Here is a 70733-nt window from a genome sequence, read left to right as displayed (position 1 = left end):
CACACACACACACACCACAGCATATACACATCATACACACAACACCACACAAACACACCACATATACCACACACATATCACATACACACACATAACACATACACACACATAACACACACACAAACACACGCACACATACCACATGCACACACATTACACATTCACCACATATACACATCACACACACATACCATATACATCATACACACACACCACATGCACACATATCACACATTCACACATACACACACATCACAATACACCACATGCACACATACCACACACACATAACACACATGTACACACACATACCACATGCACACACATGCACCACACACACTACATGCACATATGCACACACACATACACACACCACATGCACACACATCACACATGAACCACACACATACATCACACACACACACCATATGCACCACACACTTCACACACACACCACATGCACACATGCACACCACATACACACACATACTACATGAACATACATCATACATGCACCATATGCACCACATGCACACACACACACACACACACACAAAGCCACTGACCGCATGATGACCCCAATTTTTCACGGCAACAACTTGAGAGAGAGGAATGTGTTCAGAGCAGAGCATGGCAGTTGTCCTCTCTCCATGGTCTGCTGAGATAAGGAGCTGACAGATTGCACCTCACTGGGTGCAGGTGACTGTGATCCAGGCTTCTCATCCTGAGAAGAGCCATTGCTAAGGCCATGCACATGAGGGAGTTGCTCTTTCTCCTTGAATGACCAAGTCCCTCCACCTCACTGTCTTCCTCCACTCAGGCACAGCGGGTGTCCTGGCCAGGCCCCTCCTCTTACCCCTTGGATCATAGGCTGGCTGCATTTGCATGGTGTTCCCATGGCCGATCTGGATGGCTTGTGACTCAGAAATGGAGATATGGTTGAAGGCCCCTTGTTGGCAGATCACATTGGTGGGATTCTGCTGGTAGATAATCGCAGGGCGTTCTCGACTCACTCCGGGGTGAGCTACAGAACAATATTCCATTGAGTTCCTGTGGTTCAAGGGCACAGGGGCTCTTGGGTCAACAGCACTAAACTTCCCTGGGAACTTGCTGCAACAAGAGACCAGACCCCACACTGGGGGCCCGAGAAAGAGGGTGCGAGCTCAGGCTCAGGAGCTATGTGGCACTGGCCACGACCTTCCTTCCCTGTGCTTGCTGGACACCGTGGTACCTCAGAGGGAGCCTCCCCTGAGATCCCTGCAGCAAGTACCGTACCTGTGTGTCCTAGCCACGATGGCTCACTGGGGGACAATGGACACTCCACTGCCTCCCTACCCTGCCCCTGCTGCCCTCCAGAGCCCTCAGTGCTGACTGAATCCCCTGCTCTTCCCACTGCTGAGATGGCCGGAAGATGGCTCCTATGCTTTGTTGGGCTCTGCAGACATTATTAAAGTCTTAGATATGTCCCCATGTTTAAAGTCTGGCTGCCACCCACACGGTTAGGCTTCTTCCAGTAGGTGGGAACCACATGCAGGTGGGCAGGCCCCACCAGCCAAGGCCAGCCCCCTGCGCTGCATGTCCTCTATGCCTGCGAACCTCTGTGAGTTCTTTTCTCCCTCAATGAGAGTAGCCAAGCACGGTGACAGACAGACAGACAGACAGACACCGTAACCCCAGCACTTGGGAGGTGGAAGCAGGAAGATCAGCAGGAAGGTCATCTCAGCTACATGAAATTGTCTCAGGAAAGGAAAAAAGAAAATTTAGCCATGTTTTCTACCCATGCTTGTGTAAAGGCAAACATACTCGAGCCAGGGCATTTTAGATACGCATTCTTAAAATGCACATTCCTTTATCTGGCTTTAAAAGACATTTTTCCAGGTGTAGCGGTACGTGCCTTTAATCCTAGAATTTGGTAGGCATGTCTCTGTGGGTCTGAGGCCAGCTTAGTCTACGGCCAAGGCTACAGAGTGAGACTATCTCTCAAAGAACATGCTGGGGGGGGGGGGTGGCTGAGAACACCAGGGCTGACTCACTACCACTGCACTGTGGATGGGAGCCTGGCTGTGCAAGCCCAGCCACGCCCTCCCTTTAAACAACTTCGTTCACTTATTTATCAGTTGGATTTTTTTTTTTTTTTGTAGTCCACTCTAGCCTTGAACTTGTAACTCTCTTCCCTCTGTCTTCGGAGTGCTGGACTAAGACCTCCACAGCATCATACCGGGACAAAATGCTTACAGAGAGTCCTTACCAAATTCAGGCCGTCCCCTGTGTCCAGGCTGAGCAATTCCAGTGTGTCCCTTCCTCCAGACTTTCTGCATCAGCAACTCTGATCCCTGCAGAGCTCCTGTCCCCTCAGCCATGACTAGAAGAACCCTCACGTGTTTTGTGGGTCCCACTGACTTTATTAACCATTTGGATGTGTCCCTGTGTTGGAAATCCCTCTGATAGCCGGAAACCCTATGGGCACTGTGAGCGAGGCAGGCAGGCCGATGCCAGCCAAGGCCAGCAGCTGGGTGGCTGTCCCCCTTTAAGCCTGCCAGCACCCCTCCTTCTTGGGACCCCTCCCAAAAGAGTATCAGTAAAATCTGACCCCAAGGCTGGAGAGGTGGCTAAGTGGTTAGAGAATTGGCCGCTCTTCCAGAGGAAGGTGGTACTCCTCACCCACATGGCAGCTCACAACCATCTGTCACAACAGTTCCATCCAGGAGATCCAATTCCTTCCTCTGGCCTCTACATGCATGTGGTGTGTGTATATACATACATGCAGGCAGACACTTAAAACACATACGATAAAACACATAAATCTAAAAACAAAGCAAAACAAAAAAATCTGACCCTACACCATCCAATCCTTACCGTTGACTTTTTCAACCCAACCCTAGATGGCCCAATTCTGGTCCTTGACCTTCCAGAACTTTGAACTTTCCAACCTGACCCTAGGCCATCCACCCTGACCCCTGACCTCCCCAAACTGACTTTGGCCTTTCATACCTAGCTCTTGACCTTTCGGACTTGAGTCGTAGATCATCCACATGTTCTCATCACAGCTCAGAATGTGCCTGTTCCTCATGGCATACAGGTGTGGGTTCACCTCTTTGGCCGTCGTCATTCCCAGAGCCTTGGCTATGTGCAGGGCCTTGTGAGGCCCGCTGGTCTCCAGGAATCTGAGGATTTTTTCATCTGCAAGTGAGGGGTGAGCACTTATTAGGAGGAGGGCCCTGGGCTTGCACCTGTCCAGCACCCACAGGCTGTAGCCTGGGATGCTTATGAAGCCCAGAGGGCCCTGTCCTGCTTTGTTAGAGGCCCATGGCCACACTGGGTACAATGTCATCTGGAGACCAGATGTGTGCAAGAGGCTCTCACCCTAGAGGCTGGCTCAGGCTGGCACAGGTGTGTCAGCACCTGGAAAATGAGGTACTTCTTGGCGGGTTAGAGCCTTTGGCTTCTGACACTGAGTCTGGCCTTTGAGGTCCTTTCGGAGCCTCGGTGGTAGACGTGATCCCAAACACCCATTCCTCTTATGCCCCGAAGAGTAGTTTGGGGAGGACTTCGGCGTGCACTGAGCTTCAGGCCAGGGCTCTGCAGAGCTGTGCCTATACCTTTAGGGTCTTGTCTGTTGGAGGCAGGAGACCCTCTGGTCCACTGAGCACCAGGGACACTTCCACAGGAGAGCTAGGGGACAGGACATTAGGCTGGGGTCCCAGGGTTTCCCATCTACTTGGGTCATAGCTGCTGGCTGCGGAAGGGCGGGGCCTCCTCTCCTGACTCCAGCTGTGAGAGTTATTGAAGGCGGTCTTGAGTACAGCATCAACAAAAGACCTGTGAGGTCTCTCTGCTCCGTGGCTATCAAAGCCACCCGAGGGCTCTGAGTGAACCCCTGCCATCAGCACTCACTGTCACCTGGATTATCTTCACTATTGCTAGCATCCATCGCACACCCACCACCGCAAGCCCTAGGCTCTACATTAGCTCCATTGGAGAGAAGAAATCAGAAGACAGAGAGGACGGCTCAGCTTTGAAGTCAAGCCTGAACCTGGACTTGCCCATTGCCGAGGGGCGTCTGCCGTGCCCCCAAAGGGCAGATTACCAAGGCTAGGCTGGGCAGAGGGGTCCTCAGGGATTGCAGGACTCTCGTTTCCAGGAGCATCCCCGCCTAAACACCACATTGCAGGGGCTGGTGAGTGCACCTTGCCCTCGCTCTTCAGGCGGTAAAGGACTTGGTTGAGGGCTTTCTTGGGCACTTGGCACTCCTTTACCAGCTTGGCAATCTTCACGGGGCGGCCGGCTTCATCCAGTACCTGTCGGATCTTTTGTTCCAGATTATCTTGGGGAGGAACAGAGAGAAGAGCTGAGTCAAGCCCACTCCTCATGGGAGGCTAGACCTGAGAGCCCAGAGCAGAGGAGGCATCCATGATCTGGGCCAAGCCGACAGCATGGAGGGCATCATTGAGAGACAAGAGAGTCAGACTGAGTGGCCCCTGGCCCCGCAGCTGGATGGTTGCATGGTCATATGCTAGGAATGTGCATGCTCTCTGTGTATTGGTGTGGAGCCCCAGACAGGTAGGAACCCTCAACTCTTAGGAGATGGAGCTAGAGGGAGAGGCATGGAGCCAAGCCTGGCCCGGACGCCCCTCCGTGGCGCCTGGTGCCTCTCTCAGCCTGCCTAGGGAGTCCCTCCTTCCCCATCTCAGCATTCACGTGGATGGCGTGGGCATATTCCCAGGTCTCCCTTCCCATGCCCGGGGGATCAGGAGCCCTGAAAACCCAGCTCAGATATCTCCTTCCTTTTCCCCTACCCCAGCTTCAATGGCGTCTTCCTGATGGCATTACTAGTCTCCCAGGGGACCACCAACTCCAGAAGTGTTCCCTCCGGCACCCTCTCCCTAGAGGTCAGATGGACCCCTGCTCGTTACCCAGTCTCCTCTGCGCCTGCCTGACCCCAAGGGTCACCCAAGTTCCACCTGGAGCTCCTTCTGGTTCCTTCCATCTGCCTGCTTACCTGTGTGCCTGCTTTTACCTTTCTGTTTTTCCTCTAGAGATAAGGTCTCACCGTTTATCTCAGGCTGGCCTGGAACTCACAGCAATCCTCCTGCCTCAGCCACCCCTCCCCTTCTGGGGAGTGAGCCCTGAAGTGAGTTCTCATGCCCCCTTTCTCTCCTGGCCCCTAAGGAACACACACAGAGCTTTCTCCAAAGGGTGAGCTTGAAGAACCGCATGGAGGTGACTGGCCGGCAAGGGTAGTATTAGGAAGCCACGGGGCCCAGGCAAGGCTTAGTTCCTGGTCTTCTCTGCCTGGCCCTGAACCTGCCACCTGGCTTGGCACCTCCCCTAGCATGGTATGAGTATCAAAAGGGGTGACTTTGGGGGCTGGAGAGATGACTCCGGAGTTAAGAGCACTGGCTGCCCTTCCAGAGGTCCTGAGTTTGGTTCTCAGCACCCACATGGTGGCTCACAAGCACCAACAATGAGATCAGGTGCTTTCTTCCGGAGTGCAGACATACATGCAGGCAGAACACTGTATACATAGTAAATAAGCATATCTTTTTAAAAAAAAGTTTCAAAACAATGAAGAAAAGCGGTAAAGTAAATCCTGTTCACAGCGGCACAGCCTCATCTCCAACTGTCTAACAGCCTGGCCTCACACAACCCCATACCCACAGACTCCCACAGCCCTGCACCCGGGAAAAGAGCCAAATCTTCTTATCAAAACAAAGTCCCTCCTCACAGTTCAGAGCCTGAAGCCTGTCACAGGCCTTGGTGACCTCATCTATGGGGAGAGAGCCACCATGTTTGCCTGAGGGCTGTTATGAACCAGCCCAAGGATCCTGCATGATGGGCAGGATCCCCGAAGCTGGCTTCTTCTGGTGCCCTCTTTCTGAGCTCTGATAGCCTCGAAATACTGCTGCTGTCTGGGCCGAGGAGAGAACGGGAAGGAGGGATAGAAACTCACGGGGGTGGGGTGGGGGGGTGGGGGGGGTGGGAGGAGGAAGAGGCTCGCCCAGCTTACCTCCTGTGCCTGGATCAGCAGAAGCTTCTGCCATGCTCATGGCAACCTTGGGGCTCCTTTGGGGCTCGGGGTGGCAGGTTCCTGTACTGTGGCCAGGCCCGAGGCCAGGTCCATAAGAGAACTGCGTCCTGGACTTGCAGACACCATCTGTTTCTACCCCGGAAACAAGCACCCATCTGGCCTACCTACCCAGCTTTCTGGAGAAACAGAAAATGAAACTTTGGCGTGGTTCTCGGAAGAAATCTCGAAACCAGGGTGGGTGAGCAAGTTGGAGCCAAATTAATGACTTGGTGTCTACTGCGCATTCCCTACTTGTCCACAGGGTTAGGGTTAGTACTGTCAACCCACATACCTTCTAGAAAAGGAGACCCTCACCTTCTTAAATTCTCAAACAAGTCAGTGATCCCCGAAGAGTTCAGACATCATACTGTTCCAATTACAGACTAAGGGATCGAGCTCACAGACGTGGTCTCGTGCCCACAACAGTGTCCTTGAGTCCGGGTCCCAGCAGCAGGTGGGGGGGGGTGGGGTTAGCATTGGTGCACAGGGCACGACAGGACCCTGTAGTATTGGCAGGGCAGGAGCAGGAAACGGAGACCAGCGGGAGGTATAGATATGCCTGCAAAATGTCTGTAAAGCAAGCAGCGGGTGGCAGGCCCCCAGCCAGCCTCGTCCCTGGACAGGCCTTGCCCAGCCAGTTTCACACAGCCAGTTCCATGGGCCCGTGTATGGGGAAACTTTAAAATTTCCAAGGGATTTTTATGACTTCCAGGGGGAAAGCCAGAACCTGCAGAAGCAGCCAAGGAAAACAGAAAGTCTTACCGTACAGCCCACTGAGGCTCAAAATAAATAAGGTCACCATTTAAACACGCTCAGAGGGACATAACTCGGGTTCCCTAGAGGGGCTATTTGAAGACCAACCACCAGGTGGCGCCCACCCATCAACTGATTCTTGACCGGGGTGGGGGTGGGGTGGAGTGGCTCTGGCCTTAGAGGGCTGGGCTTCAGGACATGCCACCAGAACCTGACCCTGGGGTTCTGCTGTCAATATCTCAGCATTCTCTATTTTTTTTTTTTTTTTTTTAATTTTTGAGACAGGGTCCCACTCTGTAACCAAGCCTGGACTCAGATTCTGGTTCCTTCTATCATCACTTCTTGAGAGGCAGGACTACATGTATCACAATGCCTACTGGAACCCTGTCCCCCTATCTCTCCCAGACAATGTTGCACTGTGTAGCCCTGACTGTCCCAGACCACTGTGGGTGGCATCATACCTAGGCTGCTTGTTCTGGACTGTGTGTGAAAAGCTGGTTGAGCACGAGCCGGGAAGCAGCCCTTCTCCGGTCTCTGAGTTTCTCATGGGCCCTGAAGGATAAGCTGAAACAAACCCTTTCCTCTCCAGCTGGCTTTTGTTTGTCTTTGTCATAGCATTTATCACAGCAGAAGAACTAAACAAATAGACACTCCCTCTTTAAAGAGTACGTCTTGCACACACTTTCCACTCAAACCCTCACCCTTATGGTCCCCACGTCCATGGAATGCTGGGGAAGGTGGTCTGTGTGCTGGGACACTGTGTATCCAGATAAAATTGGGGTCACATTCCTTCGGATCACAATATCTGTCACAACAGATGCTGTCTGAGACCTAGGTATTCTTGCCAACTCAAGGCTCTTCCTCAAAGACAGAGAGAGGACATGTCCCTTTGTGTGTGCATCGAGGCCATCTCCTGCCACAGCTGGTAGTTCCCAATCTCTTTCTCTAGCAGATGCTATGCTGAGTCTGATGGAGTTCAAGGCCAATGAGGAAGGGAGGGAGGGGGAGGGAGGGAGGGGGGAGGGAGGGAGGGAGGGAGGGCTTCCAGGCTAGGAAGGGGCCAAGATGACATGCCAAGCTGGTCTCTTTTTACCCTGGAGAGCACACTCCTTCCAAATGGCTCATGTTTTTCTAGAAACCATTAGAACTCTCCTCCCAAAGCAGGAGATAATTACATGTTACTGATCTCGAGTCTTCAGGTTTTGTGATCTCGCTTTTAAAAGAGATTTTTTTTTTTTTTTAAACCACATATTGTATTGGTAAAACCCACCTCCTTCCCTCTCCATAATCAACTCAGGAAGGAAGGAAGGCTGTGAACTCCGTGAACTCGGTTTGGTAGGAGGTCAGACATGGTTGGTTACAGCAAGGGGATTGTGAGGTGTCTCTGGTCCCTGCCTAGAGCAAAGAAAAAAGATGGTTATGGCAGGTATGTTGGGGTGAGAAGCCCCCCCCTCAAGGCCCTGGAGGAGCAGGCCGTGCAAGACAGAGCGAGCAGTGGCCCTCGTGTCTCCCTGTCCACTGGAGTTGGGCACGCTTGGGCATCCCCCTTCTTGGCCCTGGGCCTTGAGCACAGCCCTGATCTTTGTGGGTCTTCGTTTCCCTTTGGCAGTGGGAACCTACGGTTCTCAACCCAGGACTGGCTGTACCAGGTCCCTTCAGAGAGCTAAGGACATGGTGCAGACTGATTGCTTTATCCTCAGCTGTCTCTCTGATCTGGCCAGGCTGGCTGGCCAGCAATCCCCATGATCTCCGGATTATGCCAGTCCTTTTGCTGGAGTGCTGGAGCTGCACACACCCTGCTTTTATGTGGGGCCTGGGGGTTTGAACTCAGTCCTTATGCTTGTATGGGAAGTACTTTACTACTGAGCCATCTCCCCGGGCCCCAGAAAGGCTGTTAGAGAAAAATAATTTTCCAGATTATCTACCCACAAGAAATTCACTTAGTCAAAGCTGGCCACGGTCTCCTCGCCAAGTATCACGCTTGGGAATGCTTACTGGGTGAGACTATTTCACCATTAATTCTCTTCAGCTATAGCGAAGTATCATGAAATTTTCATGACAACTAAATGGAACGATTAATGAATTTGACATGATGCTTGGGTTTCTAGATGGTTAATTAAACATTTACTATGGTATTTTTTCCTCTCCCTCTCCATAGCTTGAGGCCCGAAGTCTTCCCTCTTTTACACACTCCAGTGCAGGTGCTATGGGCACTCAATCCTGTTACTAACTTGGGTACCTCGGAGGCACACTGCCAGCCAGCACTGGCTGTCCCTGGCTGGGCCAGGTCCTGGCTCGGCCTTGGTGTTTGTGGTCTGTGAATGATCCAGAGGTTCATGGGGCAGCTGGTTACAAGGTGCCGATAAGGGCGGCTGCCGTGTGGGGACCTGTGGGGGGCCATGAGTGGTGGGGCAGCAAGCTCTTTAGGCTCCTCTTAGATTCTCGGTAAGGAAACTTGCTTTGAAGGTGGGCGGCCAAGTGCCCCTGGTCCCAAAGGACTGAGCTGTTCACACAAGCTTAGCTAACCCTGAGCAGAGGCTGAATGGCAGCTCCCCCTGGGCTGTCCACCTTCATATTGACTGATGGCTTTAAAAACCCTGGGCCTTAAAGATGGTTCTGTGTAGAAGTAAAGTCTTTTTGTACTAGGTACCCTGTGTGTGTGTCTGGAGGGTCACAAAACCACCTTAGAGTTCCTTTAGAGGGTCTGTGTGCCCCAACTCCAGTGTCCAAGAGTCTTGTGTTGAGCCTTGCACCCATAGGTGGGCCTCCCGTGTGCTGCTAGGACCCTTCTCTGCGCCACCTTTTGGGCCAGGAGGGCTGTAGGGTGCAGCTTACCCTACAGGACACACCGATACCGGCCCAAGGTTGGGCTTTCCCTGCAAACGGCTTGCTGCCCCCTCTGCTGGGTCGGGGGAAGACACTGGCCTCTTGCACAGTCTACATCTCAGACTTCCCAGACCTCACCTGATCCTCCCGTAATGAGTGGTCATTTTCCAAGAGGGTAGAAATGTTGTTAATATTTGGCAACTCTTTTAACCCTGTCAGTGCCTCCCCTTTATTGGAGCCGCTTGTGGGAGCAAGGGTTTCCTGACACACACACACCCCAGCACCACCTGATCCAAAATAGAGAGGTTGGACAAACTGTTTAAGGACGCCCAGCAGCTACATGCCCTCTGCCTTCACTCCATGTGTCATGGGTTTTACAGAGGATGGGAGTGGGCAGGGAGAGCTACACAGTCAAAAAAAAAAAAAAAAAAGGGAGAAAATTCACTCTCTAAAGACCTGTAAAATTTATTTTGTATTGCAGCTTTTCAGAATGCCGTCATTGGCACCAGAGATTATAGATGCATAAAGAATGACTTCTTCAGGCCTGGGGTACAGCCTCCCGAGGCATGGAGGAATAGAAGTTTCCGGGACAGCTGCAAAGGAGGGCATCCCAGAGCCAAGAGCAGCACGGCAGGGCAATGTGCTGAGGGAGCGTGTCAGGCGACAAGTGATGTGGCCCACTAGATTCTGCCGTGCAATGGCATTTCTGGGCCCCGAAGTCCAGCCCACAGGTCATTGTTGCAATATTCTATAGAGGGGGCACATGGAAGTCTGTTATGCAGGTCACAGCAATGACCAACAAGAGAGGAGGGGTCTGGTATCTGCCTGGCCCTCACTTCTGTTATATGTTGGGTATGTGGTCCTGTCTTCACTTTTTGTAAAACATTAGACTTCTGGAAAACCTTTTGCAGCAGGCAAAGTCATGCGGACCCAAGCTCTTCAGAACTGCCTCATAGCCCTGGGCCCTGCAGGGGAAGTAACTTCTCTGGAGCAAGAACTTGAAATGGGAATGTTGGACAGAGGGAGCTGTCACTGTCTCAGAACCTCATGGAACAGCAGACTCCCTTCCCCCAAGCCAACCAGGTCCCTCTCTAACCAGTCACTTTTCAGGACCTGCCTAACTTTCCATGGGAAGACTAGCATCTAGAGAGACTGCCCAGAGTTCCGGGTCCCAAGGCCAGCAGCCTGAATGTTTGCTAAGGATACAGGGCATCTTGACTTTGACAAGCCTCTCCCCCTTCAAGCTCCTACAACCCACTTATCAGTCCGAGGGGTTGTTATCACACCGGGTGGTCCTGTCCCTAAACCAAACGGGCTTAGCAAGCTCCTGCCAACAACCTCTACAAAGAAGCAAGGGCAGCCAGCTTTGCCCCAGAGGATAGTGCGCACATTTCACCCTGCTTTGAGCTGAAGCCAGACACACAATCGAGGCTCACTGTCTAGATTTCCCACCAGGACAGAAGCCACATGCAGCATTCCACGAGAAGGCTGCAGGGACAGCAGGAGGTTTCTGCGAGCAGGGAATGATGGGGACAGTTAAACTCCAGCAGTGTCCTAGGTGGACTGGTCCTGTGAACACTGCACAGGAGTGACGCCCCTCCCCCTCCCTTCCTCAGTAAGGCATGGGACGTTATACACACAAGGAAACATGGGAAGGAACACATCTTGGTGACAACAAACCCTGATGTCTCTAGGTGACATTTCAAAGAATACTCTTTGAGAGAGGAGCCAATTTTAGGTCAACCCCTCCTGAAGAAGCTCGTCTGGACACTGACAGGTATGGGGATTTTCTGCCAGGCAGGTCTGTAGAGCTCCAGGCTCAGAGGCATCACAGAGGTACCCTATACTTAAAAAAAAAAAAAGATGTGTATAACCAGGCGTGGTGGCCTGAATCCGAAAGACTTTCAAGCACTAAAAAGTGCCGTATATGTTATTGCCTCGCATCTTGTTTGACCTCTGTGATTGGGAAGGGTGGCAGGGTCACCCTGAACTTCTGCAGTGCCTCCCGAGGGGGAACTCTTCTGGCCCTGCTGAACCCTAGGGGAACCCACCACACACCCTCCTTTTCTCTTGCATTCACATAGGATAGGGCAGTAATCCTTCTAGGAGTCCCATCACAACCCATGTACTAATTAAACTCTGGGAAACGAGCCTAACCCAGCACAGAAGTGATGAAAACTGACGAAGGCTCACATCAAAAACAACTGTTTCTGGGCAGAAGAGAACAGAGCCACTGAGGGAAGGCAAACTGCTTTAGAGCCGGAGGTATGGGCTGGTGTTGGTGGCCATCTTTTGTAACCTTTTTGGGCTTTCTTGGGTGGGTTGTGGACACAGGGGCTACTGACCCTTTACATCTTGGGTTGACGATTAGTTGGCATCTTGAAGTGAGAATCAATACAGAGTGGAAATACATTGTCTGAGGCCAAGCAGCTAACAATACCCTGGGCCTTTCCTACACATCAGCATAGAACAGCATACACCCAGCCTTGGAATGCTGGGGCCCAGGCCCCTTATGCAGGGAGGGAGCTGCTGCATCCCCCGGCACCAAATGCGGAGAGTAGCTTTGGCTTTTGGGGCACACCTTGCCCCTTCCACCGAACCTTTATATTTTTGTGTTTAAAGAGGAAGAAAAAAAAAAAAAAACTAAGATTCCTTCAGTAACAGTTTATTTTCATATTGGGAAAGGCATCTGCAAGCAGGTGCCTCTGTGGGGCAGTCCTGACTCAGCTGTAACCCAGAGGGATGACACGGGAATGTGTAACTGCTCACAGCCTGTCTGGGCAGAAGCATCCGTTGGCTTCAGGAGCACGGTCCTGGGGAGCCCAACTTTCTCGCACAGGGGGGCCCCTCTGAGATCCAGAGGGACAACTCCACTGCTCTGTTCAGACCGAACTCAACACTTCTCCTTCAAGTCTCAACACACTCTCTAGAAGTTTCCATCAAACAAGCACTGATATATTATATTAAAAAATAGTGCAAAATCTCAACATTTATATAAATAGCTCTAAACCTCTGCTTTGTAGGTTTTTTTTCTTTACAAGGTAAATACACACTTTCGGAGTTGGCACTCAAAAATTTGCCATTTTTTTTTCTCTTCTAGATCAGAAAACAACTTTTTTTTTTTAATAGGCCTCTTCTAGTACAAAAATACTCCTGCTTTCCCACATACAGTGTCTCTTATTTTATATATATTTATATATATATATAATATTGCAGATTTTAAACAAAGGTTTGTGCAAATATGTCTTTAAAGTTAAGTGAAACCATCATAAACAAAAGAAATTAAGCATTCACACATGGAGCTCAACTAAGAACAATGAAAAAAAGACTAGCGGAGGATTTTCTCTTTTGCCTTCAAGACACGGCTCAACAAAGAAACGTGGCTTTTTTTTTTTTTTTTGCAAGCTTTCTGAGCTTCTGCATTCAGACCACACAGAACATGTAAATATTTATACACAGAGAGGAGAGTTGGCACATGTCACACGGCCTGTGTGTCCTCTGCCTTCCTCTCTCTTCTCTCTTAAGTGCGGAGTGTCTCTGCAGTTTGCCTACAGGTGCCCCGGCCCCCACTCTTAGAGGGGGTGACCTTTCTGTTTCTCCTTCTCCTTGTTCTCCAGGGGGGCGATGTGAGGGTGATGGAGCCGGGTCCCCTCTATCAGGGAGGGCGGCCCGTTACTCTGCTGGTGGTGGAAGGAAGAGCCTGGGTAGTGGCCGATGACCTCACTGTAGGTGGGGGGCGGCCCCTCCATGCGCCCTCCGCTGCTGTAGCAGGTAGCGCTGATGCCCGAGTTACTGCTGGGAGGGCAGGGGCCTCCCAGCACGGCGCTGTCCATGAGGTCGCTGTCGAAGATGGTCCGGTTGGGCGGTGCGCGCACAGACTCTCGGTTCAGCTCCAGCTGTTGCTCAGGGTCCCGTAGCTGGAGGGTGCAGGGACCTTGGTAGGGTGGGGGTTCTTCCCCATCAGACAGGGAGATGGTAGGAGGCAGGGCAATCTCCTGCTGCAGGTAGGGGTACGTGGGCTGGAAACGGCTCCGCTGGACGAAGGGAGGCACAGCGAGGCGGTCAGTGGGTCGAGGAGGGGCATAGACCTGTGGCTGAAAGGGGCAGAGTAGGGTCAGGGAGGGAAGCACACTCAGATCGGGTCCCCAGATTCAGAGACTGGGCCGTGTAGGGGCTACCCCAGGGGAACCCCTGGAAACAGGGCCATCTGACATTGACCACCCCATCCTCCCCCCACCCCGAATCAGGGAGTATGTGTGATCCTGGACAAGGGCTCAGCCTCTGAGAGCGAGGGATACATCGGGAGGGAAGGTGGGGCTTGGTCTTACCTCTGGCATTCCAGCTGACACCGTGCTCTCTGAGGGCCAGAGGCATCCTTCCTGTAGAGCAGAAAGGGATACAGGGTCAACAGTGGGCGGAGCTGTTGACACAAGGCTCCTAGAGTCAAACTTTTCATCCAGAAGTGTTGGGCCCTCTACTTCTCTTCCTCCACCCTCCCCACATCTGTGCGATCACCTCCTTGGCTTCTCCTGCACCCCAGCTGCTGTCCTGTCCGGCTTTCGGAAGCACACACGTGACCTGTGAGGGCAGCCTTTCTCTAAGCCTGCAGGCAGCTCCCCGGGCCATGGGAACAAACCTGCAAGTGGCTGATAAGGAAGGGCCAGCATGGCCTCCACACCTGCCTTCTTTACCAGAACTGCTTGCTGGTGATCCCACCCAAGATGTTTAACTTTGACCCGGCAGATTCAGCATCTGGACATGTGGATACATACACTTGGCTGGAGACATCAGTGGATTTAATGTTGCAACGTCACAGTCACCTGAACCTCAGGGTACAACAGAAAATGACAGGTGCCGCTGCTACCCATCCCCCCCACCCCCTTTCACAGAAACCAGGTATGACGTATCTCAGGACGCCAAACACGCGCCACAGGACCTTTGGACTGGGCTACCCCGCTGTGGGGCCAGATTCCTATTGATGTTGCCCAGGTCTCTACAGGGTAGTGGTTCTCAACCTGTGGGTCGCAGCTCTGTTGGGGGGTTGCATATCAAATATCCTGCACATTAGATGTTAACATTAAGATTCATAATGGTATCAACATTACAGTTATGAAGTAGCAACGGTAATAATTTTATGGCTGGGGCCACCACAACACGAGGATCAGTATTAAAGGGTCACAGCATTAGGAAGGTAGAAAGCCACTGTCATCGAGTCTCAAACATCTTTATCAGTAAACGGGCATGGAGCCACTTGTGTGATGACTGTCACTCCTGCAGCTCATGTCCTCTGCTGTGAGATCCCAGGAGGGAACTGAGCTGCCCCGGGGGGCTCTAGGTGTAACTCCCAGCCTGGGGAAAGCGATGCCTGAGTTTTACAATCTGGTCAAATGCCGACATCCCAGCACCACAATCCATCTCTCTAAAGCTGTCCTGTGCTGCAGAAACACACACTGTCCCTCCCCAAGCTGCAGAGGCTCGCAGTTCACCCAGTGGCCACTAGGTGGATCTGAGACTGCACCTGCAGATACAGATAGTATGTCTCTCCCTGTATGGTGAGTGGTCCTGGCTGCCTTCAAGTTGTACAAGCCCACAGGTGTGTCCTGCCACTCCCCCGCTGTCCCCATCCCACCCAGTGGAGCCTCCCTGGGCTCTCCCTCCCATACACAGATACCCAGTTCCCTTGCCTGGGCACCTCTGCCTGCTGGATGGTGAGGCCTGGACTGGCCTCCAAGCCTTGCCTTGCAGATTAAGTCAGGAACACAGGGAGGGAGCCGGAAGCTCTTCCCCAGGGGAGCCAGCTGGGCTTGCAATGGTCCCACGGGGCTCCATATGCTGCACCCCAGGGCCCTGCCTCTGCCCCCTCCCACAGGGCCCACTCCTTCCTACCCACACCCTCCCCCAAAACTGCTTAGATTCCTTTGCACTTCCTGCAGCCTTCAGGGTGAGCAGCCAGCCCCACCCACTGCCACGCCAGCAAACCTCACAGCCCTCACATGGGCTTCCTTGCCGGTAGCATGTAAGATGCACACCTCCCCTACCTCGATCCCAGCTGTCCTGGTTAATTTTTAATACTGTCAGTTTGACGTGACCTAGAAGAAGGAATCTCAGCTGAAAAATTGCCTGAATCAGGTTGGCTTTTTGCCAGCTGGTGAGATGCTGCCTTGACTGATGATTGGTGAGGAGGGCCCAGCCCCCTGAGGGTGACACCCTCACTGGGCAGGCTGGAGAGTGAGGTGCTCCTCCATGGTCTCTGCTTCAGGTTCCTGCCTTCACTTCCTGTCCTGGCTTCCCTCAGTAAAGAGCTGTGACTTGGAAGCAGGAAGTAACCCCCCCCCCATCTAAGATGCCTTTGGTCACAATGTTTTATCACAGCAACAGAAAAGCAGAACACTGGCCTCTCTCTTCCTACAAACAACCCCGTCTTCTCTGCCCATATTGGCCTGGCTACACCACCTCCCTCTCTCTGCAAAGCTGCAGCTGTGCCAGGAGGGACGGCCCTCTCTCCCATGCCTAGCATGTAGTGTGGCTCACAGCACATGCTCAAGTTACAACCATCATGTAGTGTTCCCTGGGGCTTCAGGAAGGCACTGTGCGGGAGTGGCAGACGCCCTTCCCTCCCTCCTTCTAGAACTCTGTTCCTGAGCCTATTAAGGCTCTGGGCTCCTTCATGCTCCGGACACTGGCTGGGGTACTGGTTTCTGTTCCGTGATAAGTTCTCAGTTGGGTTGCCCCGAGTTCACCATGGCTTCTCCGTTGCCTCTACCTGGACCTCCCCAGAGCAGGAGTCTGCCAGCCATTTCCACAAAGGTTCAGAATAACATTTCTGTATGCACCAACTCTCAAAGAGTAACTAAAAACATTATACCAGAAAAACAACAACAAAACTCCAAGCAGTTTCTGCTTTGTTAAACCCTAATAGCTCACAGACACTCACAGGCATGGTCGTGTGCCAATAAAACTTTATTCACAAACCTAGGCACACAGCCTCTGGGCCAGGCCAGTCTGTTAAGGCCTAATGGTGCCCACCTGACTCCAACTCCACATGGAGAGCTACCACCTGCCTGGAAAGTCCCTTCAGGCTGCTTTTGGGCAGGGATCAGACTCTCCCCTCTGCTCCATTCTAACACTCGTTCCCCCCACGTGGGCAAGTAGTAATCAAATTCTGCGAAGCAAACCTCCGGCAGGTGGAAAGCTGGGACCGCCCTGACGCAGGCTGAGAAAGGTCTGGGTGAAATCTCTTTGAAGCTGGGTATGGATTTGGCCTGAGCTCACACTGACCCCCTTATCTGGTTTTACTATAGTTTGCCTTTGGCTCCAGTACATGAACTCCTGGCAGGCTAAGCTCCATGGGGAGCAGGAGACCTATGCCAAGCGTTGATGAGGAGATAAAGCATGGCTTCATCCCAAGCCCTAGCTGAGCTTCTAGTCTGCGGTGGCCTCGTTTACAAACCACACTCCCCAAGGGAGCCACTGATGAGGTGATGCTTACAGCCAAGTCCAGTGGGACAGGCACAGGCTGTGAGGGGTAGGCAGGAGGTCAGGGCAGGGGCCAACTGTGGAAGGGCAGCTGCTGATGCTTAGCAGTGGACGCGCGTCCCCCTGCACCTGACCCTCATGCCGATCACTCTTCTTCCTGCTTGCCACATGAAGAAATCAGCTCAGAGAGCGCTTTGGCCAGTGTGGCACAGGAAGGGAAGGCGAGGGGCGCCAAGCCCTTCCGCCAGGCAGTTTCTCACCTGCTGCTCTGGGTCTAGGGAGAGGTGACCCGTACAAAGGGCAGGTGTGTACTGAGATGAGACTGTGGCCGAAAACACAGGGAGGACAGGGCCCCCAACTCCAAGGTCACCTTGATAAGAAGCCATTGCCAGAGACATTCAAGAGGCAAGGCCTGGGCGGGCAGAGCCTAGTGAGACAATTGTATCTAGGTCTCTCTGGGGGGTCACAGGGCCTGGAGACACCTCGGATGCGGATGCACTATGTCGAAAAGAGAGGGAGTCCCGGGGGGCTGTGGCCTTGTGCTCCAGGCCTCCCCAGGGCTCCCTGTTTATTCATCCAGGTGACACGGAGGTGCTCTCTTTGAGGCCCAGTGCCTCGGGAGGAGGGTCAGAGCCGAGTCTGTGTCAGCAGCTGAGCTCAGGTGTCCACGCAAAACAAGCTCTGGTCCCCTGGCACCTGCACCCAGAGCCCGTTTGCTCATTCCACACTCTCGGCTAACCACACCCCACAAGGGGCTGTGGGGTCTTCACAGGACACTGCCCTGAGAGCTGTTTGGCCTTAAACAAGTGTTCCACCTCTCTGAGCCCTGGACGTCACTCATGGCTGGCGCTGTGCGAAGAACACTTGCCAGGCAGACGGCAGTGCCTGTTGCTAGGTAACAGATAACAAATGAGCCAGGTGAGTCAGGGCATGGCAGGCAGGATTCCGATACAGCAGGTGCCAGCTTTGCCCTCAGGATGTGTCTTGGGCCTCAGTCAGGAGTGCCCCTGTCTCTGTCACAATTCTTGCCCCGATGAACTGGTGACGGCATTGAAACTGAGCCTGACGCAAACAGAGATGCCCAAACCTGCCAGGGACAGCCCTGCTGTCTAGGGAGATGGCCAGTTCTTTCTTGGCTTAGCCCTTAGACTCTAGGCGCCTCTGCCAGCCTGGGACATCCCACAGACTTGGGCACTCTGCCCAGCATGGCACGTCTCATCCCATTCTCCCAGCACCCGCTGAGCCGTCCTGGAGATGGGCCGCCCCCTTGGGTTGCACATCCTGCCACAGCCCGCCCGCCCAGAGAGCAGCTTCCTAGTCTGCAGTGTGAGCCAGAGAGAGCACGCCTCCCTTTACCACTGATGGCGAACACCTGAGGGCAGAATAGATGTCCCCTAAAGGGCCCAATGTCATGGGCAAGTGGGCAAGTGCCACCCACAGGAGGTGACTACCCAGGCAGCAGTGTCTCTGGAGTCACTGGGGACGCTGTTAGGTCCCAGGAAGTCCTTGATGTTCACAGTGCTAATGCATCAAAACACAAGCTGTGTCAGGCAGCCGTCCCTCAGGTGCACGATGGTTGTCCCTCAGTACTGAAGAGGGTGGTCTTAGGGTCCCCAGAGGTACCAAGACCAGTTCTGCTCAAGCCGTGTGTGTGTGTGTGTGTGTGTGTGTACACGCTTGCTTGCACAGAGACCCAACCAGCCCCTTTAAGTGCAGTAAGTTACATCTATCTGGTAGGATGTAAATAAATGGGCTGCCACTAGTTAGTTCACACGGTGTCACTCAGGCTAACAAGGGGCCCAGCACACACAGGAATGCTTGCTTCATGGGCTCTGAGGGTGGCTGAGCCCCATGACCCTGACCTCTGATCCCAAGGCTAGCTGTACTCGGTTCTACCTCCCTCTGAGGAATGTCATGTCTCCAGCCTTAAGTCTGGACCTCAGATCTCCTCACCCGCAGAAGCTCTCAAAAAGCGAGGAGCCCCCAAAGCAGGAAGCCCCTTATATGGAGTTCCTGCCTGTGATTTTCTGACACACACAGCCTGGGGATGGTTCTGGTTGTCTCCTGTGCCAGGGGAATTTGGGCATCCAGGGAGCCATCAGCACAGAGCTGGCAGGTGAGGCGTCGTGTGGATGAGGGAGCCTTCCAGCCCGAGACAGCCGGCTTACTGTGTCAAGCCTGAATTACCCAGGAGGTGCCTTTGCTGGCTCATCCCACCTGAGGAGCCAGATGAGACCGAGGTCCAGGAAGAGGCCTCTCGGGTGTCTGGTTGCTTCCATGGCCTCGCAAGGCACTGGGGCTACGCGGTCCAAGTGCTGGTGGCATGCTGGGGAGGGGGAGGGCTGCAACCTCCTTCTATCTAGGTCACAGCCACAAGACTCGGGCATCTTTCCCACACCTCTGCCCTGGTCGGCGCCCAGTCAAGCACCAGCCCTGGCCTCTTTGCTCTGCCTCAGCTAGCTTCTCAACGGCTTTGGGAGGCCTGACCTGCCACCACATACCCCCACTGTCTCCCATCTCCGCTCGCTCCCCGAGCCCATTCAGCCTGTAACAGCGGGGCTCCTCGGGGACCTGGCACCTACCTCCTGAGCCCTCTGGGAGCCCAGCAGAAGTCTCTCTGCTGCCGCCGTCCCCAGGGCAGTGCTGGGTGTGCAGGCTCAAGTACATCCTCACTTCCGCCCTGAAGGCACTCAATTCTCCAGCCCAAACCTTCTTCACACACCCCTTGCCCCCCTCCCCCACCCCGCCCCTAGGAGCGCACAGAGCCACATCCACCGGGCAGTTCCTGCTGTGCTGACTGGAGAAAGCCAGGGGTTTCTGGACCCAAATCCCAGTTCCTGGGGCGCACGAATAGGGTGATATGGTTGATGGGTCAGAATGTTCCATGCAGCTGGAAACCCAGGCTGTAGTCCCTGCAGTCACTTACTGAGGACAGTCCGTCGTCTCTCCTCCTGGCCTGGCTGTGGCGGCTGATGAAGGAACGGGCTGAGAGCTTGTAGTGGCTCAGCAGGCATGTGATCATCACCACCATCACCATCATCACTACCACGATGACCACTATCTGCACGAACTCCAGCTCCGCTGTGGGACAGAGAGAGACACATGAGATATTACAGCCAGCCGCCACAGGCTCCTATCTCCATAAGGCTGAGGACTCAGGCACTGGGGAGAAGAAAGAGGCCTGGCCCCAACTATGGGCAGGCGTGAAGACACAGCCTGGGTCCTCAGAGATGCTAGGCATGGCCCGGCTCTCAGAAAGGACCTTGAGATTAATGTCGGGAAGAGGGAGCTGAGGGCTGAGGAAATGCTGGGTAGGATGTGAACAGAAGCACAGGTGACCCATGGGCAAGCATGTACACAAGACCATCACTCTCCAATATACCGCCACTCACACACCCCAGCAAGCAACGTTTCAACCTTCCCTCCCACAAAACAGCGGCCAGTGCTCTTACACACCCCAACCCTCCCCACCAACCGCCTGTGTATCCCAAAATAACAGCCCAATACTCCCGCACACCCCAACTCCCCACCCACTTCCCAAGCCTCCTTCACGCCTCCAAACAGCCCACTATTCCAACACTCCGGCATTTCTTCACTCCCCAAGCAACCCAGTGTTTCTACGTCAACCCTCTCACGTACCAACACCTAAACCCCCTAAACGCTCCTGAATAGCAATCCTCCACCCCAACTTTCCAACCCTCCTACTCTCCCCAGAACAACAGCCTCAAGTGTGCACATCCTGTACACTCCAACGCTCCCACCGTGGGGTGACATCTCAAACACCCCTACCCTTCTACACCTCTCAGAACAGCCCACTACTCCTGCTCACCTCAACACTCCCACATGCACCCCAAAACCACACCTCAACATTCTGACACTCCAGCAACAGGGCTAACCCTGCTTTACACCTCAAAGACAGCCCAGGAAACACAAGACAGCGCGCGCGTGCACACACACACACACCCCAGAGTCACACACACACACACACACACACACCAGACTCACACACACAGCACACACACCCCAGAGTCACACACACACACAGCACACATCAGAGTCACACACAGAGCACACACACACACACACACACACACCAGACTCACACACACACACACACGAGTCACACACAGAGCACACACACACACACAGCACACACATCCCAGAGTCTCACACACACACAGCACATACACACACAGCACACATACCCCAGAGTCACACACACACACACAGCACACATACCCCAGAGTCGCACACACACACAGCACACACCAGAGTCTCTCTCTCTCTCTCTCTCTCACACACACACACACACACACAGCACACACACACACAGCACACACCAGAGTCACGCACACTTGCACCCACCACCCAGGGCCGAGGTCGGAGGCCTCCCAGTGAAGGAAGGCTTCAGACACACCCTGGTACAGCACACAGTGCTTTCCTCTTTGTTTTTCCTTCTTCCTGTTTTTGGTCTTGGTTTAGTTCCCCCCTAGAAAGAGGAAAAGCCCTCTGGTGCTGGGAAGGGAGGAAGCTATTTTGATAGCGTTTAAGCGGGTGGTTCTGCTGAGTCTGGCGGGCCGAGGCGCAGCAGCTGGCCGCAGCTGGTGCCAGCAGAGCCCCCCAGCAACAGGCAGGATGCCAGGAGCCTTGCAGGGTACTGGATCCGGCAGATCTCAAAGGCCCTGCCGGGGCGGAGGCGGAGGCACAGTGACGGACCTCCCCTGCCTTGGAGGAAAGATGGGGGTGCTCCCTCATGCCAAAGATGGAAGGGACCGCAAGTCAAGTTTCAAGGGCAACCCAGCCCTGTGCTAACCCAGAGACAGGAACTGAGGAGGAGGGGCTGAAAGTCTCCATGGGCCCAAACCTCTAACCCCGGCAGGACTCACTCACCCCCTGAGGCAGGACCTCAAGCTGAAACACAGAACCGTGAAGGACATGATCACAAAGTCCAAGTGCCCACAGCTGGGACTCCAATACAAGTCTGGGCTACAACTGGGCCTCCTGAACCGCAGTCTGGTGAAGCTTCACCCCAAGCCCCTCTCCCCTATCTCTCCAGACCATGCTGCATCCCAGAAAACTCCCTCAGAGATGCTGAAGACCACTCCCACAGGGTATTTAAACTGCCCCCGCCCCCAAATAGCTGTGTGGCTGGAAAATCATCCGGGGGCATCATACCTATTAAACATGGGCTCTTTCTAATTCAGTTTGATTTGGCCTGACTTGGGTTGCTGCGTTGGCGGAGAGGCTTTTCGGGGCACAGAAACTTTACAAACTAGGCCCATTTTCAGCGAGCTTCCCCCCCCCCCCCTTTCTCGAGGAGCCAGGTAGGATACAGTGGAGAGGGTGAGCCACAAGGATTTGGTTGGGATTCACTCAGGCCTCAAATAGGGACCCCCTCTAGTGGGGTGCGGAGCCTGAGTAGGGCCAAAGTGAGGGAGACCAGCTCACTGCAGCCAAGTTCCTGTCTCCCCAAGAGAGGTGGGACTGGGCCAGAGTAGCTTGGCCCAAATGTGCTAGGCACTCAGGTCTGGCTGTCGGAACCCAGGATAAAGCCATGCATTCAAGGGACACAGGGCCTGCTTTGTGCAACACCCACATTACCCCAACCCCAAAGAGCCCTCAACCCCTCCCCCATCAACTCTGCACTCCTCACCCGGGCCTGAGACACCCCCTCTGGCTGTCTCTGAGGCTTCTGCCCACATCAGGCCTAAATGGAGCCGGGAGATGTAGACAGCCTTTGTTCCTGGTCTCTGGCAGCCTGAGGGACTTGATAGGCTGCTCCACTGCTCCTGGGGTGGTCTGGGGCCCTGGGGAGACTGGTGGGAAGTGAGTTGAGGCGGCAGGGCAGGCAAGGGCTGACGGGATGCGATGCAGGGGGCAGTGAATGCAGCCCCTTCGGGGCCAGTTGGGGTTGACAAGTTTGGGTTCCTGTGCGCAGAAAGCGGGAGAATTGCTCCCCAAAGTGAGGGGAGGGTTCCCTACACACAAATGTGACCACCTGGTTCCATGACCACCAGCTTTAAGCAAAGACACAGACCCAGAAATTTCATTTAAGCCAGGAGGAGAAAGCATAGATCCAAAACAAGAAACGGAGTCCTCGGAGATGCCTAGCAAAGGCTTGTGTTGAATGTGGCTGGCCACTGAGCAGGACAGAGAATGCCCACAGTATGGCCCTCACGGTGCCCAGCACACACTGAAGCAAAACAGGGTGTTGGGTTAGGAAGAGAGTACGAAAGAGCCCTGGTACCTCCAAGGCAGGACGCAGATTGAGGACAGGTTTCTCAGCAGTTCATGGAAGGCAGGCACAGCCGGAACCATCCCTGGCAAGGCTGGACAGACGAGCAAAACCAGGACACAATGTCTAGACCACATTGCCCACAGTGGAGTTGAGAACGCACTCTCCGGATTAAAGCTTTAAATTCGGAGTAAAGCCAGGCATAGTAGCTCATGTCTGTCATTCCAGCACTTGGGGAGGGTGAGGCAGAGGGATTGATACCAGGTCAAGGGAGCCATCCTGCGTGGCAAGGCTAGCCTTGGCCACACGAGAACGTGTCTCAAAACAAAACAAACTGGGTGTAGTGGCATACACCCTTAATCCCAGCACGGGCCTGAGCCTGCATTTGGGCCAAGGGAGTGGACTCGGTTCTGGCTGGTTAATGTAAAGGTGGTATCCTTGCTGTCAACATCTCTGGCACCCACCCTAGACAGAAACAGGGTTTGACTCCCAGCCTACAGCTCCTTCCCAATGAAAATTGGGGGTGTGGAACAAGTGGACCCAAACTCCCCGCTATCAGGGCATATGAGCTGCCCCTTCCCCCGCCTTCCAGTTAAGAGCGCGGAAAGCAGTTGGGGCTGGAGAGCTAGGCATGTCCACCCGGCTTCCTCTCCTCGGTAGGTTTTCCTAGACCAGATGCTCTCTGCTAGCCTGCCCCTGGGTCTACCTCTGGGGAGGGTAGCAACCTCCTTCCTAGTTAACAAGCAGCCCGAACCCGGCCCCGTCTGGCCTCCAGGCCGCACACGGAGGAATTAGGAATTGGCACCGTCTGAAATTTATGAAAATCTAATCTCGTTAGGCCCGCCTGGTGGAGACCCGGCGGGCGGCCTCATTGTTATTCCGAGGAGCCCCAGTCGCTGGGGTTCCGGCCACTCCATCATCACCCCTCCCCCACTGCCTGCTGTATTTGAATATGAACTGGGTCCCCCATGCCCTTGAATTCAAGCAAAATTAGACCAGACGTCAAAGGAATAGCTTTGCCATCTCTTGGGTGCCATTTAAAACACCCCCCCCCCGAAGGCGCATTTATTTCTTAGTGTAAGAACTTTCATGATTTTTTTTTTTTAATTGCTTTTCCTCTGAAGGATTCGGGAGCAGGCAGCATTTTCTGGTCTTCAGGACCAGACTGCCAGTCTCTGATAAGTTATCTAGCTCTGGCCAGGTGACCCTGAATGGTGAGGCAAATCCCCCAGTACCCTGCAACTTCAGTTACTTCTGCCTTGAGAGCAAGAAGAAAGGAGGCATCTTGGAGGTTAGGGAGGGCCCCAATCTTCCATTCTTGGCAGTCTTTGGGGGGAGGTAATTTTTACCCCCCCCCCCCTTCTGACACAGGGTCTCACTATATAGCTCTGGCTGTCCTGGAACTTAACTCTGTAAACCAGGCTGACCTCCAAACTCACAGAGATCTACCTGCCTCTACTTCCCAGGCGCTGAGGCTAAGGACCTGCACCACTACACCTGACCTATTTTGTTTTGAGACAGGTTCTTATTTAGTCGAGGATAGTCTGGAACTTGATATACACAGCCCAGGATAATTTTGACTTCTGATCCTGACTCTACTTCTCACTGAGATTGCAGACGCCATGCCAGACCCAGGTCATGAAGTCCAAACTCCAAGATATTGGGTTCAGTCCTAACTTTGTCACTTACTATTTGGCTGGGGAGGGGGGCAAGTGGCAAACCCTATGGATGATGTTCAAACTCGTTGTCTGCTATCCACTTCTTATGTCCATTTCTCCTGATAAAACTGCTCTGGGACTCTCTCCTCTGTTGCTAGGCAGTAGCCACCATGTCCCCATCAGGACCTTTGCTGCTGCTCCTAGGAATGACTTCTTGTTTTTTAAACACTGGCATGCTCACCAGCCCTTTCTGGTCTTTGCCCCAGCACCTCAGGGCTGTGTCCCCAGAGCATACTATCTAAAATAGTCCTTTGCACCCAAACCAGAGGACCCCACCCCTTTGGTTTACTTTTCTCTGTAGCATTCATCCAGAATTCTCAATTTGACCCAACAGATCATGCCTTGCCCCCTCTCTAGAATACTGAGCTTATTTACTCTCTGTGGTGCATGTGATACCTGTGCTCAATCCATGCACACATGTTCTCTCTTGTGAAAGAATTGGGGTGCCTCTGAGGGTTTGCACAAGAGGCTGGAATGAACTGGGGTCCAGATGTCTGTCCTCACCAGCAGCCGAGGCATCACGAGAAACACGGCCATGAGCCAGGGGACACTGACAGGAGGCCACCAAAGAGGATTAGCCACTTTAGTCTAAAAGCCAAGGCCTGAGAAGTGCTCGACTCACAAAGCCCAGGCCCAGAGTCCAAGTTGTAAAAAGCCAGACACAAGAGCACATGCCTGCAATCCCCGTACTGATCCCTAGGGTTGTCCTCTATTCCTTAGCTTGCACACCTGCACGCCTACACAAAAGTATTTTGTTAAAAACGAAGGTAGAACTTTCCTACACAGATTCTACTTTGAAGGGGACACAGGCGTCACTAAGTACACACAAAATGACCATTGTGGGGACCCAGAGCACTCCTTGCCCCCTCCCCAGCAAAGGAGATGTCCCCTGTATGGAAACACTCCTGCATATGACAGTTATGAACATATACAATTACATGTATAATTAAAAGACAGAGGGGAATGATGGGAGATGTCCTTCTGTAAATATGTTTCTCTCATTGGTTAATGAATAAAGCACTGTTGGCCAGTAGGAAAGCAAGATAGGTGGGACTAGGAGACAAGGAGGATTCCAGAAGGAGTAGGGGGGAGATCCAAGATGGAAGATGGAGAAAGAAGGACGCCAGCCCCGCTCTCCGGTAAGATGAGACCACGTGGAAACACTTAGAATAATAGAAATGGGTCAATATTTAAGACAGAGCTAGCCGATTGTGAGGAGTAGGTTTTCCTCTGCCGCCATGCCTGCCCCAATTAAAACACATAGACTCTGCACAGAATGACATCTCCCATCATCCGACAAGAAACTAGTAACTGGCCTACAGCTTTATATCTAATATAATGTCTCTCTGTGTTATTTGGGGCTGGCGCGGCAGTGGGACCAGACCGGCCTGCAGAAAAATGGGAAGTTAAGGAGCATGTCCATTTTCCAAAGTAACCTCACTTAATCTCTCTGCTGGCTGTCACCCATGTGTGACAAGGACTTGAAGGGCGATGTCTGGGTAGAAGGTGAGAGCAGGTTAGCTGTTGCACCACATATGCCCGCAGCAAGGGGCACCAGGCATCCCCAGGTCCCCGAGGTCGCACCCAGACAGCCAGCTCATCGTTTCCCATGGGCCTCCCCTCTATATGGTCACACCCACATCACTACCCTGGGATATATGCAGCCAATGGCCCAGCCTCAACACGGGAGGGCTCCGGGGACAAAGATGTGAGAGAAGGCTCTGCGAGTGTGGCTTCACCGTCGCGTTCCACGGGCCGGTCGGGCCTCTCCCTCCCTCTCTCCACTCAACAACTCACCCATGTTTATGTGTGTCTGTCCATCAGCCATCTATCCAGGCTCTCGTCCATCTTCTTTTTCTTGCTAGAATCAAGACTGGCATTTTGGGTCCTAAGCTCAGACCACGATACCTACACACCCCTGCCCCTCACCCCCCTGCACCTCCTCGCCTGGCTCAGCCTCTTCCTCAAACTCCTGGAGTGAGTGGAGAGCCCTGGGCTACCCCTCCCCTGGGTAGGAACCCTAAGATGGTCAGGCACGCCTCAACTCTACAGTCCCTTCAGCCAGAGCCTGGCAGGGAGTGGACAGCAAAGACTCTACAGGGTCTGTGCACTGGAGGGGGAAACACCAACAGGCACTTAGGAGCCAGCCGCAAGAGTAGAGGCAAGGTGAACTCTAACTACCGGCCTGGTCCTGCTTGCTTCTGTCCTGGCTCGCAAAGGACTGTCAGTGGCAGAGGGTGCAGCCCAGGTTCTCCACTCACTACGGAGAAACACAGACTCAAACACAGAGCTCTGCCTCCATGCTAAGCTGCTGAGGCATGCAGGAGGCAGCTGAGCAGGAGGCGGCCGCGCAGGAGGCCAGGACTGAGCCAGTCCTCATGTGCATGCAGGGACCGACAGGGCCTGTGACATAAGGAGTCACAGGAAGGTGACAGGCCTGTCTAATCACTTGAGAGCCTTGTGATTAAGTGCTGCTCCAATAAGAGGAGGCAAAGCCACACCTTTTATCTTTCTTGCTATTACCCAGATGGAAAGAACTAACTGATGAGCTCTTTCCCTATTGTCAACGGCATCGAACATCTTTAAACACCCGCTGTCACCACAGCACCAATCCTGTCCCTGAGTTACTGGCAGGGCGGAAAGAATTCACAGCCAGAGAGAGCCTCCAGCCACGTGACTGGGGTTGTACCCAAGAGGTATTTAAAATAAGTCAGATGGACCTGGCTCTTTGGGCAAAGGTGTGGGAGGACCCTGTCTGAGTGTGGCAGTGTGGATGGCTACAGCTCTGCAAGGACACTCTGGCACCGACTGCTAAAAACCAAGCGTGCATGCTTGTAACCTTTCAGCCCTGCCCTGCAATTCTAACTTCCAAAGTGGCATCGACAGAATTAGCAGGGATCCCCTGCTGATAGCATACATGGGTTGTGTGTGTGCACGCGTGTGTGCGCGCGCGTGCGTGGTGGGGGTCACCCTGCACGGAATATTTCCGAAGTGGACAGCTAGGTGTCATCCCTATGTCACACAACAAACCCGGTGCACACCGTTACTATAGGATTCCGTGGCACTGGTCAAAAGACGATATCCACCTGTCTGAGGATGACTCAGCCTCCACGTGAGATATGTCTAGGGCTTGACAGTCTCCACCGTGGGGGCTGCTCTGTGTATTCAGGGGTGCTGAGCAGCATTCCTGGACTCTGTCCACCCAATAGATGCTACAGGCCCCATCACCTCCCTGGTGGCGTCTACGTGTGTTTCTAGGTGCTTCCAGATGGAAATCACTCCAGCTGAGAGCTAGCTGCAGGTTCAGCAGACTGCCAGGGGAAGGAGGCAGTTATGGTCTGACAAGGCACACGACAGAGACCCACTTGGCAAGACTGTACTTTATCTTCTGTGTTTCTCTCATGTGCACATGCGTGTGAACACGAATGCAGGCAACCTTGGAATCTAGAGGTGTTGGGTCCCCCGGAGCTGGAGTTGCAGGCAGTTGTGAGCCACCTGATGTGGGTGCTGGGAATCGAACTTGGCTCCTTTGAAAGATCAGAGCACACTTTTAACCACTTCAAGCCTCATGTTGGACTTTGTTTTTTAATGTGGACTTAGGGGACTGAACTCCGGTTCTCATACTTGCCTTCTGGCGGTGTCTTAAGGCCTACTGTTTACCCTTTTAAGAGAAGCGTTCATAATTTATTTTTTTATCCTTTGAGAGAGGGTCTCATCATATAGATAAGGCTGGCCTCAAACTTACAGAGATCCACCTGCCTCCCAAGTGCTGGAGTTGAAGGCCTGCACCATGCCCACCTCCATCCATCACTTTAAAAAAATCTTAATGGCACACATGCGTGTTTGTGGACTTGAGTTTCTGAGCATTGGCCAACAACGGGATGGACACACGATGCCCTCGCCCCGGGAGGCGCCTGTGTTCCCTGGAAACCAGCATGTATTTTCCTCAATTACTGATTTTCAAGGGCCTGGTATTTCCCGACATAAGTCGGGACTTCAGCACCCAGGAGAAGGGAAGTGAACCAGAGCTCTGTTTCCAAGGCTTTGGGACAAAAGGCTCGGCTCTGAAGCCGGGGCACAATGCAGTGTGTATTGAACCCCTTCTCAATGGCTCCTCATTCAGTCCCAGGGGCCTCATTGAGGCTGCCGCGTGCAGAGGAGACAAGGGTCAGCGGGGAGGAGTCTGAGTGCTCACCCGGGGCGGGGGGGGGGGGGGGTGAAGTTAGATGCTCCAGATCTGTGCAATTTACAGGCTCCTTCTCCGTAACAGGATTGCCCAAGCACCTTCTCTGTAAGGCTTCGGTGATGACGCCAGCAGCTGAATACAGAGTGCACCTGCTGCCGGCCTTGCAGGGGACCCAAGTTCAGTCCCCAGCACCCACTCGAGACAGCTCACAAACTACCATTAACTCCAGCTCCAGGGGAAGCAGACACCTTCTTTTGACCTCCTGTAACTCGCAAACATTTGCACAGGTACACACACACACACACACACACACACACACACACACACACACACACACCCCGGGATAAACTTTAAGTGTAAGGAATGGAGCTCCGCATGCGCATGCCACTACAGTGGATAAGGTCATCTGCCCAATGAAGGCTGCTGGGAGGGAGGACAGGCCTACTATGCCTGTCCACTCTGTCCAATGAGGACAAGCCCTTGAGGTTCCCCATTTACCACTTGTGGCTTCCTGATGGCTTCGTACCTTGCGCAGCCTGGGCCACCCTCTCCCTGATGACTGACTTCTTTGGTTTTTTTTTTTTGTTTGTTTGTTTGTTTTGTTTTGTATTTTGTTTTTGTCTTCTCCAGGAACTTTAAACTCTTCCACGAGGGGCTTAATTTTGTGACCACCACGCGTACCATTTGCTTGGACTTCTAGGAAAATGGTTAAGTCAGTAGTACCACTCTGTCTGCACGTAACCTGGCCCAGCAGGCACCCACAACCGGCATGAGCCTGACAAGCCTGAAACATGCTAACAGAACTTCTGGTCACCCCTCAAGGCCCAGCACTGGATGCCCAAGAGCCACCTCCTATGACCACTATGGTGCAAAACCAGACCACTGCAAAGAGACTCCCAGAGTCCCCTGTGCCAGTCTCTCCTCAGTGTTGGGGGCTACAGGAGTGCTCCTGGCAGCAGTCCGCCCACATGTAGCGAGTGAAGCAGCAAGGACCTGCCACCACCAAGAGCTGCAGAGACTCACAGGCATCCACCCCGTGTCCGCTCCTGATGCTGCTGTTCACTCTGTGTGACCCCAGGGACCTCACCTTCAAGTTCTGTTTTTCCCAGTGAAAACACTTCCCACCCTTGACCCCTCTTTAAGAGAAAAGTTTATTACATTTCATTTATTTAATGGGGATGGCGTGGTGCATATGGGGGGGGTCGGGGACAACTTGCAGGAGTTGTTTCTCTTCTACCTTGTGGGTCCCAGGGATTGAATTCAGTCTGTGCCAGGCTTGGCAGCAAGTGCCTTTATCTGCTGAACCGACTCACCAACCCTGGAAACTTTACACAACACAGAATATTACGTAATTCTGGGCATATAGGTATATAAAACAAGCATGCAAATCAAGCATGTATTGATAATAAATCACGGGGAAATTTATTTGGAAATAATTCTTTGGCACATGTACAATCTTGCTATCTATCAAGTTATGAAGGCAGTTTGCATACTAATACAATGGGCATGCTTATTTATTTTACATAAACAGTTAAATCCTGGATGAGAATCTGGTCCTGGAGGATGGAACATCGTAAATGCTTTTCTGGAGTTGACACATTTTGATTTTGTAATAGTGAACATCGAGAAGGAAGATTTGAATGAGTATGTTCTATAAAGTGGTAGGCAGAGATTTGGGGGCCAATTCTGAAATGATGGGAAATCCTGTCCTAATACAGAGTCAGAATTCATTTAATGTTTTTTTTTTTTCTTTTCTTTTTAAAGAATCTTGGGTTCTGGAAAGTGGGCTCTGTGGTTTAGAGTACTGATGCTCTCTCAGGACTGGAGACTGGTTCCCAGCACTGGTAAAAGGCGACTCCACTCCAAGACTCCAGTCACTCCAGTTCTGGAGGGTGTGACAGTCTCTTCTGGCCTCTAAACACAAACACAACACACACACACACACACACACACACACACACACACACACACACACAAGACGAAACACTCATACACGTAAAATAAAAAGTAAGTAATCTTAATACAATCCAAGGATATGCTAGCTTGTACATGCTGAGGAATGGCATTAAGGAAATACCGAAGCCATAGTTAAAGCTATCCTATCTCAATCAGAGCAGAAAACTGTACAAAACACCACAATCCACGACTATCGTGTGATAGTCTCAGGTCTGAACTGAGGAGATTTCAGGCAGTGTCCACTGGTGACACACGGCGCAAGGGTATACCCAGTGCAAACTGAGCCAAGGCCACAGAGAGACCGAGGTGGCACTGGCAAACACCTGAGTGTCATTACACCACGAATGAGTTAACTTTTGGTTTCTGTGCAACCCCCTGTCCCCCAGCGTTTGTGCACTGGGGTCTACCCTCCCAGGTGTACTTGGAGGTGGGGCTACAAGCTTCCTAAGGGTGGGGCCCTGACCCAACAGGTTCAGTGTCCTCTTAGAGACCCCAGGAGCTCAGGTCTCCCTGCCTCTCTTCACCACAGAAACGACAAGGCAGAAGTCAGTTCTTGCCTAGCCCCGGAACGTGCCAATGCCTCTGTTCTCAATGCCTCAAGAACACACCTGTCCGAGCCACACAGTCACCAATGTATTGGTCTGGTGGCCTGACGTGACTGTGCGGACAGACAGATGGCCATCGGCTGGGCTGTGGATGTAGGAGCCCCTGCCCCGAGGGGTGGACTGACAGAAGCCAGGGACACCTCCTGAGGCCAGGGAGTGTCAACAACGCTTCATTCTGCCAACAGGGATGCCGAGAACTATGTTCCAAGAAAGACTTTCTCCTGCTGACAGGCCTGTCCTCAGGGCCCTGGCTATGCCACCCACTCATCTGACCCAGAGCACAGTGACTCAAAGTGTCACCCGCCCCCCAGCGTCCCAGCTGGGCTCACTTCTGGTTGGACTCATTTGGACACGTGGTCAGTGGTCTAGAATCTTCTATAGCTATTGACGGCATTAGGGAGTGTAACAGGCATGCGGAAGGTCATCGTCACGTCCCATGATTGTCCCTGGGTCACAGGGTTTAAAGGGGACATGGGGCCTGATGGTGCAGTCACACAGACTGTATGTGATGGGTGACACAGGGCACATGGCCCACTGCCCCAGAATGACACCCCCAGGCCAGCTTCGTCCCCAGCTTCCCCACTTTCAATCTCCAGAAGCAGCGGCAGGAGGGTGGTAGCCCCTGTCTCTGGGCAATCGCTGCTCTGAAAGGCTATGCCATGGCGACACATGTCCTCAGGGTCACCTGCTGACCCAGGCTGCACCTGGTGCACAGATGAGCTCTTTCTGGCTGTTTGACAGTTTTGTTGGGAGGGTCCTCTGAAAACAGTGTAGGCTATACTCTGGCTAGCCATCAAGGGGGACTGGTGCCTACTGGACGAGGGGCAGCTAGGCTGGTGGGCTCACCATTAAGAGACTCAGAGATGCCAGCCACAGAGCACATGGGAGGGTTTCCGGAATCTGTGGGTCCCTCCCTCCCAGAGCTGCTCGGTCCCCTTAGATCTGTCTGGGATATAAACCTGCGCAGCAGAGCCCCTCCCCCACACCTCCAACTGTCTGCATCTCTTCCTGTTCCCTTCCAGGCAACTTGCAAAGCCAACCCCAAGAAGGAAGCTCAGTCTTCTAGCTGCTGGCAACTCAGGCCTCTTACAGCCAAGCCCCAGCTGTGTTTCCTTTCCATGGAACCCCAGAAGCAGGAAGTCCCTATCCTAGGAAGGACAAGGCTCTGCTCGGTGTCTTCAAGATTCACATCAGGCTACTGTATCAACCTCATGAATGGTCTGTGGAGTACCCAAGCTGGGACTCATGCCCCAGCCACCCCAAAACCAGCATTAGGTCACAAAGCCAGCTGACTGATGGGGAGGGGGATATGAGTAACAAGGTTGTCAACTCCATGTTAATTAGCGACCTGTGGTGGCTGGTACAGGACAGGCAGACTCGGTGTACAGGATAATGGCTGGTATTGACAGCGAGTAAGAAGCAGTGACAGAAACCAAGAACTAAAATGTTCCATCTCAGAACAAACCCACTGGGGCTCGGCAATGGTGGTGACCTTTCCTGCTCTCGGGACTCATGGCTGTGGGTTCAACCACAAGCAGACTCCTCCTGAGCGCTGCCATGGCTTAATGGGCAGTGAGGGCCAGGGCTGTGGAGATCTTGAGGGCCACCCTTCAAGAGCACTGGTTCATCTCTGTCTTTATCATCTTACTTTCTCTTGTACCTCCCCTTGTTCCCTGCCCCCTCTCCCAACTCTTCCGACCCCAGCAACCATGGTGGGGGGGGGGACTGTTGATGAGTCCTCACTGCACATTAAAACCCGGAAAGAGCCCTCTCCTGACCCTTCCAGCTCTGCTGGCCTGGCTGTGGCCTCCACCCCAGGACCTCAGGTTGTGGGTTTGCCTGCTAAGAGAACCCTCACCACAGCTGTACCCCTCAATGCTCAGTCAGCAGGAGGTCCGTTTCTGGAGCTTCTCCTTATCTGACTGCCCTGTTTCCTGGTGGCTTCCTGGTAGAAAGGGCAGCTGAACCTCTTGGCTTGCTGGAGGACTGTTAAATAGCCAGAGAGTAGCCACACGGAGGGAACTTCACAGGTAACACCTCACGACAGCCAGAACTATCATTATCCTGCCTGGTTCCTGGTGTTTGGATACCGCCTGCCCCAGGGGCTTTGAGAGGGGCAGGGTTTGTCTGCATGCACTGTACCCATGCAACTCAGCACCAGAGGCTTCACAGAGCCACTCTGACATGAAGGGCTCCACCTCCAAAGTCCTGGCACCAGCAGGGACAGCGGGGAGGGGGGGTTAGTGAGAAGCTAAAAGTCTTTCAAAAGCAAAGGCTGAAACTTACACTCCTGGGTACTGATTCCCAAAACAGAGGCTTCACCTCAAACCCTGGATCCAAGTATTTCCAGCTTTACCTGCAGCCAACAGCTGGACACAGGCTAGGTACCCTTCAACAGTGAAGGGTCAGGTAAGCGCCCTACAGTTACACCCCGGAATACGATTCAGCAATTAAAAGGAACCAGCTGTGGATCTGCCTGGCAACTTGGGTAAACCTTCAGGGAATTACGGGGAGCGAGAAAAGCAATCTCTGAGAGCTATACATGGTATGATCCCATTTATGTAACATCCTTGAAATGACAAAATTATAGAGATGGAGAGCGGATTAGACGCTGTCGGGAGAGGAGGTGTGTGACTATAAAGGGAAGAGAGCAGAGTCTCCGGGATGGGACTGCTGTGGGGCTCAACTGTGTTGGTTACACAAATCTACAGGAGATTAAAGGACATGAACACACCTCAAAGGACAGTGCTCAGTGGAGACCTGGAATGGTGGACCCCTGGTCTTGGCGTGGTAGCCACAGAAAGTGCTGGAAGCACTCAAATGAAGAGTTTGGGACTTGTTTTTCCTCTTAAGTGAATAGTCTGGGAAGGGACCATCCCTTCAGGTCACTAGGGCCACCCTGCAGAGGGTATCCCCAGCAACCATCCCTGGGGCACAACCCAGCCAACCCCAGGATGGCGGTGTGCTATATAATGTGCAGTATACAAGAACAAATGGAAGGTCCTTCTTAGTACCATCCTCACCATCTCCATCCCAGGCGCACCCTCTTCCCAACCCAGCCTCTCCCCCACCGCATCCCAGCCTCCCCCTCTCTTTCCTTCCCAGTCTCCCCATCTCAGCCCCCCCTTCCACCCCAGCCTCCCCCTGATACCCTCCCAGCACCTGCCATCTGGCTACTGCAGGCAACCACATGGAACCAGCCCTCGGCTGTCATCCTTCAACTTGAAGTCTGGCTCCCAGGTTTGAAGATTTAATTCTAAACACACCATTTAAAGTTTAGAAATGAAGACAGAAACTTCTAAGTCACCTGGAGGTGGTGGCTCCTACTGTCTCTCCAATGAGGAAAAAAAAAAAAAACAAAAAAAAAAAAACAAAAAAACCCTTCAACCTTATTCCTAAAGGTGAGCATGAGGGGGAAAGGACTCGGGGCTTCCCTTAGCCATTGCACCCCTGGATGCCATGAGTACTCAACTGCATCAAAGTATCTATCATCCAGGAGAACACCCACGTGCGGCCAGTGTTGTGCACTCTAAGTTGCAACGGTTTCAGCACTGTGTAGCAAAATGTGCCAAGTGGCACCACAAACTGTCAGTGCAACCCCAAGCTAAGTTCCCTAAGTGACTCAAGGTGCCCCCAGCCTCCAAGTTATCTCTCAGGGCAGGAACTCTGGTCTTTTCAGAGAAAAGAAAGCCATCGGGCAGCATGTGGGCTGGGGGTCAGGGGGAGGGTGGTGGTGGGCGGGGAGTGGTGGTCAATGCACGGACAGCACAGACAGCTAGCTGAGCAGGAAGAGGATTTGGACAGGACTCTGAAGATCAGTGCTGATACAAGTCTCACGTCCAAAGCCAAAGCCACTCCTCAAGTGCCCACTGTGGCCTGCCGGGACCCCACCAGGCCTCCCCTCCTCCAGCTCAAATGGAAGAGGACGCTGCGGCCAGCTGGCATTAGGCAACCCTGAAATCCTTCGGTGATCCCAAGGAAAGGCACACCTCATGCCTCCCTTATGCCCGGGACCTCTGGGGTTAGAGGAATCGGGAGAGGCCAGAGAAGGGGAAGGAGCTGCTCAGAGAAGTCAAGAGCTCAGCAAGCAGAGCCAGGGCCTGGATACGGGCTGCCCACGCTTGGCACTCACACTCAGCACAGAGCCTGGCTCACACCAGGGGACCCTGGTGGGGTTCTGCTCAGACACACCAGTGCAAGACTCTGCGTCCAGCATGTTCTCTAGACAATGCTTCCTTCCGATATGTGTTGGACAGACAGGGACCACGTGGGCAGGTGTGCTGAAGGCTCCATCTGCACCCAGGGACTGCCTCAGGAAAACCCAGATTGTGTGTGCATTAAAGGCACTCTGCTTTATAAAGGAGGGTCCTGGGAGCTGGCTGGTCCCTCTCTAGGATGACACAGCCAACTGAGTCTTGGATGCAGTCACTACAAGCATCCTGAGGCACCCTCCCCTTTCATCCCACTCTGTAGGATGTGATCTTTCACCCCAGCTGCTACCCCCACACGGTCTCCTGGCCCCTGCCCTCAAGCACCCCACATATGGCCTCCTGCATTAGGCCACCTGAGACTTTGCTGCCTTCCCTTTACCTGAGAGAAGGAATCCTTTACCACCGGCCCACATCCAGTCCTTTGAACAGCGCACAGGGTTTATTTGACAAGGAAATGCGTGCCAGCCCAGTCTCCCAGCACATGTCCTCTCCCCTTCCCTGGCACTCAGACACACACCGCCAGGCAAGGCCAGGCTGAAGCAGTCTCCAGTGTTTCAAGGTTGATGCTTGGCATGAGACCTGAACGGTCAGGCAGGAGGCCAGCACAGCCATCAGACCACCGTGGGACCTCAGGCAGGTTACTCTGGCTGCTCTCACACCAAGTGCCAGCCAGGTTCCCTTTTCAACCTCAACACAAAATCTCTGTGGACTAGGGGCATTCCAACCTGTGTCCTTCCGGATATCGGGGCCTGATGCTTGCTAACTTGTTTCCCCCAAGTTCAGCTTTCAGTTGACACCCCCACAACCCAGAAAACAAAAGGATGGATGGATAGATGCGTTCCCCCACGTTCTGACTTCTGAGATGTCCCTGAAGCAGCCTTCACCCCCACCCAGGAGCCCAGGTCCCCCACCAGCAGCAGAAAGCAGGAGGAAGGGACGTTCAATGGAGCTATAAATACTTCTGCTAAGGGCTGCTGGGGCGTCCGGCTTTCTGCATGAGCAGGCCCCGCTGAAAAGGAAGGCGGCTCGCCAGATTTGTTCCGAATTATGAAAATAGATGTTGTCTCCCCGCCACATCTGTTTTGCCTGACACATGAGCAGCAATTCGCCTCCTAAATATGGTAGTGCCCAGAGCCAGCTTCAAACCCGCCGTCTCAACTACAAAGAAAGGGGGAGAGGAGAGGGAAGGGGGAAGCCCAGCCGCCCCAGACTTTGCCTAACTCCTCTCCTGGGGTGTCTCTGTGCTGCTGTGTGTGGCCTTCAGCTCTCCTTGAGCGAGGCAAGACTGCTCATGATAGAGGGGGGTCCCCTGCCACTTAGAAAGAGGTCACTAGACACAATCGCTATTTGGGGGGGGGTGGAGAGTCCCTCCGACCGCCTGACTCTATCTGAGAGCACGTAAGTCTTACATTTTTTGCTTTACTTACTGGGGATGTGGGACTTTGCCACGGCACACGTGCAAGCAGAGGGCAGAGGACAACTTGCAGGAATCAGCTCTCCTCTTTCCCGTGTATGTGCCCTGAGAAGAATCAAACTCATCGGTCACTGCAGGCAGTGCCTTTACCTGCTGAACCATCTCCTGCCCGAGGGTGAGAGGAACAGCCATGCTCTCCCACGCTGGCTCAGTGACTGGTCATCGCCATCCTGCCGCACGCACCACTCCAGAACATGACCCAATTAAGACGTGGCCATGCCTGCAGTGGAGACCCCGGAGTGGGTGGGTGGCCCCAGTGTCTTAAGGTCCATGCCCAAGGGGTCCTGGAGGGGCAGGGACAGAATGTGGGCACACACATGCCTTACAGACTAGCTGGTGCTGTGTGTCCTGACTTTGTTCCTTAAGTGTCTTCCCCTCAAAACACCTCTTTTTGGAGTTTTCATCTTAAAGATATTATAATTATCGGGACCAGGAGAAAAATCTGGGACATCTCAGCTTAATTACAGCAAACTGGTCAGCCATCCTCTGTGCTGCCCAGGAATCCACTGGCCTCTGGGCTGAAGGGGTGGGGGTGGTAAGGAAGAAGAGGAGGAAAGGACAGCCTGGGAGCACACTGGTGTGACAAGCTGCTGGGAGCTGCCCTCACTCCTCCAAATCACCCCCGCTGCTGGACAGTAAGCGGCCGCCTCCTGTGTGGATGTTAGTGAGGGTGCACATGTAGGGTTCGGGCCAGAGGGGACCACCTCCTCCATGTCCCTGGAGACATCTGGTGGGCCGAAACCCCTTATTCCTTCCCATCTTTTGTAACCCCAATTGAAACCAGAGGGGAGATTCACGCTGTTGGAAACTGAGGCTTCACTGTCCTGAGGACAGTTGGGGGGAGCAGAATGAGGGTCCGGCTAGAGCTGGAAAGGACAAGGCGGGCCTCTATCCTCAGCCATCACTCTAGAAGAGGCTTGTAGTGCCAGCTACAACCCCTGCCTAGACAGACAGGCAGACCTCAAGTCCATTGGGCTCCCGAGTCCACGGGCTGTGGCTGCCTCACAGGGTCGGGGAGCGGCTGGAAGACTCTCCTCGTCACAAAGAATTGGGGAGAAGGTTGTGAGGGAGGTGTAACTCGCAGCTGTGGCACCTAGGGTGCCTGGGTTTTCTGTGGGAATGGATGGCTGGGGGACCCCAAGCCTCTCCACCAAATCACTCACCCTTTTTACCCCTGGCAATGATGAGCCAGTCACTATGGCAACAAAGCTAATTAAATGACTTTATTTGGCGAAACAAAGCCTCAGGCCCATTTAAGTAACCCCAATATTTACTTCCTTGAGAAGCCACTTTGTGGAATCTGTGCAAGGGGGGAGCGAGAAGAGAGAGAGAACTGGAGAAAGGGGAAGGAAGGGATGAGATGCAGAAGGGAATGTGCACCCTGCTCACTCTCAGAAAGGAGAGTGCTCCTCCCCCGCCCCCGCATAAAATTGGCACAGGTCAAGTAAATGTGTTATAAACACAGAGACCCTGCCGGGAGGCAAAGCACTTTAATTGAAGGGGCTAAGAAGAGGGCATTCTGGGGAAGGGCAGGCAGTCCACCAGGAAGCGTGGCGTCTGCAACCTTCCACTTAGTGTGGGCAGAGGGAGAAGCCATTTCCCCCGAGAACACGCATCTGCGGGACGTCTAGACAGTCATAAAGAGGACAATTACACAAGAAAGACGCCGTACAGCACACTCCCTTGGCCCTCGACAGGGCACCCGTTGCTAACTGCCCAAGCAGGAGAAAAACAAAACAAGACAAAACAAAACAAAAAACCCTACAGAAACAAGAAAGGCTGGTGTGGGCTGGTGGAGGCCAGACCCACGCCGCTTGATGAGCCAGTGTTCTGAAATCCCACTTGAAATAAGCCGGTAAATGAACCCAACCAGGTCTCTCCCCTCACACAGACCAAATATTCCGCCAGCGTGCAGTCTAGACACACAACAAAAGACTTTTTACAGCGCCCAGAGACGGCTGACAAAGTAGCCATTTACAGACCCCGGTTGCTTTCTCTGGCTACAATTTGTCAGATGGACTTAAATGAAAATGCTAAGTTATGGGTCTGGTTTGGGTCTGCTGATGGGCAGGGAGGGGGAGTGGGCTGGAGAGAAATAGAGAAAAAAAAAAATCACCTGACTTCTGCTTTCAGGACTGTGGTCCTGGTAAGCACCTAGCTGTGCTGACTGCACTCTCCCACCTAGAAGCCACAATGTCAGAGGTGGTGGTGGTGTGTTCACTTAGAAGTGGGTATCAGGCAAAGTGTTCTGTTGGAATGCATAGGAGAGCGCTTATCCGACCGGGGTGGGGGCGAGGGGTACTGGGTGAGCACCTTCCATTCTACAGACGGGTCCTTCCTTGTTCTACTTCCACAGTCATAGAAAGAGCTCTCCTTTGCTCCCAGTAAGGGGATTGGTTCTGTCCTTGGGGCAGACTGATGGTAACCCCAAGCCCCTCCCTGGAGGAATCGGGCTCCAGCACAGGCCACACATCATCATCACTCCCTATTAACAACCAGGCAGCCACCAGGGACAGGGTCCCCAAATGGGGGCCTCTACTCTCCCAGCAAGACCCGTGTGCCTGCCATGACAGCCATGTGGCAGTCTACAGGAAGTGGCCTCTGGCCCTTGTCTGTTCACCCCCCCCCCCAACCAATGCTGGCATGCAGACATGGGACAGATACACAGACCAAAGCACCAGCCCCAACACTCACGCGCTGTGAAGAGGAGGCAGGAACTCAGGACCCAGAAGCAATCCAGTATGGTGAGTGTGGTGCTGGGCAGGGGGAGTGCTTCCAGAACCTCCCAGCCCTCAGGCATGGCGACCCTGGCTGCCTGGGACTCCATTTGTAGACCAAGTTGGCCTCGAACTCAGAGCTCTGCCTGCCTCTGCCTCCAGAATGCTGGGATTAAAGGCGTGCCTGGCAATCGTGTTCTCATTTTTAATGGTTGCTCCTCGTATGTTCTCACATGGCTCTGCTGTCTGGGGAAACCGCCCAGGCCGGAGCATCCACCAGGGAAGGGCATAGAAGACCCTGGAACAGTGTGTTCTGTTGTCTAGAGACTGACAGGAGTAAATTCCTCATTATCCATCCCAACTAGACTTTCCTCATGCTCTCCAGTGATAGGGAACTCAGATACCACAGCCTACTACTTAGCAGTAGGACCCAAAGCCAGAGCAAAGGGGACTAGGCCAGGGTGCCCCAGGCACACCCATAAAGAACCCTTTGCATATGTGAATCCCTGCTATATACACACACCCCTTGTCTCATCACCAGGGCAGGCAAAACTAATCAATTACCACACCTTCTCAAACAGCCCAGCCCTGGCTTCAGAAGCTTCCCCTTGCCAATGCCCTGAATTGGCAAATAAAACCTGTCTGGCAGGGTTTTCCTCCGACACTGGGTCTCAGGGGACAGAAGAAAAGCCCAGAGGGATGTGTTCAGGGTTCTCTTCAGGAGCCAAGGAGGCAGTGGGTTCCAGGAGCCCTCCACAAACCCCACAGCACCCCTGCCCACAAACCCCACAGCACCCCTGCCCACAAACCCCACAGCACCCCTGCCCACAAACCCCACAGCACCCCTGCCCACAAACCCCACAGCACCCCTGCCCACAAACCCCACAGCACCCTTGTCAAGCAGGACCTTGTCTCCCTATGCTTGGGGCTCTATCCAGGGACCAGACTCTCAACTCACACCCACCCAGGCTTGGGGGCGCATCCATGAACAGGAGAGGTGTTACCCTAAATAGCCTAGGTCCTCTCTGTGGCCTCTGCCTTCACCATAACCTCAAACTTTCCCTTGAACCTGGCCCGGTGACCCATCCCCAGTGCCCTGGAGCTTGGCCCATGACCCTCTTTGCCCCTGGCTGCCCCCTGCTGTCAACCAGCAGCTTCTACCCCTCCTCTGCTCTGAACTCCACCGAAGTCCCCAATACCTAAGGCACCCTGAGACCCACTGAGACACTGCAGGGTTAATCCTGTCCTCCAGGGGGCTTGGGAGCTCCACCCCAATGTTGACCGCCCCTAAAACACTGGCTTAGATGGCCATGAGCCCCTGTAAGTCTCCAGCCGTGGGGGCTTCTCCTGGGCGTGGTAGAGTTTCAAAGGACAGGTGTCTTATGAAGACACATGACTAAGGACCTCATGTAGCAGGTAGCCACAGCTCAGCTGAGCCCCACTAGTTTCTCCTCACCCTCTGCCTCCAGGTAGCCCCTTCACTTTTGGGAGCTGCTCTTAGGGCAGCTGGCCATGGCGCTGAGGCCTCAGAAGCCATCCGAGGGTTGCTGGTCTTCCTCACCCAGAGCTCCACCACTTTCCAGCCTGGCTCTGATCAGTTTCATGCCTGACCTCTTTTAACCACAATGGCATCATGCTGGGGGTGAGTTCTCTATAAGTCCTAATTCCTAGGATGACGGTCCTCAGGAAGAGACCCTGTGTATGTGGTAGCGATGTCGGGTGTGTGTGGTTGTCCTGCGTACTGTGGGAAGTTCAGCTGAGCCCCCGGTCCTACCAATCAGTGCCAACAACACCCTCCACGCACTCCTACTTTTGAAGAAGTCTGTGGATGTCGCCAGAGCGCCATGTTCCCAGCAAGGCAACTGAGGCTCAACTCAGTGAAGACCCTGCTGAAGATGACTTAGAGCTGGAAGTCTGACTCCCCTGGCTAGCTGTGGCTCTCATGTGGTCCATGCTGGACCTTCTTGTCACCAGTGGGCACGGTGATTCGGCAAAGCCACGGTTCCTGTCTCACTAGGGATCTTTTCCACTTGCCTCTCTCTCTTGCCAAGGCCTCAGACATCCTGGCCTCCCCTGACTGGGCAAAGGCGGGCACAGGGCTCCTGGAGTTCCTCTGGCACAGCCCTGGCCCGACATTGCCTTTGGGCCTTTCTCTCCACTGGCGGCCTGCCCCAGACTTATTGGCACAGGCCGTGGGGTTTTATTTAGCCAGTGTCAGCTAAGTAGTGCTGGGCACACAAGCCCAGTGGGTGTCAGCTGGATTGGGCTGCGGGGGTGTAGGGGTGGATCTCTGTGGGGAACGGCCTGGTTTTGGTGGTGGCCCGGTCACACACTGGGCTACCACCTCCTTTGCACCAGATTCTCTGGCCCACACTACCCATCCCTTTCTTGTCTCAGGCCAAATCCCATTAGGGTTCACTCCTAAACCCTGACCCTTCAGACCCGAAGATGTCTAGACTGCCAGTCTCAATGTGAGACAGGGCTTTGTCTGGTGGGGACAGGGCCTGATCTCTCCGGGGAGAAATGTTGCTTGGGGAGCATGACATTATGGGAGATGACTGGACTTCTTCTGGGATACTATACACAGCCTATCCCTGCCAGGGCAGAAAGACAGCCTTAACTCAGCATAAGGGCTCAGACGTGGCTGAGTCTTTGTGAACTTGAGAGCCTGGGACCCTCTGCCTGCACCTGCCAGTCCTCAGAACTGCTCTCTAAAGGCCACACAAACCCTAGTCAGTTAAATGCAGCCAGGCCGCTGTGACAGACCAGGCCAGGGGTCTTCCTCAGGGAGAAAGCCACATGCTGACCTGCTCTGGGCCTTGGGAACCCTGACCTGTAGAGTCGGGCTAGGATTATACGGTGGCCTCACCTGCTCCACAAGCCTTTTGTGTAGGATAAAGGCCTACCCAGATGGCCTGGCTCAGCTGCAGAAGGGTCTCTTGGAGATGATGGTCACATTGCCCGGCAACAGCTAAGGTCTCCCAGCTGCTCTGAACTCACTTCCTCCTCAGCAACCCAAGACTGGACACTTGCATTACCTCATGGATCAGAGAAGGGGGCTGAGGACTAGACCAACCTCACTGCACCCTGCTTCCAAGCTAGAGGCCCCACAGCAGACCTCCAGGGCCAACCAACCCAGCAGACGGTGCATCCATGGAAGTCCCTGAAGAACCTCCAACCACACACATCCAAGAGAGCAGCGGGGCCTGGGAGACTGACAGCTGGGTGGGGATGTGTCTTTACCCCATTAAGAAATGGCCACAGGGGGCTGGAAAGACGGCTCAGCAATAAAGGGAAGTGGCTGCTCTTCCAGAGGTCCTGAGTTCAATTCCCAGCACCCACATGGTGGCTCACAACCATCTATAATGGATTCAGATGCATTCTGTCTGATGCCCTCTTCCATCATACAGGTACACATGCAAATAGAGCACTCACATACATAAAATACATAAATAAAAGAAATGGCCATGGGGAGAGGTAGGCCTGTGACCATTCCCTGTGGCTGCCCACTTCCCATGGTCACTTAAAACCCGTGGCCTCTCATTCATACCCCGTGGTGACCCAAGGGGAAGACTACTTCTCCACGGGTGCCCGTGTGACTGCTCACTTCCTAAGGTCACTTATCCCCTGGGGCAGCTCACATGGAAGCCCTTCTCCCTGTGGCCAACCCCTCACCACGGTGTCTCCCACAGCTGTCTGTTCCCAATAACAATCGAGTGACAACCTGTTTTCCCACGGTCACCTGCTCCCCACGGTAACTCACTCCTATGGTTATCCACTCCCATGGCAACTCCCAGGCTCCCCAATCCCGGTGGCCTGACCTCCCTCAGCCCTTGGGCAGCCACGCCTGAGAATACAGGACACAGCCCCAGCTTGACAAGGATGGGGACACTTTGACTTTTGTCCTTATCGTTCATCGGATTCTTTGAATTTGGGGTCAAATAAGGCACGCTCTGTTGTCCTTACAGCCCTAAGAATCAGGCTGTTGTCGCCAAGGATTGAGAGACACATTAGCTAGCCCTGTCTGGAGTCTGTCCTTTGAACAGTCACTTGGACACAGTAGGCCCATGTTCACAGCATAAGACTTTGAGTTCTTCTCTTCAGTCCCCTCCGGGTGACTTACAACACACTTCAGTAGGGAGAGGGGTTTGAGCCAGTTGGGAGTAGAGCACATGCTAAGATCCACGCTGCCCACGCTCTAAGACGTAACTCAAGGCAGCGAGTGTGCAGTGCACAACTCTTACCTACCGTTCGGGGGACAATGGCAAGGAGGAGTCTTACACAGCCGCCAACACACGCATTTCCAAATATTTTCCACCTGTGTGGACACCAGGGTCCAGCTGAGCGTCAGGCATATGGGCAGCTGGGGAGTCCACTGCTCTGTCCTATCTGTCCTATCCTAGAACACACGCAGAGGTGGGCTGCACACCTGCCTTCCACACTCTGGGCTGGAGAGTAGAAGACCACCCTGTGCCATCTTCCCCAAGATGCCCTGATCCACCACCTCTACTCCAGACCAACACTGACGGTTAAGGTCATTTCAAGCTGGGACTGTCCACTGACGAAGCACATGCAAATACCAGAGGGTGCTGGGGGCTGGGCTGTGGGGACCCTGCCACCTACCCGGCACAAGAACTGAAAGAAGCATCTCCGGAGTTGTCAGTGTCCTCCCTGGTAGGGGACACTGAGTCCCATCAGAAAGGGAGAGTCAGGCACCCTCAATACATGATGCTCAGCTCAGTTGTGTTTCAGGAACCCAAGGGGCTGCCTAACCGGTGCCGATGGACTTCAGCACTCAACACGGCCAGCACAGGCCTCCAACATCTCATCTTCCTGTAAGTGGTTAAATGGAACGGAATCAGAATTCACGAGAAAAAAAAAAAATCAGAGCACAAAGCAGTGTCACAATCTTTAGACAAGCCCTGAGCAGCACCCTCAGGATGCCCCCCACTGGGCCTGGGAGCAAGCCAGGGGCCCGTAGCCAACATCTGCCTATCCAAAGTCAGCCCCAAACCTGCCAGATCCAGGCATGCTAGCATTCCAGTCAGCCAGCCTCAGTGTCCCCGTGGGCTGCAATAAAAATTCCTAGACAGGTAGTCAGGTCGCAGGCCAGAGCAGGATGAGCAGGGAGGTAGGGAAATGCAGGAACTCCCTCCTGGGCCCACCGAGGGCTAGGGTGCCCGCTGCCTGCCTGCATGGTGCTCTTCTGGGTCTGGGCTGGACTGCAGGGATCTAAGGCCTGGCTTGGGAAAAGCCTTCAGAACCTGAGTCAAGGCTGGCTGAACCTGCCCTACTGTCCCCATAGAAAGGAGATCAGGTTCAAAGTCGCCCAGGGCCACGCAGGTCCCTGCTTCCCTTCTTCCTAATGGGCTTCCCTTGCTCAAAGAGGCCGCCAGCAAGTCACACTAGCCCACCGTGGAGCCACACCGACTCTAGCACAATAGACATAAGGAGAGAGGAACACTCGGGAACTTAAACAGCCCCATTCTGGGGGTTGTTATGGAGAAGCCACATGGTAAGGTCCCTGGGCCTGGGGAAATTAGAGGCTGCTGTGGTATCCTGAAATTAAAGTGGACTGTGCCTCTGCGGGTGGGTGAGGGATGTCCCACACCGTCCATCCACATCTGCAGGGCTCTCCAGCCCCTCGCCCCATGCAGGGCCGTGGTCTGGGCCACTGAACTCCCTCCTTCACAGTGTACAGACACAAACCACAGCCATTCCTGGCCTGGTGACCTTGACTTTCACATGGGTGGGTGGCAGGCCCGAATAGCAGAGCCTCCTTTTTAAGGGGAGCCCTGTTTCTCCCCTTACTGAGAACAAGTGTTGTGTTCTCAGACGGAGTCTGCTATGCAGCACCACCTGGCCTTGAGCCACAGAGATCTGCCTGCTTCTGCCTCCCACATGCTAGCCTTAAAGCAGGCACTTCTTAAAGACCAGGAGGGGCTTAGCATCCTGGACATGGCTTCATGTGTCACTCACACCCTTGCCAAAGTTTGCCAATTCCAAATACCCTATGAAAAGAAATTAAAATTGCTTAATATTTCCCAACCGCAGAGAAACGAAACTTGGCTGTTTTGGTTTGCTTTGAGACAGGGTGTCATGGAGTCCAGGCTGGCCTGAAACTCCCCAGGTAGTGGAGGATGCCTTTGAACTCCTGCCCCTCCTGCCCCTCATGTGCATCATGCTCAGTTTATCCAGAGCATTCTAGGCAAGCACTCTTAACTGGGCTACAGTCCCTGCCCACAATTAGATTATTTTTCTCAGTGTTCCACCAACCGAGCTTCATGCCCAGCTCTCCATCTCCTTTCCACCCTTTGGCCTTTCCTTAAACATCAAGGCTCATGAAGTCAGTGCTGTGTGGGCCATGTTTTCCCTGCCCACACTTAACAAGAAAAACCCCCGAGCACAGGCCTGTTAAGCGTAGACAGTATCACCCGAAAGCATCTCTAGGGAACCAGGTTGTCACATCTCTGAAGGCCTCTGGGGACTTTCTTCATAGGGTAGACACCTGCAAGCTCGGTGCCAGCCCAGCCAATCAGCAGCCACCTACCTGCCCATCTCCCCTGAGCCTCAGTCTCCCCATCTATAAAAAGGGGTTTAGGGGTCCCAAAAGGTGACACGTGACACAGTGCCTTGCATCCATCAGACACAAGATGCATGCTGTCTACCCAGCCCTGTAGATGGCGGGACAAAGGACCAACATTTCACAGGTGATGAGCTGAGGTCTGAGAGCCACACCTCTGAAGCCCCATACCCCGACTTGGAGGCCACTGTCTTTTTCTCCTCAGGACACTGCAAGGATAATCTCAGCCAGTCACAATCACTCCTTGTGTCTACTTGGACAGCCACGCCCCGGCCCAACCCCCACAGGACAGGCAGCTCCATCCTGTGATCTGGGCTGTCTGGGAGCTTCTGAGTTCGCCACCGGTGAGTAACCGCTTCCTCAAGACATGACTCACACCTGTCTGGGGTCACCCACATCCTCATTCCTTGCAGGGGCATGCAGGCCAGGTGAGGCGCTCTGAGCCGCCGCCGCTGAGGGCTTTTGTAGACAACACAGTCCCAGCAGTGCCAAACCCACCATGACTACCCCGTGAGGCCCCGCCCCGGTCCCCGGTCCCCCCAGGGCAGAACAGGAAAGAGGTAGAGGCCTTGGCCTCATGTGTGGGACTCTGATGCAGGTTGCAAAGCGACTCTCCTCTGGAATTCCGCAGAGCTCATTCCCTAGTGTCCAGCCTGGTCCGTGCAGCCCTTCTGCCATGTCCACAGTGACTGCTCCCGGGTCACCCACATTGCAGCAGCAAGGCCTCAAAGTCACGAGACTGTGTGAAAGAGCTGAGTGTAGTGAGTGTAGCTCCAGGGGACCCACAGCCGGACAGCCTCTGGGGACAGGTGCAGAGAGGAAGGGGGATAGGGACCTTGAGAGAGACAAAACCGGGCAAACAACGCTCTGGTGTCTGTATTCCCGCCCTAGGAGTACCACAGCAGGGGCTCAGGCTGGAGTCTGTCCACCCCCACCCCGCCCCCACCCCAAGGAGTTCAGTCTGCAGAGGAGGTTAGAGTCTGACAGAGAAGGAAGCTAAGGAGGGGGAGGAGATGCGGGAGGGAGGGAGGGAAAGCTGGATGTTTCTGCCACAGCTTTGCCAAGGGCTGCTTCTTGGTAACTCCCCCTCTGATCTGCCCCTAGCACCCCGTGGGCCACAGTGACCCCTTTCCCTCCAGCTGCAACCCGATACCGGACAGTTCCTGTTCGCTCCTGCTCTGAGCAGCAGGGATCACTGCCCGCTGGCTCAGAGACCCTTCCAAGGGAAGGGTGTGGCTGGGGGGGGGGAGCTTTCCCAGCCAGCCAAAAGGGACACACACAGACCCAGCTGGAAAAGTCTCAGAGGGCAACGGGAGAGAGGCCTCAAATCCGCCACACCCCAGACACCACGACAGGTGGCTCTAAAGCTTGGCTCTGCCCGGGCAAGCCAAGCAGAGCTTTGGGAACCCTCAGCCCAGGTTCAAATCTGCCTTGCAAACTCAGTGCTGAGTGATCCCTGGCAAGTGACTTGGTTCTGCCTCCTTGTGTGCTCTGAGGTTGCCATGAGGATTAATGAGGTGGGGCGTGCCAAGTGCTGTGAGCATCTGCCACCACTCGCTGGGGGGGGGGGGAGGGATCGGCAGGGGAGGGGATGCCCAGAACAACGTCAGCAGTGAGATGTCAGGTTCGTCTCTCCCAGGGTCTCCTCTTTCTCCATCCTATTTCTGATGTGCCCAACACCCCCCCCCCAGCATCTGAGTCTACCCCAGAGCAAAGCCCTCAAGCTTCTCTCTATCTGTGGGAGAAGCAGGCAAGAAGAAACAGAAGCCTCTAAGCGGACTCTGGTGGGGGGTGCTGGCTTTTTAAAAAGGCAAATGAAGTGTTGTTATCAGGGGATTGTTTCACTTGGTGATATCTTACTCCAGGTGTCTAAGACCTGAGAGCTGAAAGTAGGGTTGTATCATCTGCGCGTAGGGACCCAACAAAGGACAGCCTTGGGGTGTTAAGCAGCACAGGAAACTTGAGAGGCCAGTGGAAAGGCCTGGTGGCTTCTAGAGGGAGCAATCCTTCGCCCTGTCAGGCCTCTGCAGCCTCCACGGCTCAAACCCACTCAAGAGCACACCAGGACAACCACTTGGGTAAGATGCTATAATTGATTAGCAATGTCTGCCAGGAGCAGCAAGTGGAGTACTTAATTGAATGGCAGGTAGTAGACAGTCCCGATCTATACTTCCAAAGAGTCGCAAAGCAGGCCAATAAAGACACCAGCAAATCTCCCGCTACCAGGCCAATAACTGGACAGACACTGCTGACGCGCTCCACGCCTCGCCTCGCTTGGCAGAGGAGCTGCCCACTGAGACTTCCAGACCAGGAATATATACCACACAAAGTGGGGGAACTATTGGGAAGCTGTGCTGACCAGAGTCCACGAGAGGAGATCAGCCAGGAAAGGAATACACAGGCAGAGGAATGCTCAGGTAATTGTCAAGTCTCGGATCTGCAACGTAGATTGGAGCCTCGGTTCAGGGCCATCAGAAGCCGGCTGCATAATTACACCTCTGGGCCACGTGGCAAGCAGCTATAATTATCTCCTAGATGGGACCAAAGCGACCGTTTCAATCCAGAGCCCAAAGCAACTAGTAAAATTACACAGCAATAGCACGGCTCGTGAGTTCACACGCCTGAGAGCTGTGCAAGGGACCCGCCACAGTGGGCATCTATAATTATTGTCAGAGGGACGGGGCAGGCAGGAGGGAGGGTGACATGGACCGCACAGAGCGCCAGATCCACGCTCAAGACCCCACACTCGGTGGGGTCCACACCACCCTCGCTAAGACAACAGCAACGGTCAAGGCCGGACTCTGACACCCCGCATCTCCTTCTCCCATCCCATAAATAGATTAGAGAAACAGCTCCATCCTATGGCCATGACCCCAGGGCCACCGAGCTTGGCCCCGCATGAATCACCAGTGTCTCACCATGATTGCATTCCCAAGTGACTGAACGATAAGGAGGAGGCACAGACACCAATAAATGAATCACGCCTTCCACAAGACCAAACCTTTGGCTTTTGCAGACACCAATTACAAAGTAGAAAGAAAAGAACAAAGAAATTACTCAGGGTGTTTGCGCAAAGTTGATTCATAGGTTCATGGAATTATTACCGGCTAAATTGTTTGTGGAAGGGCAATTAGAGCCATGACCAGATGAATCTCACCAACGGGGGGGGGGCTTGGAAAGTGGGAGTTCGTGTGCACATTCCTGGGGGCTCCCGGGTTTGGGGAGCCCTCTCCCTTTTAACCATCTAACCCTGAGTTCTGTAGGTGAGCAGAACAGCCACCTGCAGTGTGGAGGAAGCAACTTTGATAGAGTTTGAGCAAGTCCAGACATACTGGAAAGACTCAGAGACTGCCCTGCTTTGGTTGGAAGGCTAAGCACCCAGCCACCAAATTCTAACATGCCATCTCAGTCACCACCCCAGGGGGAGGCTTAGATCATTACCTGCTGTGGAGCCTGTTCCTTAGAAAAGGGGTCTCCAGAGAGTCAGCCCAGGGGCAGGGGTTGGAATCTCAGGAAAAAGCCTTCGAGGACTGTGTATTTACATTCTGAGTCTGGGGTGGACCACTCTGGTGAGGGGCCTGGTTTGGGAGAATTAATTCCACCTGGCACTGGCCCTGATTTCTCGATGGTGACTTCTCTGATCACGTCAGCACGGGAACCAGGCAGTGGCTGAGATTGCTGGAGAGCTCTGTCTATCCTGTGGGACACCGGATGGTGCTTGGAAGGGATTGAGGCAAGTGGGTACACAGTGCCTCTCTTGCAGCCTAGTCTTAGTGGGTAGAGCGGACAAGGTAGCCACGTCCACTGGGGCTGGAAGACCTCAGGGGAAGGACAGATTGTTTTGCCCAAAATTGCTAAAAAAAAAAAAAAAAAAAAAAGGATGTGATTTTCCACTGCCTTGGAAGCTAACTTTACTTGCCCAAAGCTTAAGGCAATTCGAGCCTAAGAAAGGCTGAGGCCCAGTGGGAACCAAGCAAGGGATTTCACAGAACACCCCCCTCACCGGGAGGGAATGCACACACTTTTAAACAGGCAATATATGCATATGTTTGCGTGTATATGTTCTCAGGACTATTTTACAGACAGGAAGATGTGTCATTGTGAGGGCTAGTGGGATGGCTCAGCGGGCTAAAGGTGCTGCTGCCACCAAGCCTTAATGCCCTGAGTTTAGTCCCAAGGGACCACAGAGAAAAAGATGAGAACAGGCCTCCCCAAGTCGGCCCTTGGGTTTCCACACATGTGCCATCGGACCCACATCTGGGTCCATCACTTCTGCTGTGCCCTCTCAAAGCCAAGGATGAACTCCATCCCTCCTGGATCCTTGAGGGACCACTGGACCTCTGCAGCCCTGATAAACCACTGGTACAAACCCATGCACTCTGTACTTGGTTATCGGTCTGTTGCCCGGCTCTGTGCCAGGATGGACCCTGGGTCCTACCAGCTCAGCTGGGGCTAAGCACAGCCTACTGCCACCACAAATACATGTGTTAGGGAGGGGAAGGCGTGGCAGTTTCTCCAAACCTGAGCCACGTGACTCTCCAGATCTGAGCAAGGGGAAGAGGGGAGGCAGATGGCGACAGTCCCTCCAGTGACAGAGGTACCGGAAGATTCTTACTCCTGCCTCTATGAGAAACAAATACCTGTAAGAGAGCTAAGCCTGATGGCTTGGGACTACAATCCTAGCTACTCAGGAGGCCAGGGCAGAACCATTACAAGTTCAAAGCAGGTCTGGGCTACAGGGCCACCCTGGGCAACTCATTGAGAGCTTGTCTCCAAAACAGAATTTTTTTTTTTAATGGCTGAGGAATGCAGCTCAGTGGTGGGTTTGGGGTCACCACCTAACCCCTTGGGTAAGTCACAAGAGCCCAAAACCTTCCTCAAACTCTCAGGGATCCGAAGGCCTCTGCCACCTTTCATTCAGCCACATGGTACAGGAACAAGTCTGCCCTCATATCTCTAGGGGATCAGCGGCTCTCCAAGTCCTCTCCCAGGGCCTTCATGCAGGAGACGGTATTGTATTTTTGTCATTCCGAGACCCTTAGTAGGACTGCAGCAATGGAGGCTGGTTAAACCCAGGTCGGAAGATGTGGGCAGGCAGGGGCGCTGAGCTTAGCTCCTGAACCTTGACTATTCGGGCGGGAGGCGAAGGCACAGCTTCCTGCCCAAAAGACTAGGAACTTGTGCTGAGGAAGCTCAAGGCTCAACAACCGCCTTGACAACCCCACAAAGCGGATGGGTCTCATGCCTCCCTCCATCTTACAGAGGGGTCTTGCGCTTGAAGCCCTGACCACATCCTGATCTGCCTGGAAAATTCTAGAAGCCTGCTTATTCAAACAGGCAGGAATGAAAGCCTCAGCTCCCAGAGACTTCAGGGGGCCTACACAGATACTCCTGACGCTGATTAATAGGAACTGTGACTATCTGGAGTGATGGGTGTCATGAACAGACCCCAGCATCTGCCATTCTTCACAAGGCATCACTGCACAGCCTCCCACCCTCCCTAACCAACGCTCGTGAGGTGCCACTCACCAGGCTGGGGGAGGTCATGAGGAACGGACAGGCACAGGCTGCAGCCTCTCTGAGATTGGTGACTGGCAGAACAGACCCCAAATGACTACGCCGGGTCAGGTGTGAAGGTTTGGAGAGAGCGGACCCGAAGCCCAGTCAGGGCTTTCCTGATTTCCTCTGCCCCAGGAACTGGTCACATCTTCCCACAGGGCTCTCCAGTGGAACATTCAGTTGCTACTACACAGTTCCCAACTGTCACATCACCTGAATGACACCGGGTACCAGAGTGGGACAAATGGATGCTATTAAATGCCAGAAGGCATTCTGTGTCCTGTGATGTCCCCAATAATGTCTAGATTTGGTCCCTCTGGGGGTATTTGTCAGTCCCCTGTCAAACTCAACAGTAACATGGTGGTGCTGGTACCCCAGCAGACACTCTGACCCCACACAGCCCAAGGGGCAAACACACTTCTAGGCCCCAGGCCAAGTGGAACGGCCCTAGCAGCTTACTGTGGCAGCTGACTGGCTAGAACTCTCTACCAACAAATAATACAACAGAGGCTTGCAATCTTAGGGCTAAGGGCCCCTGGCGGAGAAGAGCACCAGAGACTTGGGATGGAGTCTTAGCTGAGCATCTGATCCCTGCTGTGTGTCCTGGGACGAACGGCTTCTCCTCCCATTTTCCTATCTGCAGGCTGGTAGTAACAACAGCTCTCTCACGGGGTTGTTTTGAAGGCTGAGGGAGAAAAATTTATCACTAGTAACTGGCACACACAAATCTCTCCCAGATCCAACTAGCAAAAGGAAAGGAAATAAACACCTACCAGTCACCCTGGGAACAGAGAGAAGCCATTCTGCTTCTCCCAGAAAGCTGGCACCCCAAACTTTTGCAGGTTCCACGCCCTTCCCCGCCCATGGTGCTGAAGCCATGCTATAAGCAAGCAGCCCTGGGAATTTTCTTCAGCCTGGTGACAGACAGTGGCTGCTGCCAGTGACTGACAAGACCCTGGTGAGACCCCCCCACCCCCCACCCCAAGGTGTCAGGGCTTGGCTTTGTAGTGTCGCCGGATGGGAAAACGAAGCTGTCAGTGCTCAGGGTTGCCATGGCTTCCTGAAGGGGGGCAGCCCACTTTGGGAAGAAGACAGGGAGAACTAGAACAGAGACCCTATTCCTCCTACCCACATCACCATCAGGGTGCTGAAGATTACTGTGGACCCTGACTTTTCTCCTGGACTGGGGCCTCTCCTCTGCCTGTAGGCACCAGGCTTATGAACTGGACCCAGTGAGCATCTGGATGTCACACGGTAGGGATTTCATGGCTCAAGTTTGTGCCTCCCCACTGCCTCTGCCCCAGCATCTGGGCCCCAGAGCTTCCAGGATTAAGAGACCCCCTGCTGGCAAGCCCTAAGACCCTGTCTGGACCTCCTGCTCCATGGCAGGCATGCTGGGGTTTCTGCCAGCTCTGTCTGCACTGCGGTGGGCCTGGCAAAGACAGGATTATGACACCAATATTCAATTACCCACATTCAAGGTCAGCATCCCAGGTGGGCCTGTGGATTCCCACATTCCCAGCTGGTCCTGGGATGAGGAAACCTGCTCTCTGCAAAAGCTTTCTAATCAGGCAGAGTGCAAGGCTGTGACCATCAGAGGACAGGCAAAACAGTCCCGGCTAATCTGAGCCCACCCCCACCTCCACCCCCACCCCAGACAATAGCCTCCATCCAGACCCTTGCCTCATCCCAGTACAAAGGGGAGCTGTGGACCACATCCTGATAGGGCACATGACAGGACAGGGCGATGGCCACTCTGGGCTTCTCTGTTTCCCCATCTTTGGGCCACTCTACAGGTCACTCAATGGTACCCTATGTCTGTGGGTAGGTTTTATAGGCTTTTTTGGAGGCAGGAGAGAAAATAAAAGTAAAAACTGCCAGCATTTAGAGCCCAGGAGAGGCAGAGGCTGTGGTTTGGTAGTCTGTGCCTCACCTAGCAAATCCGTGGGCTCCACCCTCAACCCAGCTCCCCAGCTCCCTGAGTATACCAGAGAGGCTGTGATTGTCTTCAGTCCTCTTACACTGGCCTCTGACAGCGCCTTCCAGGGATGAGGGCAGCGTGGTACCTTCTTCAGGGTTCCCTGAGACACAGAAAGCAGGCACGCAGACATGCAGCTCCACACGCGTGGGCCACACACATGTTATGCTATGACTTTCAAAGAGCAAACTGGAGGCTTTTGACCTCCTGTCCTCAGTTACAGCATCTTCAAAGATGCTGATACTGTCGGGGGTGGGGTGTGGGGTGGGAGAGGCAGCTCAGCCTCCCAAGTTCCATTTCAAGAGTTCCAGGCCTGCCTGTGGATTTCTTTACTTTTCAGGGCTCTGGGTTTGCCAGCCTCAGAACCTCTCTTTCTGGGTTTACCCCCCACCCCCCCCCACACACATACACACCACTTTGCTCTCCTCTTTACAAGGACAGCAAAAAAAAAAAAAAAAAAAAAAAAAGTGCAACTTCTAGCACCAGGAGACTTCCCGGTTCTCCCCCTAACTCAGAGGGAAGGCAGCTAGCAACAGTAGCTGTGTGTACACACTCATGCCCACAGGTGTGAGATCATTCCCATGAGTGTACCAACAAACAGTTATTTTGCACCTTGACAGACTCCAAACTGGCCTGTCTGGTCCAAGACCACAGTCACAACACACAGCTCCCTTGCTGCCTAATGATGTAAATCCCAGACAGCAGGGAACCGTGGGTTAAAAGTCCCAGTGCAGAAGCCCACGAGGGAAGTAGCTGCAGTTCAATGTGCATTCACCCCGGACCCAGGAACACCTCCTGCCCTGGAGCCAGAACTTTCCCCCAACACACTCAGGCTGGAAAGCATCTGGAGATACTTCCTTCCTCTGTGATATGGGCGCTCAATAAAAGCTGGCTGGATAAGCAGCAGGTGTCAACGTCAAGGACAAAAGGCTGATTTCCGAAAGGTTCCTCTCCAGCACCCAAGTGTCTCTGTGGAAGCCGAAAGTGTTTCCCAGCACGGCATTTGTAGATGGCTGGAGCAGTCTGTGTGTCACAGAGAGAGGTACTGGCATTGGGTGGGTAGGGGCATTTGTAGATGGCTGGAGACAGTCTGTGTGTCACAGAGAGAGGTACTGGCATTGGGTGCATAGGGCCTCCTGCCCCGGCCAGTCTTCTCCTTCCCAACAGTCATCTGGCCCAGGCTGGAGGCTGAGTCACCCCGAATTCAAACACTGCTAAATACAAACGGTGTGCACCCCAGGGAAAACTGGGCATCCTGTGAGTGTGTGTGTGGAGTGGTGTGTGGAGGGGGGACATGCATGCAGGTACGCACGCATGCAGAGGCCAGAGAACACTGAGTGTTGGTCCTCAAGTGCTATTCACCTCAACTCAAACATGGTTTTTTAAACACATACTTATTTAGAATGTGAGTGTGCCTGTACCTGTGTGTAGACTCATGTGTGTGGGTGTGTGAGTGGACATGTAACTTTGGAGAGTTGGTTCCTTCCTGCCATCATGTGTGTCCTGGGGTTTGAACTCGGATCATCAGTCTTGGCTGCAATTGCCCTTGTCTGCTGATCCATCTTGCAGATCCCTACTTTATTTTTTTGAGACAGGTGACTCACTGACTAGCCTGGACTATTATTGTGCTAGACCGGCTGGCCAGCAAACCCTCAAGAGCTCTACCTCCCCAACACCGGGGTTACAATGTATGTCTCTAACCTCAGGTGCACCATGGGGAGCTTTAACCACTGAGCCATCTTTCCAGCCCTGGGATGGTTTGAGTTAGGGGAAGGAATCAGTGGCTCCAGGACCCTGGGCAGACAGTGCTATCAACAACTGAGCTGCTCCTACTCGTCCTACCACCAAGGTGCTGGGCCCTGGTAAAATGAATGCAGACCAGCCAAGACTGGGTACCCCAGCACCTACTCAGTCCAGAACGTTCTCCTGGCGTGTGGGGGTCTGCTCTGCAAGCCACCGCAGGTAAAGCAGGAGTAGAAGTCAGGGTTCCACTCTGAGGAAGAGTAGATGCGCAAAGAGCTGGAAAGTGCCAAGAAAAGTATGTAGGTGTGACAAGGGGTGATCCCTCAAGGCTGTGGACTCAGCTTGGTCCCCAAGAGCGCTTTCAAGCCCTAAGCCTAAGGTGGGCTCGCTCTGTCACTCAAGTTCCAAATTCAAGGAACAGCACATGGGGTCCAAGAGAAACAACTCAGATCAAGGACTCATTTGGTCCTACCTTGGTTTCCCCTCATTTCTACCTGAAGCACAGGAGCTCCGAGCTCACTCATCTCATCCAAGTCTGAAGCATAGGACATCTGAAGAATGCACAGGAGGATGGCGGGGGTGGGGAGGATGGCGGGGGTGGGGAGGATGGGGGGGCGGGGGGCGGGGCTGGGGAGGAGCCACGAGCACTGTAGCTTCTGTGGACAGGGGTGGGGTCAAGGATTGTAGCTTAGGTTTCTCTTCCAGTGAGGAAACTGAGGGCCAGCAAGGCTTAAAAGTCCCTTTTAGACAAGTGTCCTTTCCTCTAGCAGGCAGGAATTTCCATCCTGTTAGGTAAAGCAGCCTTCGCATTCTCCCAGGGGTTACCAGGAAATACCAGGCCTCAGGGCTTCCTCAAAGCAGACTTTTAGGGAACACTAGCAACAAACTGTTACATTATCAAAGCGAGCCTCTCCCTTTTGTACTCTACTTAGACACTGTGGGGACAATTGTCTGAACTAACCCTGGTGGGTGGTGGGGATTTCCAAACATTAACCTTGTTGGTGGGGGAGAACACTGGGTATGCCACCAAGAGTTTCAAGCCATCTTGGCCTCAACCAAGACATTATCAGGGCCAATTATGAGCTCTTTCTCTCAAAGGACTGAACACAGGTCCTCAGGCTTGGCAGTGCCCTGCTGGCCCTAGGGTTGCTCCAATGAAACCACAGTGTCCTACTGTGCCTAGACTCTGGAATGTGGTGTCATATGAAGTAGGCCCCTCACTTCCGTGGGAGGTCCCCTAAGGCGACATGAGGAGGGAAACAAGGCAAATCCACGGAGTTGCGGTCAGCCTCTCCCCAGACATGTGAGGACGTATTTTAATAACATCCTGGTGAATTTCATGAACCTCCCTAGATCACACGGGGGCTCCTAGGAAGCAATAGGGTTTGGCGCCAAGGGAAGACCACAAACCCTGGCTCCCGGCAGGCTCTCCTGACATCTCCCGGCTTGGGGCAGGCACAAGGCAGGTGGGAGGAGGTGGGATACAGGGAGACCAGGGCTTTCACTTCCAGCCTGGGAGTCAAGGTAGACACCAGGACCCCCCCCCCCAAGCCTGCTTCCCCAGCCAGGTGGGGCGCTCTGGTCGTGGGTTATTTTTATCCCTTGTGCTTCACTGTGCAGCCTGGGGGCTGGGGATGGGGGAGCACAAACTGTAGCAGCTGCCTGCGAAACCAGCTTATGAGTCACCTAGCGACTGACTGCCCTGTTCTGTGGCAGTTGCCCCTGGGCTCCGCTAGAGGAAGGATGTCTGGGTTAGGGAAAGGCTGGGTGCCCTTTTGCCTGGAATGCTTTGGGGTAAGACGGGGAAACTAAACAGGCAAAAGGTGGCCCCAAAAAGCGAGTTAAGGGAAGGATACAGATTAACGGGCAGATGGCAGGGCTGAGGTTCCAATTCCTCCTCGTTCAACCCAACAGCCACCTGGGTGGGCCACACAGAAGGAAGCAGACGCTTTCTGATATCAACTTCTGGAGGTTCAGGATGCTGACAAGGGCTCCAGGTTCAAGCACTGCACTCACCACTCTGGGTCTATCACCTCCAATGAGGCCCCAAGACAAACAACCCCAAAACTTTGACTCATTTGTAACCACCATCCCAGGCGGAGTGAGCCAAGCAGTCCAGACAGAGGCTATTTATAGGAGTCCGGGACAGACATTCACAATGACACACACTGGGGACCCGCGGTGGGCTAGACGCACCAGCGCTGAGCTTTGGATTCAGACACCTGGACATAAACGGTTCTCAGATCTGTCTGGATCCAGAACTTATCGACCCCCGCCATACGCACACACCAAATCAGACACCCAGTGATGCAGGGCCACTCGGACACACACATCGCCACAGACCGCGACTCAAATCCACAGACATCCAGAGACGCGCCGAGACTCAGACAGACAGACCAGCGCACTTCACAGATGCACGGAAACCCGGGACGCATCCCCACGGCCATTCCAGACACACGCCAAGAGCCCCAGACACCTCCCGAGCCAGACAGTGTCTCCCCCGCCCGCTCCCCCCGCCCAAAGTTGATAAAGAGCCTAATTGCTCCATCGCCTCGGCCCCTAGGGAAAACGGAATGGAAACTTCCCGGGACCGACCCGCCTGGCCCTCCCGCGCGGCGCGATGTCCCCGCCGAGCCCCGGGTCCGAGTCGGGCCAGGCGGGGCGCGCGCGGCGGGGACCGTGCCAGGCTCGCAGCGCCGCGGGACAAAGCCGGGCCGGCCGCCAGCTGCCGCGAGTCTCCGGGAGGGCGCGCCCCGGGCGCGGCGGGCGCAGCCGGGGAGCCTGGGCGAGGCAGGCGCGCGGCCCCCGAGTCCCCACGCGATCGCGACGTCCCGGGCCGGGGATCCCACGGGGCTGTCCCGGGGGTAAAGGGCTCACTCACTGATCTCCATGCTGGGGAACAAAGAGCGCTGGCAGTTGCACGCGCAGGAGACATTGGGCTGCCCGGCGGCGGCGGCGGCGGTGCCGTTGACCCCCATCAAGCGGTCACGGGCGGCGCGGGGCGCGAGGCGCGGGGCGCGGGGGCGGCTCCGGCCGGCGCGCGGGGCTCGGGCCCCGCATACAGCGAGCGGCGCGGCGCGGGCTCGGGGCGCCGCCGAGGTCCCCGGAGCGAGCTGGGTCCCCCGGCCACCGAGCGGGAACCCCGGGGCGGCGGGCCGTGGCCGCGGGCGGCGTGCGGGGCACGGGCGGGCGGCCGGGGCGCGGGGCCGCCGGGCTCAGCCTGCGCGCCGGCCGATCCGCTGCCGAGCGCCGCCGCCCGCTCCTCATTCAAGTCCAAGGAGATCGGGTTGCGCCGCGCGCCCGCGGTCGGAGGCAGGCAGACGGTCTGACGTCAGCGCTAGACGGGGCTGCCGGTTCCCACCGCGCGGGGGCCGCGGAGGGGGCGCGCGCTGCGCCAATCCCCGCCGACGGCCCCCGCACCCTCCTCGGCCCGGGGGGCGGGCCCGCCGCGCGCGGGGCGGGCTCTTAAAGGGCCCGAGCCCCGTGACCGCGTAGACCCGGCGCCCGCGCTGCGTAGACTCGGCGCCCTCGGGAGTCCCCGGGTCAGGTCCCTGAGGGTTCCCAGGCCTGCGGCGGCTGCAATTCGGAACAACACTCAAGACGAGAAGTTAGGGTGTTCTCCACACAACTCCTGGCCCTGGGGTCCTGCACTTAGGCTCTTGGGGGGCTCCCGAAGACTATGCGGTTTCTGGGTCGCCTTGGGGGATTCAGTGCATGGAAATCAGAGCATGGTGAGCCCCGGGGTAAAGACCCACCCGTGGCCGGGTTTTTCAAGAAACTCCAGTTTTCCACTTTGTGGCCAGAAGAGCGCCAGCGCCCACCCCCCCAACCCTCACCTCCCGCCGCTTTAACTGGGTTTTAGATAGATTGGGACTCCTGTAGACACGCCCTGGATTGCTCCGAGAGAAGCACCCGGGGCCCTAGACTTGTAAATTAGAACCCCAGGATTAAGAGTTGTGTGGGGGTCACTGTCATGGGACACCCAAGCAGTTACCCACTCTCGATCTGCTGCCCCACCGGCTGGCGTATGCGCCTCAGAGTGAAAAGGGGGTCATGGGACTGGGCTTTTTGCTCATTAAGTTGTAATTAATTACTCGAGAGCTACTGGAACCCATGCTCCAGCTACAAAGATATTAAACTATTACATAAGAGGCCTCCCATCCCTAGCGCGACTCCAGCCTCAAATATGAAGTGTGCCCTTTTGACCCCTTTCTAAACCTCCTAGTGGCTCGTATGGTGGGCCTACTGTGTGCCAGAGACCCTGCAGCTACTTGGGGAGGCAAAAGTATTATTTGACTTGTCTCCATTTTACAGCCAGGACAAGTGGTCTGCAAAGTTCAAGTTGAGGGCACAGGAAGTTGAAACCTGAGTTTTATCCTCATACACGACCCTACTTTAGATCTGCACAGGCCGCACCTCCTTATCCCCTGGGGGGAGGGGTTACAAGTTATTGTTACTTTATATTTAATAGACTGGATGGAGGAGGAGAAGGTGGGTCTGAGAGAGTAGTCTAGAGTTTGCAGAGCAGCCCCGGAAGTGGTTTCTGCTGCCCTAGCTTTGGGGACTTTCCTGGAGGATCCACCCTGGAGCCCAGTCCGGCCGAGGGAGATTCCGAGATCCTCTGGTCCATTTGTTTGAAAGGGCAGTCGATCTTGGTATTTATATGTGTATGGGTTTTGCCTGTTGTATGTGCGTGCACCATGTGTAATCTTTATACCTGAGGTGGGTGCGGATTGGTCCCTGGAACTGGTGTTACAGATGGTTGTGAGCCACCGCGTGAGTGCTGGGAACCGAACCCAGGTCCTCCGGAAGAACAGTAAAGAAACCTCAAGGGCTGAACCATTGCTCCAGCTACAAGCAAGGCAGTCTCAAAGCCACAACCAGTCCAGGCCATGGCCTCCCCGTGGGAGGCTGCCCTGCCCCCACCTCCAGTCATTTCCCCTGCAGGTACCCAGCATGGGAAGGTCTGGCTGAGATTGGACTCCTGTAAATGGAAGGGAAAGTTCTAACTAATCTTGCCTGGGAGGGTTCTGGGCTGGGTGGTGAGGTCATTCCAGGTCTGCTCAGCTGCTGAGACTGAATAACCTCCTGGTTGTACCAAGGAACAAATTGAAGGTAACTACCAAGGCATTCCTCTCCCCAACCCCCCCCCCCACAAACAAAAAAATCGGTTGGACCATGCATGACCCAGACTGGGGCAGAGTGTTCACTTGTCACTTATTCCAACACAGGTGGCAACTGTAGCATTTCCCCATGGGCGGGGGTCCAACCTCAATCTTTCAAGATTGGCCAGTTTTAAAAGAATCGTGTCAAAGGAAATCAAGGAAAGGAACAGGGATCATTTGCTCCAGGGCCTTAAAGTTCCGGGTGGGTGGGGGGCAAAAAGCAAGCGGTGGGGGATTTATGTAAAATGTTTATAAATTGAGGAATTTAAAGGTTTGAATCCCTTTTCATAAAAGTTTCTACAAGGTGTGTGGGGGGAGGGATTGTGGAATAGTCATTGACAGGGTACCTTTTATAGGGAAAAAAAAAAAAACCCAAAAAACAAAAACATTTCTTTCAGTGATTCATTCAATCAACAAACTCCCTTGGAGCTCAGGATCATGGCACAGGGTCTGAGCAGTGTAGCTCCTGTTTTGCAGAGGGCTTCTTGCAGGGAATCTGGTTTGTCCGTCCATGGGGAATGTCTTGATCATTGCATTGGAAATAAGGCTGTTTGTAATTTAGTTTTTACTTACATGTCTGTGTGTGTGTGTGTGTGTGTGTGTGTGTAACACACTTGAAGTCAGAGAAGTACTTCCAGGAGTTGATTGTCCTTCCGTGTGGGTCCTGGGACCCCAGGCCCTCAGGCTTGGCAGCCAGTTCCTTTGCCCACCGAGCTACCTCACTGGCCTTTTATGTGTACATACCAAGTGTGTGTGGTTACCTGGGGAGTCTGGAGTTGCACGTAGTGGTGAGCTGTTTGACATGGATTCAGGTCTTCTAGAAGATGGATGTATGCTCCAAACCATTGAGCCATCTCTCCAGCCCACAAAGTATTTTTTTACACATGGAGGTTGAGTGGCAGCAGGTAAAAATAACCAATTAATTCAGTAAATTGAAAAGCACCTCCCATTGATCTGCCTGGGGTGACAGCTTTTGCCACCATTTCCTGGGTGCTACAATTCGACCCATCCCTTGAGATTGAATGGTCCGTGGTATCTGGCCCTACCTGGAAGGCGTAAAGCTGAGTGTGTGTCCAGCATGACAGTTGCAACAGAAGCTTAAGACTGGGTGGGCGTGGCTGTGTGACCTCAGTTGAGTGGCTTCACCTCTCTGACTCTGGTTTCCTCTTCTACAAAACGGGGCCACTGATGGCACCAACGCGTGGCAGACCCTAAGCGGGAAGTGTGGGTGGGTACAGGGCATGGAAGTTAATGCTCTTTGAACCCTCTGGTCACCCCTAGGGAAGAGAGGACACAGCTGTCATTAAAGTCCATTTCACAGGCCAACAGACTGATGGCTTGCTTATGGACAGCCCACTGGCTAAGGCAGACAGTAGAGGAGGGTAGGACTTCTCTGTAAGGAAAACTGTCTGTGCCACAGCATTCATGGTAGCCGTTGGGTGTGAGAGCTGCCAGAGAAAATCCAGGACAGGTGGTTAAGTGTGCATTTCAGGTAAAGCATGTGCGGGAGGAGGTATTTGGGACATACCTACACTAAAGTGTATGTTTCAGCCCAAGTTCAAAGTTACCTGGATGGCTGTGATTTTTCTTTACTGACCCTGCTGAAACCTGCCTGTGAGAGGCAGGGCCTACTGTCAAGATGGGCACATTCTGCCAGTTGTGGTGTGCTCTCCACTACCGAGTGGAGGGAGTGCTCCCTCCCTCCCTCCTCCCCTCGGCTTTTGTTCCTTCCCCTTTGTGGGTACCTGGGATTGATCCTAGTCTTGCAATAACTTAGCCACATCCATACCCTTCTTGTTTATTTATTTATTTATGGACATGGTCTGCGTTGTCCTGGCTGGCATGGAATTCTCAGTCCTCCTGCCTCAGACCATCATGTCTGGCTTGTTTATTTGTTCTTCAGACAAATAACAGCCCTGATGCTCTATGCTGGGCTCTGTGCGGCCTACTGGCATAGGGCTGAAAAGCTAGGCAAGCCGGCCGGAACCTCAGATGCGGGAGCTAAGCTGGGGCCAAATCCCGGAAGAAGGGGTTCATATGTGGAGGGGTCCTCTCACTCTGAAGACCGGGTGGGAACCAGCCTGTCCTGAGACATGGCCCTCCTGAGGTGAATATCCTTGGAGGTGACAGACCAGACTGTACCTGTGTGAACGCGAATCTGGTGATAACTCAGAGGGGAGCACTGTAAGATGGGACAGCAGAAGGACTGTGGCCAGGAAGTTGGGGCAGCCTTTCTGGGAAGGTGGGAGCTGGGTACCACTGGTAGGGAGGGGCAGCAAGCACTGAGGCTAAAGCTGTGGGTGGTGTGGGAGCTGAGGGCCCTCTTGGTGTAAGAAAGCCTGGAGTTTGAGATCTGTTTCCCAACACAGCTTTGGTCACGGGATTGTGAAATGGGTCTGTGTCCCCAGGCAACTGCTGGGACAGGCCTTTCAGGGACTCCAGACAGCACAGGGTGGCCCTGTGCCCTACCCCTGGGCTGGATCTGCTCCAGAGGAACATTCAGAGAGGAAAGGGCTTGTCCTGACTGTAGGGCTTTGGCGATGCTCTCAGCCACAGTGTGGAGCCGGCTGGGGGTCAGGCTCCTTCTCCAAGCTCCACACACATTCTCCCCAGACCCCAGGGTACCCCAAGGCCTGGGGCTCTGCTGTTCAGGGTTGTCTCAAGCTGTATGATCATTAATAATTTGTGAGCAAGGGCCCTCAAAACTCCTGTGGCCAACCTTGTGCAGATGCCAGGTCCAAGCTGGCGGCCAGAGGAGGATGAGTAGGAGACAGCATGGGTTTTGGCTGGGGTTGGTGGAGGCTGGCAGTGCCTTCATGGTGCCCCCTGGCTGCCTATGATTGGACACCATGAAAGTAGCAGCTCAATCAACAAAGGGCCTGCTTTGAGAAGACTCCCCGGGGCTAGCCCTGCCCCCTCTCCTCTGGCAACCACTCCCTTCCTGGGGACCAGATCTGCCCTTAGAAGAAGCAGTCCCAGGCAGCCCTAGGTGGTTGGGTGACATACCTACCCACCTCTTCTGGGCTTATGACCTTTGGAAGTCCTTGTAGCAGAGGCATTTCCCCTCAGGTCATTCCCAGCATGCTTCTAGCCCTTGCTTAGCCTCTCTGGACTTTCTCCAGTCCTGTTTTACTTAATGTCACTGAAGCCTTCAGCAGGGCCTGCCTGTCTCTCGCTTCTTGTAATCCTGTAAATATTCCTCAGGGGCCCACAGTGAACTAGTACTTAGGACACTGTGTCCCCAAAACCCTGAAGTCCCAACTGTTATTGTTCCCATTTGACAGGAGGGTTCCCGGGGTTTGAGGTGTGAGTGAGTTTGGGTAGAGGTCAAGACAGGTACTTGGGTCAGAGACCACGATGGGAGGGGTGCACCTAGGCCCGGCAGAGATGGTTTTCTGCTTCCCTTCCCTTGACCTCAGTCAGTGGTGCTGGACATCTCAGCGCCCCCCAGTCTCTGTACCCCAAGATCTGCATTTACCTTTCTACACAGTTCTCCTTCAGACAAGCTTATCTAAGGGGCAGAATGGTTTGGTCTACAGAAGCAAAATTTGCCAGAGCAACTGGTGAAGAGACAGCCACTTCAGGATCCCCTGTGGGTGACCTCGCCCAGTGACCTCACCTAGCTGAACCTGAGCGGTGGTGGCACAAAACTTCACAATGAAGGTAGAGGAGTAGCCAGCAGTAGCAGCCCGTGCATGCTTGTGAGGCCATGATGGCTGTCACTTGCCTGGACACTTGTGGCTTGTTCCCCGCTGGTTCCCATGGCCGTGACTGAGCTCTGTGGAACCGTAGGGGCTCAGTAGTTGTCTGTGGAGTAGAAGCCCGAGGACCGCATAAGCGTCCTCATCATCCTGGGGGCACCTTCGTTCCTTGCTAGCTGTTTTTCTTCCCTGCTCACTCGTCTCCATTTCCCGTTAACTGCTCACCAATTTACCCAGAAGCCTGCTCTGCACTTACCAAGAACAAGTACTTGCCTGGAATTAGGTCCAGAGTTCTGATCCGAGGAGTGGCATGGAGTGTGTGTGCGCATGTGTATACACGTGTGGTGAGCTTGTGAGTGCGCGTTGCTCTCATGTGTAGGTGTGTGTGTGCAAATTCATGCCGTGTGTTCCCTGCGTGTGCATGTGTAGCCAGTTTTCTTGGCCGTATATTATGTGTTAGGTGTGAACACAGGTACTTAAAGACTGAGCACAAGTGGCTGTGGTTGAAGGTCCCCACGGTGAGCCAAAGAGGCTTGCTTCAACAGCCAGAATGTCCTCACCCAAGAGTGTCACCTGTCTGTCCCTGGCCTTCACGGTGCTCCCAGGCAGGGAGGGCCCAGGCAGTGAGAAGACAGGATTTGGAACTCCACTGGGAGGGCAGGAAGCAGAAAGGAGGGAGGATGAGAAGGGAGCTGCGAGGAAACTGAGGCCTAGGAGACCACGGCACAGCTAAGGAAGGCCAAGGTGTTTCTGGAGAACCAGAGCAGAGCCCCATCTCCCTCCTGGATCTAGACCCAGACCCTCAGGCTCCGTGGTGGCCTTCAGTAGCCTAGTATCTGTACTTTTATAATGTAGGGTGAGCTTGAGGCCAGCTAGAACAGTCCAGATATTCAACCTGCATTCAGATCACTCACTCCCCAAAAGAATTGTCTTCAAGCTGACTTCATGGGTCAGAGATGCCTGTGAAAACACCTGTGTTCGCTGTCAAGGCAAATACTGTAATACTGGTGGTTCTTACCGATGTGAATGGCTGTGTTCCTCCATCCCTGCCTCATTTTGTTTGAGACAGCGTCTTCAGGCTCGTCTCAACGTCTCCACCCCCCTGGCCCACTCTCATGCATGCTAGGGTTACGGGCATGCAGGGTGCGGAATCCAGTCTGCTTGGACTTGGCACTCTGTGGATGGGTGTTGAAGAAAGCTGGTGGGAAGAGCTTGAGTGTGCCCAGAGGCCACCAGCCACAAAGCTTGAGGGGAGGCTGGCTGCATTGTATACCAGGCTTTGCACCAGGCTCAGGGAGCACACTGATTGTAATGAGTCAGGCAGAGTTCACCCTCTGAGGGGCTCACACGCTTGTGGGCTTGTTTCCCAGACTTTGATTCTCAGTTCCGGGAACTGCGAGGTTGCATAAGTATCTGTTACTACTACTAACAGTGTGTCCTTATTTGGAGATGCCGGGCCTCAGTTTCCTCTCTCAATGAGCTCCTGTTAGTATCCAATGGGAACCTGACACACAGGCCATGGGGCGGTCTGGCTGGGGGCAGCTCTGGAGAAAAATCTCTGAGACTCACAGCCCCACACAGACCCAACTCCCTACCCCCCACCCCCTAGTTACTCTAGCCCCTTTGGAGAATCTTTCCTGCATTTGCTGTGTGCTCTGTTATGTGTCTTTAGTTCCAGCTGGCTGTCCCTGCCTGTCCTTAGTATCTGGTCCCAGGAATAGCTGCTTTAATGTTTCCAAGGCTCTGAGAAGGCCAGAGGAAGCTGGCACCACAGCACCCCAGCAACCCCTTCCTCCCCAGTGTGTGGTGCCAGGTCAACATGCCAGGCACCGCAGCTGCAGCCTGAGCCAGGTTGCAGGGACCTGCCAGTCCTTGAATCTGCAGCAGGAGCGTCCTGCAAAGGGACAGTGCCCTCGGTTATTGCAGGGTTTGGGGAAGAGCGTCCAGACTCCAGTCCCACAAAGAAACCGGTGCTGTATTGTGAACTGGAGGCCAGCAGCCTTGGCTCTGTCCTCTGCTGCCCTCCGTCTCTGCAAGGTACCTCCTGCCACAAGGCAGCCTCAGTAAACAAGAGCTCAATGCAGGAAGGGAAGGAAACGCCATGCGAGCGAGCCTGGGTGAGTGCATGTGTGCCTCCAGGCCTGCCCGAGCGTGCCTGCAGCCCATGCTCTCAGGAGGCGGAGGTAGAGGTAAGCCTGGGCTACCATGTGAGTCCTTATTCAAACCACCCACTTTCTCCAGAAACAGCAATGAAGAGAAGGCCATGACTCCAACTTCACTTCTACCTGAAAAGACAGGAATGCTGGTTCTTTCTTTTGTAAAATAAAAAATAAAAAAGAGGGGGCGGGGTAGGCAATAGTTGAATAAAGAAAGTCAAAATTAAAGCTGCTGGCTGGGTCTGGCGGTGCTTACTTGTCGTCCAACCTCCACTACACAGCAAGTCCCATGCCAGTCTGGGTTGCACAAGATCCTGTCACAAGCAAAATAAAACGAAATTTGAAAAAACAACACGACTGATCAAAATTAAGTCTCTCAAATGTTGGTGTGTTTGCTCTGCTTTCTACTACTACAAACATTTTAAAAAGTGGTGGAGGAATGTCGGCGGTGGCAATGCACGCCTTTAATCCCAGCACCCAGGAGGCAGAGGCAGGCGGATCGTGGTAAGTTCGAGGCCAGCCTGGTCTACAAGGCAAGTTCCAGGGCTGCATAATATGACACTGTGTTTATAATTATAAGCAAATGAATGAATGAATGGAGAAATGTGGCAGCTTGCTTGCATGCACAGCGTCCTGGATTCAATCTCCAGAAACGCATAAAAGTGGTATGGTGGAGCGTGCCTGTAATTCTAACACGTGTGTGTGTGGGAGGGGGGCTACCAGGAATCCCATGACATTGCAAGCAAAAACTTTAACAGCATTGAAGATCGTAACAAGGTTGGGGATGCCGAACACCAATGACATCACAGGCTGCCCATAATGACATGGGAAGGACCAATCCCAAATTAGGATTCCGAGAGAAGCCAGTTCAATTGGACGCGATTGCTAGTAGCCTTGACCAATGGAGGAAGAGAAGAGCGGCAGGTGTGAGTTCCGAATTCATGCCATGGCAGGGGCAGCCCGAGGCTGCTGTGAGCTTTGTTCCCTCCTTGCATGGTTTAGAATCCCAGCCAGGTGACTCAGCCTGCCTGAGCCTCTTTCTATCAGCAAGGTTTGCTGAGAACCCGGGAATGGCTTAGGTCTTCACCAAGCACCTTCTTGCATGTTCTAGCGAGCCTCGCTTGAACTTGTCCTCCTGCCCCAGCCTCCTTCGTACCAGCATGACAGGCTGGTGCCCCTCATCGCAACCACGCATCGTTCTACATGTTTTTAGAGCCCTAGGAAAAGTCCTAACAAACCAGCCTGAGCTGCTAAGACAGGAGAGCCGCTGTCTGGACCGCTCGGTTCTGCTGGGTGGGGATGCTGAGCGAGTGTGAGCAGACTTGGCTGCCCCTGGGCCACTCCTCCCTCGATCAGGCCTGTGTGGGGCTAGAGTGAGCACATGACTAGCACAGAGCCTGTTCCTCCCCACCAGGGGACTGTGTCAATTGGCGGTCACCACTGGGGAGGGGCAGTCTGCACGAGGGCTTTGCATATCACCCGAATGATTTTACAAAATCCTTTTCCAGGCTGGCTGTGGTGGCCCATGCCTTTGATCCCAGGATTTAGCAGGCAGAGGCAGGTGGATCTCTGTGAGTTTGAGGCCAGCCTGCTACAGGCTAACCAGGTCTACATAGTGAGGTTGTTTGTTGGTTTTTGTTTGTTTGTTTTGTTGTTTTAATTTTTAAAAACTTTTTCCAATAAGCTGTCACTGTCCAGACCTTCCTGTTTCACCTAACCATCTTCATCCATCCGTCTCTAGTATGTCTGCCCTGGGTATGTCTGTCCCGTCTTGTACCTGGGAAAAAAGGCTGCTCTGGGGTACCGGCACAGGACGTGTCCACCGTTTAGTAAAGACGAAATGTAAGGAGTATGGTTTTTCCTCCCGCCGCCGGTCTTGTCCCGCCGCCGCGCCTGCCCCAATTAACACACCGAGACTCTGTATTTGATATAATTCTGTTGGCCAGTTACTAGTTTCTTATCTGCTAGCTCTGTCTTAAGTATTGACCCATTTCTATGTATTTCCACATGGTATTACCGAGAGTGGAGGAATGGCGGTTCTGTTCTCTCCAGGCTCTCCATCTTGACTCTTCTCCCTACTTCCTACCACTATTTCCTCCTTGTCTCCTAGTCCCTCCTATCTTCCTTTCCTATTGGCCAACAGTGCTTTATTCATTAACCAGTATGAGAAACATATACAGAATAACATCTCCCATTAGCGAAAGATGTATAGGATCTGAAGAGAAACCAGAGTATGATGCCCACTGTTTAGAAAGTTCCAGGGACTCCCACCCTGGTGATGAGGCATCAGTGACCAAGACTCTGAGTTCTTCCCTGTGGATGTTTCTCCTGAGCTTCACAGGCAGCTCCCGGTGTGTCCTCCCTGAAGGTCCGAGTGAGGGTCACATGGCTGTCCCAGTGCCTGTATCCTCCTTACCGCCCATGATGGTGCCTTTGCGAGGCTGCTCTGCCGTCCCTGCCAAACCCACTCACGCCCTTGGCTGCCTCAGCTGAGCTCTGTCAACATTTTCATTCTTCAGTGTCCAGGCTTCTGGGTCACCAGATTGTGGGGGGGGGGGACAGTCATAAACCAATGGTGAGGCTGTATGTCCCCAGATCAGAAGGGACTTCTGAGTGTGCTTATACACATGAACACACACAGAAACACACACATAAAAACAAATGCAACTTATACACAAAGACACACACACACACACACACTTTATCCTTCCGAGAACAGAAAACACAAATTGCCAAGAACACACACAAAATTAAACCTCCTGCTCCAGACTCTACCGAAAATTCTGCCTTTCTCCTCACCCCATTCCTGACCAAACAGCTAGCAACTCCATTACCTCTTAACCACAGTCAAGAAGGTCACCTTTCCCCTGATGAGAAACAAATCGGCTTGACTGACGTCCGGAAGGCACACAAGGTCCTCTTTCATTAAACACCTCCTGATGACCCAAAGAGAGCCAGGCTTCTGCGCCGTGGCCCCTGCGCTCTGCCCCTGAGGGTTTAAGTGATGTCCCTACCCCATCCCTGGGTTAGAACCTCTGGGGCCCGGGCCCAGACTTCACCTACAAGAATCTGATTTCCTCCCCTCTGCGCTCTTAAGTCATGGGGATTGCTGCAAGGCCTGAGTGTCCATGGCCTTTGCTTCTGCTGGAGTGTGTGCCTGGAATGTTCGCATTCAAGCAGCTGCTCATGTGTCACTGGCTTGGGATCACATCATCTTTCTTCCCCCTTGGGGTACTAGAATAACCTGTATTTGCTAACTTCTTTGCCATCATTCCTCACCAGACTTAGCCCTTATGGAGAAAAAAAACCTGTGTGGCTCACTTGTCACCCAATGTCTAAGCCAGTGCAGAGAAGGTTCCGTGGAGGTGCAGTGGGTATAGGGTGAGCAGAAGCCTTTTAGGAGGACACCTCCATGTGGCCTTTCCCGGAGGGAAGGCCATCACACCCCATATTTACAGCACCATTTGCTTCGGCCCCTTTTGGTGAGGTCCCAGGTTCAAAGTGACCAGGGCAGCCTGTGTGGGGAGAAGAGAAACAGCTGTCCAAGGTCAGCAGGGCGCAAGCGCCCCTCTGCTAGGAAACGCCCTCTCCCTTTAGAAGTGAGGAATCAAGTCTGGGCTGGTG

At 53.8% G+C, this 70733-nt stretch overlaps 2 protein-coding genes across 2 annotated transcripts in view; both read right to left on the bottom strand.

Annotated features, from left to right (window-relative positions):
- Zbp1 (Z-DNA binding protein 1) overlaps positions 1 to 6167 on the bottom strand; it is an 11043-nt gene extending 4876 nt beyond the window's left edge. Inside the window, exons 1-4 of the mRNA XM_051185327.1 lie at positions 6008 to 6167; positions 4088 to 4324; positions 2992 to 3180; positions 857 to 1024 (exon numbers count right to left, since the gene is read on the bottom strand). Coding sequence (XP_051041284.1) covers positions 857 to 1024; positions 2992 to 3180; positions 4088 to 4324; positions 6008 to 6047 — 634 coding nt within the window. The 5' untranslated portion in view covers positions 6048 to 6167. The remainder of the gene's footprint in view (positions 1 to 856; positions 1025 to 2991; positions 3181 to 4087; positions 4325 to 6007) is intronic.
- A 6128-nt stretch (positions 6168 to 12295) lies between these two features.
- On the bottom strand, positions 12296 to 59219 carry Pmepa1 (prostate transmembrane protein, androgen induced 1). The gene is made up of 4 exons (XM_051185419.1): positions 58969 to 59219; positions 20049 to 20203; positions 13975 to 14025; positions 12296 to 13740 (listed from the first exon to the last, which is right to left on the bottom strand). Exons 1-4 carry the CDS (start codon positions 59063 to 59065, stop codon positions 13219 to 13221), a joined length of 825 nt encoding a protein of 274 aa, XP_051041376.1. The 5' UTR covers positions 59066 to 59219; the 3' UTR covers positions 12296 to 13218.
- Positions 59220 to 70733: the final 11514 nt, after the last annotated feature.

The sequence above is a fragment of the Phodopus roborovskii genome, unplaced genomic scaffold, assembly GCF_943737965.1.
Source record: "Phodopus roborovskii unplaced genomic scaffold, PHOROB, whole genome shotgun sequence".
NCBI lineage: Eukaryota > Metazoa > Chordata > Mammalia > Rodentia > Cricetidae > Phodopus > Phodopus roborovskii.
This window is presented reverse-complemented; position numbering and strand designations above follow the sequence as displayed.

Bases quoted from the DNA above. Each gene is read 5' to 3' on its own strand.
- Pmepa1 (XM_051185419.1), bottom strand. From the start codon at position 59,065: ATGGGGGTCAACGGCACCGCCGCCGCCGCCGCCGGGCAGCCCAATGTC. The intron at 20,204-58,968 runs GTGAGTGAGCCC...TCTGTCCCACAG, and splicing joins GTTCCCCAGCATGGAGATCA to CGGAGCTGGAGTTCGTGCAG. The intron at 13,741-13,974 runs GTAAGACCAAGC...TGCCCCTTTCAG, and splicing joins TGTCAGCTGGAATGCCAGAG to CCACAGGTCTATGCCCCTCC.